This window comes from Musa acuminata, chromosome BXJ2-5, assembly GCF_036884655.1.
Source record: "Musa acuminata AAA Group cultivar baxijiao chromosome BXJ2-5, Cavendish_Baxijiao_AAA, whole genome shotgun sequence".
NCBI lineage: Eukaryota > Viridiplantae > Streptophyta > Magnoliopsida > Zingiberales > Musaceae > Musa > Musa acuminata.
The window spans coordinates 11,030,326-11,102,414 of NC_088342.1; the positions used below are offsets into that span (position 1 = coordinate 11,030,326).

The 72,089-nt window shown below is 39.2% G+C and overlaps 4 protein-coding genes, 1 long non-coding RNA gene and 1 pseudogene across 8 annotated transcripts; 5 read left to right on the plus strand and 1 right to left on the minus strand.

The window, feature by feature from the left end:
- The first annotated feature begins 357 nt into the window (after positions 1-357).
- On the plus strand, positions 358-6,531 carry LOC135612492 (uncharacterized). Its single transcript, XR_010486985.1, has 5 exons — positions 358-832; positions 973-1,075; positions 5,508-5,669; positions 5,762-5,895; positions 6,119-6,531. It is a non-coding gene; the product is annotated as an uncharacterized LOC135612492 (long non-coding RNA).
- Positions 6,532-8,294: 1,763 nt separating this feature from the next.
- Positions 8,295-10,166, plus strand: LOC135612493 (transcription factor GHD7-like). The gene is made up of 2 exons (XM_065108860.1): positions 8,295-8,793; positions 9,712-10,166. Exons 1-2 carry the CDS (start codon positions 8,398-8,400, stop codon positions 10,015-10,017), a joined length of 702 nt encoding a protein of 233 aa, XP_064964932.1. The 5' UTR covers positions 8,295-8,397; the 3' UTR covers positions 10,018-10,166.
- Positions 10,167-10,914: 748 nt separating this feature from the next.
- Positions 10,915-26,366, plus strand: LOC135586640 (uncharacterized). Of its 4 annotated transcripts, none has more exons than XM_065108864.1 (17): positions 10,915-11,399; positions 13,638-15,823; positions 17,592-17,675; positions 18,447-18,721; positions 18,827-19,073; positions 19,170-19,254; positions 19,357-19,409; positions 19,498-19,605; positions 19,689-21,266; positions 21,369-21,466; positions 22,127-22,232; positions 22,489-22,666; positions 23,178-23,245; positions 23,959-24,077; positions 24,186-25,043; positions 25,822-25,924; positions 26,022-26,366. In XM_065108864.1, the coding sequence occupies exons 2-17, from the start codon at positions 13,648-13,650 to the stop codon at positions 26,036-26,038; spliced, it is 6,153 nt and encodes a 2,050-aa protein (XP_064964936.1). In that variant the 5' UTR covers positions 10,915-11,399; positions 13,638-13,647; the 3' UTR covers positions 26,039-26,366. The 4 variants fall into 4 exon arrangements, with proteins under 4 accessions (XP_064964936.1, XP_064964934.1, XP_064964935.1 ...); XM_065108863.1 differs by having other exon boundaries at positions 11,015-11,399; positions 19,495-19,605; XM_065108862.1 differs by having other exon boundaries at positions 18,827-19,254.
- Positions 26,367-45,124: 18,758 nt separating this feature from the next.
- LOC135611525 (expansin-B15-like) lies at positions 45,125-46,583 on the plus strand (annotated as a pseudogene).
- A 1,652-nt stretch (positions 46,584-48,235) lies between these two features.
- LOC135611707 (zinc finger protein ZAT9-like) lies at positions 48,236-49,620 on the plus strand. The gene has a single exon (XM_065107356.1). The coding sequence runs from the start codon at positions 48,378-48,380 to the stop codon at positions 49,359-49,361; it is 984 nt and encodes a 327-aa protein (XP_064963428.1). The 5' UTR covers positions 48,236-48,377; the 3' UTR covers positions 49,362-49,620.
- A 3,188-nt stretch (positions 49,621-52,808) lies between these two features.
- Positions 52,809-55,796, minus strand: LOC103985022 (putative glucuronosyltransferase PGSIP8). The gene is made up of 5 exons (XM_009402634.3): positions 55,204-55,796; positions 54,486-54,744; positions 54,145-54,346; positions 53,889-54,036; positions 52,809-53,755 (listed from the first exon to the last, which is right to left on the minus strand). Exons 1-5 carry the CDS (start codon positions 55,443-55,445, stop codon positions 53,212-53,214), a joined length of 1,395 nt encoding a protein of 464 aa, XP_009400909.2. The 5' UTR covers positions 55,446-55,796; the 3' UTR covers positions 52,809-53,211.
- Positions 55,797-72,089: the final 16,293 nt, after the last annotated feature.

The following is a 72,089-nucleotide window of genomic DNA, read 5'->3' on the forward strand; positions in this document are numbered from 1 at the left end:
TATCATATTTTAGATCTTTATGTCATATTAGCTTAAATGTTATAAAATACGCGAGAGGTGACGGCAATTGATTACAATAAAGGTGCGTAGGTGAGGCAATTGAGAAATAAAAAAGGAATTAGAGGGATTATGAATAGTAAAATATTATTTTATTAATTTTAAAAAATATAAATAATAAAGAGATTATGAATAATATGAAGATACTTTTTTACTCTAAATAGTAAACTCCTATATATATATATATATATTTATATATATAAAAGAGGGCGAAACTAACACAGGAAGAGGCGGTTCAAAGAATTAAATGGAGAAAACTATTGGTTTGCTAGCAACCCAATTTGAGTATTTTGAGGATGATAATATATCTGAGATTTGGGGAAGAAGAAATTAATAGTATAAATTGGTATTCTAAATATGCTAAAACTGATAAACTAGTATAATTTAAAGACGCGATTGATCTCATGATTTATTATATGTTATTTAAATTATCATATAATTAATTAGGAATTACAAAAAGACTTCTGATCAATTAGATTAGTGTTTGCATAACTTTGATCCAAATCTTTGGTTCGTTTTTCACCTAATTTTGGAGGCGATTATTGAGTTTGCATCGGTGATTAATCTACTTGCCATGGATTTAGGGTTTCGTGCGAGTGGCGGATCCCGGCAGTTTCGATATCCTTAATACGACGAGGGGAAGCGATGCCGGATCTGCACTTTGGGGGAAGGGACTGGGCGGAGTTCGGGTCTCCTTCTCTCTGTTTCCTGAGGGCCGGATTGCGTCGAGGTACGCCTACGACGGAGGACGTCCGCCGGGGAGAGGAGCACCCAGGTTTGATGAACATTGGTCAACTGTAGGGTTTTAATTAGTATTAAGCGTTGATCTATATAAAGATGATAAGGTCTTCAACCTTGCGTCTCTTCATGAGAATCTTTGTTGAAATCCTGCTGATCTTTGTGATGTGGTTTCAGCCCTTCTTCTATGTTATCAAGGTAGATCCATCATTTATGAATCACCTGCAGATGAACCTCGTGCTGCTGGAGTTTGTGGCTGTGCTGGGGATCCCCAAAAGCTGTAAGACCTGTCTCTTCGTTTATGCTCTGTGTATTAATACCCGAGGCTGCAAATCTTCGGTTACCATTGTGAAATACCTCATGCTTCAGTAGATTCTAACACTGGTCTGTTTGTGGCTTGAAGTGGTTGACGATCTAATATGCATGCTAACAATTTCCTAAGCACTCTACATATGCTCTGTGTATTAATATCCGAGGCTGCAATTCTTCGGTTACCATTGTGAAAGACCTCATGCTTCAGTATATTCTAACACTGGTCTGTTTGTGGCTTGAAGTGGTTGACGATCTAATATGCATGCTAACAATTTCCTAAGCACTCTACATATGCTCTGTGTATTAATATCCGAGGCTGCAATTCTTCGGTTACCATTGTGAAAGACCTCATGCTTCAGTATATTCTAACACTGGTCTGTTTGTGGCTTGAAGTGGTTGACGATCTAATATGCATGCTAACAATTTCCTAAGTACTCTACATATGCTCTGTGTATTAATATCCGAGGCTGCAATTCTTCGGTTACCATTGTGAAATACCTCATGCTTCAGTAGATTCTAACACTGGTCTGTTTGTTGTTTGAAGTGGCTGATGATCTAGTATGCATGCTAACAATTTCCTAAGCACTCTACATGCTGTTGAAATATCAGTACTTCAGATAATTTACATGTTCTAAATGACTATATCATCCTTAGAAGGATAATTACTAGAATGGTAATCATATTCCTAAAACTTAAAAGAGTGTATTTTTCTATAAATTACTAATGTATCATTAGACTAATTTAAAACATGTGGTATAGCCTCATGCATGCCTAACCAGCAAACCCATCAATGTGGACAAATGGCATGGGGTCGATATAGGAGAAAAGTAGGTAAGGACGGTTGTAGCATGCATGCCAGCATGGATCAATATGGTTGTTCATGATCTTGCAAGGAAGAAGTTATGCATTAGGTTCAGACCATAACCAGATCATCATGCAATTATTTTGCTTTGTGTTTTTGTTGTTTGGTTATGGTCTTCAATCTTCATATTGCTATGACTTACTGGTGCTATCTTATATAGTTATATAGAGTAATGATTTTGCAAGTACCTGACACATGGTAGAAAGCTAGAAATGAAACTGGGAAGTCAAATGCTTTCCCAACTTAGATCTTCTCAAATTAACTGAATATATTATATGAAGTTTCCATCATTGGATAGTGAAGACCCTTTTCAAGTTGGAGGACATGTTGATAACTATCTGGTACCACAAATTCAATGTTGTGCCTGACTGCAAACTCCCTATGCTGGCTCATAACACATGCTACCTGCCCACATGACAGCGTGGTTGTTACAATTTAGCATGACATAACACAGAATTGTATCCTTGAGTGAAGATCTAGATGAAGGAAATATGAACTCTAACTTAAGTTCTTCCATAGCTTTAATCCATGATCTTGTTTATTTGTTCAAGAGGTGTTAAAAAGACTTATTAGACTGATATTAGGTTTTGGCCTTTGGGGCAATACATTGGCTTGATTTTCTTTGTCATTTGGTGACCTGGATGATCAGGGTTTGAGTTACGAAAATAATTTACTTGTAGAGGTAAGAATGTGTTACATTGAATCTATCTATATCCTGCACCGGTGGGAACCTTGTGCATGCAAAAATAGCTTGCCAATTTTATTGGACTTATCAACTTAAGAAATTTATAGGATTGGTTTGTCATCTTTTCTTGGTTTCCCAAAAGAGGGCATGTGGGCTCCTTGTCTGTTTTATTAATTCGAGGAGTTAAACAAGGGACCATTAATATTCTCTCTTGGAACAACTTTAGTAGAACAAGGAACATATATCTGACCAACCCTTAGGTTTTATCCAAAATCCTATTTTCCTTGAAGGTAAATCCTGTCAGTTTATTCCTTTTCATGTTCCTTATTGGGACATAAGAAAAGGATATCATGTGATCTAGGGACCACCTAATGTGGTGAATTGGTTCAGATGTGTTTGTTTGTGCAGTTGCGAATGACCTGAGTTGTTTATGCAGTCGTGACTTCATAATATTCTTGCATCACACTTCTTCCCTTCGCATCCTCTTTACTTAGAGCTTGGCAGAACAGGATAAAACATAATGAGACTCGTTGTGATGAGTTGGTGGAGAAGAGTTTGCTTAACCAGTGGGAAAGAGATGAGAAAATGCGACTTGGCCCAAATATGCAAACAAGTAGTTTATGCTTTCTTGCTTCTTGTTTGTCAAGATTCTTTAGGATTTCTTCCATTGGCCATTTGGCTTCAAAAGAGAGATGTCTAATAACTAATTTTGTTAATGCATGCATCAAGCATGTCCTTATTGGAAGTAAAATGCAATTTTCTTCTATTCATCTGAAAATTTAATTCTGTGGTGGCCAGGGAGGAGGTGTGGAGGTGGGTTTTCTGAGATGGATTTCTTTACAAGACTTCATTTGAGAACTTTAAACTTTTCACAAAAATGATACTGTTATTCTCTGCTAAAAAAACATTGAGGACAAGTCTTGAATGCAAAGTAAGATACATGGATATCCTGGTGGGCTCTCTGTGATGTCTCATAGACAATCTGATTTGTAATGTAGTAGTCACAGATTTTGGTCGAGTGACAAGAAAGCTGTGCAGGAAGGCTAACATGAAAGGGAAATTGGTGGAGGATTAAAGCAAATTTGAAAAGAAAAATTAATTTCTGTTCCAGTTATATCATATTTTTACCTCCAATATTGAGATGTGACCCTTTTATTTGAAATGGTACTTACTCTGTGGCTGACATGGCATTTACACCCTTACTTTTGGGTGACTGGTTTTTCTTTTGGTCATGATGCTTTTATAGAGCCATCAAATTCCACAAGTATAGATCTAGAATACAGATCAATCTACTATTCAGAATGTGGACTCAATCTAGATCTCCTTGAGAGAAATGCCACCAGAGCCTTGTAATAATACCTAGAAATTCAATTTGTTGAATTGCAATTTATTATTTTAATTTATATTTTTTTATTTGTTCAGCATATTGTTTAGATTTTTGCCTACTTATATTTTGTTCTGTTAACTGACCTACCCCACTGATTTCTATCAGCTTCTTCCATAGGAAAGAGTTCAGGTTGTCTAAGATCTTTCATATAATTAGGACCGACTATGGATCTCTAGACCATGTAGTTTAAGAGTTAAAATTTTAACCAACTTCTTGGATATTGTGTGCTTAGCTTCTTTGTACTATGTTGGATTGTATTGCACTCTATGCCAAAACAACTCGTCCAAGTTCCTTATAAATTCTATTGATATAAAGGTTCTGTAAGTCAATTAAATCTTTATATACTTCTGATGAAAATTAAATCGAGGTATTACAAATGATGAAGCCTTAGAGTGAACTGTTTATGCTTTTCCACTACTATATATATTGTGAACATTTCAGTCATTTCAAGTATGGTACATGTCATTTGGAGTTATAAATACCATTGTGAGTAACCATTTTCATGACATAGCACCAAATGTCAGCCACCTCCGCACCTCGGAACCCTCATGTGGCACGAGGCCAAATGGGGCACTAGGTAGCAGGATGGTGGCATGCTGCATTCAGCTTGTCATCATCTGCTTGCATGTCACATTGTCGTGCAGCCAAAACTAGCCTATTTTAGATCATTTTGGCATGTTGTGGTGCTCGCGGCATGTGATATGAAATATCAGTCATCCCAACATCTTGAAAACCGAGTGGCTTATCGTTAGATGGGGCTCCTAGGTAGCATGGCCGTAGTGTGCCACAGTTGGCACATGGTTGGATGGGGCTTCCGGGTAGCACGATTGTAGTGTCTTGCACTCGGGGAGTGGACTTGAAACCCTTAGGTTGCATAAGGTTGGATGGGGCGCCTTAGTGGCAGGATATGAGTGCATCATGCATGAGTTGCCACCGCTCACCCATGGCATTGTCATGCGGCCAAAACCAGCTTGTTTTGGACTACTTTTGCACGCTGCTGCAGTTGCAGCATGCGACACGAAACCACAATTATGTCAGCGCCCTGGATCCCTCGAGTGGCATAGGGCCTGATGGAGCTCTTCAGTAGCAGCATGGTCGTGCTGCACTTCCCTTGTCGTTCATCCACCCGTTGCCCCATTGTGCAGCCAAAACTATGTCGTTTTCATGCCGCAGTTGCTGCACCATGGGGCATGAAACATAGCCATCTAAGTGAAGATTTGCCAAATGTAGAAAAATGTAAGTTGTCTATTTTCCTAGAATAAGGACCCTAAAATTATTTCAGTCAAGAATCATAGATGATAAGAACAATTGCTTGAGCAATATCTACAATATTTCCTTTCCTTGGTTCTGCATATTTCTATTGTCATGAACAGGATATCTCTGGCATTCTGATTACTAACTTGTATTTTTTTGTCGCTGCTGATTTCTTCGTGTGTGATTGCATGGTTGCTGTCTGTGTGCATTAGTTTGCCATTCATGACAACCACCGAGAAATGAAGGCCACCATTCATTTGTAAAATGAATGGTAAAATGAGCACATTAAAGAAAATTGTGGTTCAAGGTTCTCTGAGACAGCTGCCCAACATGGCCAAGCATATCGCTCTTCAGATATTGTGGTCTTGTTATGGGTATAGTTCCCAATCAGATGTACAGTTAGGATTTTTGTTTTTGAAGAAAGGATGCCAGGGGATTGCTAACTTTGTTATTTCTCTCGTCTTAGCAAAAGAGATGATATCTGGACCAATGTCTTGTCCAAGAAAGAATAACCAAGTCTCCATAAATAGCGAATTGGAGAGGTATTCACACAAATCAAACGAGATGGATTGGAGTAACTCATTACTAGCGTAGAGCATGGTATGTATCATCTACTACTCATCTAGATGTACGAATTGTATGGTAAAAAACAAAGTGTGATTATGCTCCCAGTCTTTTTTCTTGTCTTTTTTTGCTTCTTGATGTTGTTATTTCTCTCTTTAAAAAGAACATTGTCTTCCTCTCTTGACATGATCATTGATATAATGGATAGATTACACTTTCCAGAGTACTGACAAATTTGATTCCTTCATTTACTTTCCAGGTTCATCTAATTTACTGATGACATCTCCTGGTGAAACATACATATAAGGTCACAGTTGCTCGAGCGACCATATCATCAGATGCTCAAAAGTATCATATAAAGTCACATCAACAAAGCCATGGTTGAGGTGGCTCCTCGGGTGTAACTGTTTACCTCGTCTTCAGAATTACATGGCAGATGATTGATTCATCTTTCCAGGCTCCAAAGCCATGATGATTGATTCATCTCGTAGATACCATGATGTTAGATATGGGCAGTGCTAGCCACTTTGAATTACATGTTCTTGGTGTTTTCTGCATCATTATGAGTTCTTAAAGGATTTTAAATGTCAATTACAGTTTCAATTATCACAATGTATAATGGATACAGAATGGTAACTTAACTTTAGAGGAATAAGGAGGAGACATTTATAATATTTTCCTGTAAAGTCGTGTGGAAAAGGAATGGAGCAGAAGTTAGGAGACTGGGAATATCTTAAAAGAAAAGATTCATCACAATCCAAGTTGAGATACTTTTGTTTTGTAGTGTGTATATATCAAAGGATTCTTCTGAAAAAGAAGGAATTTATTTACTTAGAGAGAGAGAGAGAGAGAGAGAGAGAGAGAGAGAGAGAGGATTAACAGCCGCTCCACTAAAACAGAGGCTTATTATGACTCGTAAATGACAAGACCTAATTAGGTGAGATAGTTATCTTTTCCGTAACATTCACAAAGCTTGAAAAGGAAAATGAAAACTAAAATTTCTTTGGAGCTTTAAGAAAATTTAGTGCCAATTTGATCCAATCATATGCTTTTTACACTTCATCTAACAAATAAGCTTTGCAAACATACAACAAAAGTGGATAATAGCATGCATGCATGGTATTTGCAGCGGATCTCTTGATGCCACTCTGTAGGAGGTGCATACTTCATACACGATAGTAACTATGTGCAAAACACATTTATTCTTTCTAAGTGCTTTATTCACATTTATCTTTTCATGGATCACCTGAGGAGAGAGAAAGAGAGAGAGAGAGACGAGCTTAAAATCCGGTTGAAATACATATTGTATATATATGGAATTTTACACCATATCCACATTAAGGACAAAAAAAAAAATCATCTATGAGATGCTCCGAAAGAGGAAATTATAGAAAGAAAGATTTTGTTTTCCATATAAGTTGGAAGAATGAAGCGCGCATGCATTACAAGTCTTGTGTTTCTCAAACTACCATGAACCACTCATCATCATCTATTATACCAAAACACAGTCTCAATTTCAAGTCTCTGCTCGATTGCTCACCACAAGAAACTTCCACTAGGACAAGACTTGTCTTTCTTGCTGTCTGGCTGACAGAGAAGGGATCAAAAATAAATCATGCAGAAAAACAAAATTGTGCTGTTTAAATGATTAAAATCTTCAAGAGTCAGATTCAGGTAAACTCATCAGCACGCAACAATGACACACACGTGATCAGAGCAGACGGTTTTAATCTTTTCACCAGTTAACATCCGGAGAGTGTTCGTCATGTTTCATATGGACTTGTATTTTGCTGCAAGTTATTTTCTCAGCCCACCACCACATGATCTTCTTCCACCTTGCACCCATCAGAAGCAGCATCATATAACACAAATCTTGATCCGACCAGTACTGTTCTCTGAGCTGTGCAGACAAGTATGGATGTCGTTTGAACAGCTGCAAGTGGGTTTATGTCGAGAGTAGAAAGGAGTCGGGCTTTGGGTTTAGCATTAACATGATGCTGTGCGAGGGACAAGATAGATACTAGTGTTGTTTTGGCCTTCTTCAACCTCTGGATCCGCAAGCACCACGTGTGGACACTGGCACGCCATCTCCTCCCCTACCTCCAACACCAAACTCCATGGCGGGCGCGTTGTCGTCGGGCAAGTCATGCGTCCGGACCATGCGATGGACACTTGTGTGGCGTGAGACTTCACGTCGACTTCTCGGATGTCAAGGGATCATCACCCGGCACAGCCGAGTCGGTCGCAGCTAGTGGGGATGCCACCAGTCCCTGTCTCACCGGGGAACCAGAATTCCCAAGCGTTCATCACCAAGCGTTCGACGTTGTGCACCCATTGACGTGAATACCAGAGCTTTTGCAGCGCCCAAATAAAAGGTGGCAAGGAATCCTCCACGTAAGAAAAGTAGTGATCGCTATATCTCTTCCTTGCTCCTCATTGGCGACAGTATCTAACCACACACCACCCATTTAACTCCCACCACATCCACAACCCTTCCCCTTGTCCTCCTTCCCCTCTTCTGCGGCCGTTTCCGGCCACATGATCGCTGCCATGTCGTCGTCCAGCCTATGCGACGTGTGCCGCGGCGCGGGCGGCGCGTGCCCCCGCTGCACCGACCTCAACCGCGCGATCCCGACGATGTTCAGCGAGCCGATGCGCGGCCCCGAAGCGCTGCATGAGTTCCAGTTCTTCGGCCACGACGACTCGGTGGCCTGGATGTTCAACGATCCAAAGGATCATGTGCCGCCGGCGGAGGAGAGCCACGCGGTGGCGGCCGCCGGAGGCTTCAAGTATCTTGATGGCCTGGGTGATGCTTGTGACCCCGGCCATGGGCTGACCTTTGACGTCTGCTTGAACACCACCAGGCCGCCGGAGCCCATCCCGGTCTCCATGGCGGCTTTGGCCATGGGGCAGGCAGCGTCGGGTGCCACCATCGTGAGTGGTTCAATCCTCTTCATCTCATAGCAGTTGTGTGGTTATGGAGCCGTAGGCAGCAGCATAATTAGTACCCCCCACTCCTCTTTCCTGTTTTCGTGCTGTATAAGATTTCGTATTTTATGCGAATCTAAGATTTGCTTGTAGGAAGAGTAATATGATCGACCTCTGCCAGTATATCAACCAGTATCAACAACAAAAGTATGAAAAATCAATCAAAATTCTTGTTCCCCAAGAAAACCTCTTTTAGAGGATTTGTCTGTAGAGCCTTTAGGTTTGTTGATCTACCGATTAGTTGAGCCAGAAATAGAGGGAGGCAAGATGATCTAGAACGAAAAAGGAGATCACATTGCACCACCGTTGTTCTTATCTGATAGCCAATTGTGGTTCGTGTAAGATTTCTTTTGACAGATTGGTAGAGGGACCAATCATCTTGACATTTCTTCGTCAAGTCCTTGTCAGCTTACTTGTTGGGCAGTACATGCTTAATCTGCATATCCATACCAAGTCAAATGGTCGGGCATCTCCTGGTGTTACTTCATCCACCATTTGCTGTCAGGCCAACAAGATATCTTTGCTAAGAACCGATCGATTACTGTCTCCTTTTTATTCTGTAATACCTGCAAAAGTTTCTGATACGATCCACACGTTTGATGAAAAGGTTCATGTTGGTGATTTACTGGATTTCCGAGGTAAGTAGGACACAATTTTGGACGGCATACATTTAGTTAGTCACCGAAGCTATCATCATTCGAATTGCATTTTATTGCTGGAGTATAATGGCCATGTGTATATGGCAAGAGAGATCAAGATCATGCATCCCAATTATCATTTCATGTAGCTGTTCTAGCTAGCCATTTCGATCAAGGTTATACTACTGCTACTTAATTCTCGTATGGCTTGAAACCTTCTCTGTAGATGTCCTTCTCGGGCAGCACATTCACGGACGCTTCAAGTGGGAGCAACAAGGAGGCTCGAGAAGCTATGGCTGCTGCAGGTCAAGGCGACCCGAGCATGGAGAGGGAGGCCAAGATCATGAGGTACAAGGAGAAGCGGAAGAAACGGAGGTACGAGAAGCAGGTACGGTACGCGTCAAGGAAGGCGTACGCTGAGATGAGGCCGAGGATAAAGGGGCGGTTCGCCAAGACGCCGGAGACGAGCCAGCCGCCGGCGGAGCCACCTTACGATCCTGATAGACTTGACTTTAGATGGTTCCACTCCTAGCTAGAGGAGGAGGAGGAGGAAGAAGAAGAAGAAGAAGAAGAAGAGCCACTGAATCATGCAATAAATAAACTTGGATGTTGAAGCTTAAGCTCTGGGTATTATGATCTGGTGTAGCATAATTTGATCTTTAACTGCTGCTATTTATCGAGCGTGCTGTGTGTTATGGCTTGCCTGACTGCTTAGATTTGAGCGAGTGAGCCTGAAGGAGGGAGGGAGGGAGGGAGAGGGAAAGCTCAGCTCCCCAAGTTCATCTCTACCTTCTCATCATCAAGAGAAGGAGGCTTTTTATTCTTATTCTCATTATTTATTTATTTTTGCTTCTTATTTTCTCAATTTCTGATGCAATTAATTCCATTTAGAGCAGCCATCTTATGATTTTTCCTGTTGACAGTATAATTACAACCTCTACTACTTAAAATTCCTAAAATACCCAATTGGAGCCATTCACAACATTGCCCGGTCCATGACAACATTTCTTCACCCAAACCCACCAATTTTGGGCCAAGCTATAGGCCTTGCTTGAGTCCAATTAATCCGACGGCTGAAATTACCGCATCAGTTGATAGTATCGCATCAGCACAAGTCTCTTCGTGACGGTAAACATCTCAGGCTAACGGTATATATATATATATATATATATATATATATATATATATATGTGTGTGTGTGTGTGTGCGCGCGCGCGCGTGACCGGCACGTGTCCGAGACACATCCACCACAATAATAACCACGCCGGGGGACCCATCGACCAACTCCCGCGAGGCACGTGCCACTCGATGCTCCCGGAGGAGGGCAATACCGTGATTATCCACCCAAATCATGACGGGATCCGAAGCTTCGCCTCAGCTGTGGCGCTCCTTTTTCTAGGATCGTCTCCAAGGCGTAGGTGCCAAAATTTGTGTTCCGACCGCCACAGTTTCGAATCGAGGCGGGGGCTCATGTCAATGAACGGCTGTGATTGAACCTAGGAGGGCTGTGGTCATCGTCAAATACTCCTCCAACCCAGGAATGGGTCGAGTGGGAGTGAGTGGCCGCAGGATTAGAGCGAGCGCCGAAAAGAACAAGAACGAGAGTGGAGAGAAGACGGGAAAAAGGGAGGCTTTTTTGGTTGTTCCGCTTCGGCCCGTCACTTCGACTTCGTTCTCCAATCCGCCGGGGAATTCGTCGCCCGCCTTCGAGGGTTTTGTCGCCGCCGCGAGGGCTCATGCCAAAAGACATCGGATCTAGGGTTTTTTTGTGCGGAACGGAGAGTTCCGACGACCGCTGATGCGCTTGGCGAATGAGAGCCCGCGGATCTGCGTGGGATTTGGGGTTGGCGCGCTGAAGAGGCAAGATTTCGTCTCCGGATGGAGGGTGGTGGAAGCTTAGCCGCTCCTTCTTTGGTGCGTGTTTCTTCTCGTTTTGCCAGTTTTGTTGCTTTTAAACTGCTTTTTGATTTGTTGGATTTGGCGTGAAAGGAAGTGAAGGATTCTGCTTTTGATTCGCTATGATTGGCACGGTGGTGAGTTAAGGTTATTGATGCGCTTGATTTGATCTAAGCGGGCTTTTGTACCTTGTCGCCCATCTTTCTTTCTCCTTCTCGAAAACTGGAGGTTTTTCTGCGAATCGTGGACGTGGGCCTTGGTTCTTGGATTTTCTATGGTACAGACATGTGCATGGCCTATGATTATTCTATTTATTGGCAAAAGAGTTGATTGCTACAACATTCATCAGAATTGTTTTTTTTTGCTGCGTTACATTACCCTTTACAGCTCAGTAGACATGGTTGGAATGGAACTGTTCCTCGAAATTTAGGATATATTTTGAACTATTAAAGTTGCCCTGGTACTGTTATATAATTGATGTAGGATTATGCTGAACTGAGAGGAAAAAACCTTATCCTTTCCAAAGAAATTGATGTTTGAGTGTTCCCGTTCACTATCTATGCTTGTTGTCATGTTGGGATTTGTCGTTTAGAAGCTATTAGGCCATGGTGAATTTGGTGGTTGGTATATTTTAATGCTTACGCCTGATTTATTTAGAACTGAAGTTACTGCTCATGAGTATTCTTGTCGTGATGAATATTCATGTCATGACAATTCATCCTCTTTTATGATTTCAACCTCTTTGTATGTACACGTCCATACAATCTTCTTCTGTAAAGCTAAAATATTTACCTAACTTCAATAAATTGTTTATTACAATTTATGCTTTTCACTTGAATCCCCTTTGTCACCATGTATTTGATACATAAATCTATGCAACTTCCCTAAATTTTGGGAACGTGCCTTGAATTTTATTATAGAAAAGAATACATGTTTCATGGACGCAGACATTCATACTGCATATGTATTATGCAGGAATTCTGCTTGCATTATGCACATTCTTTTAGATTGTTGGGTTAGCCTGTTACAGATGTACAAGTATACCTTTGAATGTTGTAATGACAAGTATGGAAAATGTTGTCATGAAGATCTGGTCGGAAATGCAGAGTCTGGAATTTTGTAGCTAGCATGAGTCAGTTAAATTTTACTGGATTTATGGAAGTAGTATGCCCTTGATGGTTCAGGGCTTTAGTGTTTACTGCTGTGTGAACATCGTACTCCCCAATGAACTTGACGAGATGTAAGTTAAGCATTAAAAAACAAAACGAGCGAACCTAGTGCATGAGGCACATGCCAATGTGGTATGAGGAAGGTCAATGTAGGCATGCAATCATACATTACCAAAACTCGAACCGTGGTCTCCTATGTCACAAAGAAACAATCTTACCAATGGATCAAGGCCCACCATCTACTGAAAAATAAAAATAGATAAATCAAATTAATAGATAAACGTGAATTAAAATGGAATAATTTAAGATGTTATATTTGCAATTTATAGCACATTCTAATATTTATTTTATGTAGTGCATCTTTGTTGCATTTACGGCATAAACAGACTGGACAAGGTTCTGATCTCTACATAATCATATGGATACAGACACAGTTATCAGTTGAAAGTTAGAATTTTCTTTCTGAAAGAGACTCTCAAGTAGTAGAATATGGATTTAGGTTGCAGAGAAAAGAATCTGGATTTAGGTTACTTGGTAAAGTGAAGGTCAGGAGGAATGGTAACCTCAATGTTTTTTTTACTTTCTTTTTATGTGTTATGACATGAATGATCTGTTGAATCCAATTGGAAGGATTTTTGGCTGTTTTAATTTGGTTCTAGACTTTTCTTTATATTCTGTTAAGAGATATTAACTGTGTTTGACTTTACATTTATGTCTCGTATTTGGTTCGGGATCTGCATACTGATGGCACATGTGTATTTATGTTAGCAGTCAATTTGGTTTTTTGTGTTTTGTTACTTGGCATCTTTTACATTCTGAAATATCTCCTTGTTTCTTTCCTTTTTAAAATAATTGTGTTAATTTTCGATTAAATTTCTTTCCTGGAATGATGTGTGAATGAAGAACCTTGTTGTATCTCAAGTTCCCTGTTATTACCATGGGGTTTTTTGTGTCAATTGGCAATTGTACTACTACAATCTGAGCTTTCTCATCTATGGCATATATTATGCTTGTTAATTTGGAATTTCTCCTAACATTGTAATGTGGCATTGGTTTTTCTTGATTTGAATATTTTGGTTCATTGCAGGGATATATCCATGGATTATGATGATAATGACTTTCAAAACCAGCATTTTCAACTGATCGAAGAGGACAATGATGGCTTTCCTCAAAACTTACAGTCATATGCTCCACCAAAATTTGATATAGATGATCACTTTCAGGCTCATCTAAGGTTTGACAGTTTATCTGAAACAGGGCTTTTACTTGGCATTCAAGGTGAAGAAAACAATTGGATTGAGGAGTTCTCACCTAGAAACACTGCAGCAGAATTTGGTTCAAATTCTGCTCAAACATCCATTTCTGGGCATGACAACATCTGGTTCAATGTTCCAACATCTGAATCTGAACAGATTTTAGTGAATTCTGTTGAAGATAATGAGATGGTAAGGTCACAAGTTATGAATACAGCGTCAGAAACACATGCAGTAGAAGATTCTACCAACTGTGAAACTAAGAGTATTGTGGATACTAATTCAACCCTTCTGGCTGATGAATTTCATAATAGCATTTTGGAGTCAAATGAAGAGGTACTTAAGGACGAACAAGTTGGAGTTAATTCTCAAACTTCCAGTAAGGAGCATTCAGAAATGGGCATGGATGCAAGTTCATTGGATCAAAAGTTACACTCTACTGGGAAGGTCGAAGCTTCACAATGTACCATTAATGAAGAGTTAGCTTCATCCGGTGATGATTCTAAAGTATGTTTGGTTGTTGGGGAGTCTTTTGAGGCAGTTCAGAACAATGAACCATTGGATAATGCATCCGTGAACAATAGTTTACTTGATGATCACGGTTGTGATGTAAACAGGGATATTGAAGCAAGTCCAAATTTTATTTCTAGCATTCAAGATGGTGCTTCAAGTGTACCAACTGAAAGTGCAGGTATTGGCACTTGTAAGATGGACAGTGCATTATTCTCTGAGCAAAAAGCTGAAGAATGCTATGAGGTTGACGTGAGTGGGAGACTAGAAGCTCAGCAATCTGAGAAAAATCAGAATGAAACATGTTTTTCTTTATATGGTGTTTGCAAAGTGGATGATCAGCCTTTTCGACACCATACTGTTGATAATAATGTTTCAAATGTTAAGGCTTCTTCTGATTTGGTTACACCCACAGATTCTCTGGTGTTGCTGAATGAAGGATCCAGTAGCTCCTTGTTCTTTAAGAACTCTGATGATGCTATTGATCACCCATTAGCAGTTCTGAACAAGGACACAAGGAAAAAGGATGAAAGTTCTGCTTTGACAAAGGTGTTACCTTCTGTAGCGGTGGGAAGAGATGAGAAGGTTGAAAAGAACTCTGCTGAAGTTGTCACTGAAGATATTCCTGAGCTATGTGAGGCAGCAGGACCTGTAGATTTTAGCCATGATGTGCATGAATTTTCATCTAAACATGATTATATCCAGCTACAAGCTACATCAAGCAATGCAAGTAAAATCACTAGTTCTGAAGAAGAAAGGAACCTTGCTACATCCAAGCCATATATTGATGACAACAATTGTAGTGAGTCACGAAGTTCTTCAGACATTGCAGTTAGGATAGAGTTGTCAAGTTCCCTCGAAGCTGAAATAAGGATGGCTGGAGTTGATGGTGATAATGACTGCAGGATTGACCCTGTTCAGCTGGAGAGGAGTGGTAAGGGTGAATGCTCAAAACCAATCATCGAAAAAGCCAGTGGGCAGTTGGATGATTCAGAGCATATTATTCTGAAAAAACCTTGTGCTGTTTTACTGGATGATGCAGAAAATAAGATCTCACCCTCTGTTCATGACAAGATGGCTCCAATGTCTGATACAAGTTCGTTGGCTGAACAAAAAGAGAATAACATAATTCATTTGGAAGAAAAAGAATATGCTGCACCATTGATTGATTCAAGTGACACAAACTCCAAGGACTGTGATTCTGTCATTGAGAATACAGAATTTTCCTCATCCAAAGCCCAAAATACTGATGTAGTGATGAAATCAGACAAGGAATCAGTAATGAACCAAGCAGATAATCCAACAATTCTCCAGCACTTACATTCTGAAGTTGAAATTGTAGAACCAAAAGAAGCTGCATCTATGCCTGTATCATGCTGCAATGAGAAAGATGTAAACATCACTGCCTTATCAGTTATGGACAGTAACACAGATGTTGAGGTATCAAGACAGCCCCTTGTCGAGCCTTCATCAGGTGGTGATGGCCCCCCAAACAAGTCAGATGGCTCTGGTAAATTTAGCTGCTGATATACTATGATGTTTTCTATCTTATGGAAAATGGAGGTTCATACTTCAGTCTAAATAGATTCTAGCTTTTAATTTGGCATTTACCATAATATTGAGACCAAGGTTTGAAATATCGTACTGTACCGATGTTTTGACATTCGCTCGGTACGGTACGATACAATATACCGAGCGGTATATCGCTCGGTATATATATATATATATATATATATATATATATATATATATATATATATATATATATATATATATAATTTGACGACATCATCTCATTTATATATATAAAATATTTTAAAATATTTTTTATATATATAAATTTTTTTATATATAAAAATATTTTTATAAAAGGCGTCGTCACGTCGCCTTTAATATATATATATAAGCTTATATATTTATATATAAATATTTATATATAAATATTCGTCGAAAAAGGCAATGCGATGTCGCCTTATATATATATATATATATATATATATATATATATATATATATATATATATATATATATATATATATATATATTTCATATCGTTCCGTTCGGTAACGGGCAGTCCGTGTACCGGTCAGTTGACGGACCGAGACGTACCGCCTGTACCGGACGGTATTATTCGAAATTGCATACCTTTTATATATATATATATATATATATATATCCTTCTCCGGGCGACGCCGCCGAGGCGACGTGATGTCACACACACACACACACACACACACACACATATATATATATATATATATATATATATATATATATATATATATATATATATACTGTCCGGTACGGGCGGTATTATTCGAAACTGCATATCTTGATTGAGACCATCTTGAGTTTTTTCCCTAGTCACTTGGTATCTGCATAAAACAATTAGCTTGTTTTAGCAGAACTCTGATTAAAACTCTTGGTCTGGGGACAACTACTTGATTGTGGTTAATATAGATACCTGAAGGTCTTTCACTTTTTTAAAATGTAAATTATCAAGCTTCTGGTTCTTACCTCTTATGACTTGTCTCAACAAATCAATAAATTCTGAAGAATCTAAACATGTTGTGTTGGAAATTCTGGAAAAATTAGTATCTGTTACCTTAAATTTTTCTTTACCAGATTCATTAGTATGATGAAAAATCATGAATTACCATTGCCAGAGATGATAAACAACATTACATTGATTGAAGTGTCAAATTTTGGTTTACCGGTCTCACCAAGGACCGATACTCGACCATATAGCTCGGTACCCATCAGTGTCAAATTATTTTATTATTTTCAGTGACATCAGATGATATAGGTCAGTTTGTCTCGTATATCGGTTCCATATCAGATTATCAGTCCAACAAAATTTAGAAACTGGTATGAGATCGAGATTTTAAATCTTAAACTACAAGGACTGTATTCTGGTCTCAATAGTCCACAATTTTTACATGTCAATAAAGTGTACTTGCTATATTCAGCCTCTACTTTATGTAAAATGACAAGTGGCAACTGCTTAAGAGATCACCCTTTGATAATTGATTTGCTAAGCTTGTTTTTAAGGAAGCCTTGATTACCAAGGTTTGTAGATCAGGAATTCAGAATATTCATTTCTATTAAATGGGAGATGACCTGATCTTTGACAATATCATGTGATGAAGCTAATATTCTTCATTATCCAGGTTTTAGGTTTTCTGGTGATCATTTGAAGTTCTGTTTATGAAGTCTGCTGCATTTCCAAGTATTATATGAATATATATTACAAACTACATTTTTTTCTTTCAAACAGAAACTGCTAACGGCGATGGGGTTCGGGTAGCTTCATCAGCTGGGGTAACCTCTTTTGCTACTTGCCAAAGCACAGAAGGCAAAGGTGCTAATTTATGTCCAACAAACAACTGTAACAAAATGAGTTTTCCTGAAACAGAAAGAAAGTCATCTTCCTCTGATGTTTTTTGTATGTGAATATTCTTTTGGATTGTTAGTTTACAGGACCCTTCTAATGCCTTTATTGTTTTTATATGTTTTTGTGGAAACTATGATAAAAGGATGGTGTCTGAATATAAAGGAATCTAAGAATCTAAAATCTTATGCAAGTTGAAACAGAAGAGTTAAAATTTCTGGTAAGCTGTTACCATATTCCATATGCACAAATGCATGAATATATCTGTTGACATGGCACATGTGTGCAAACATGGAAGCATTAGTAAAATTTTTATGTGCCAAAAACCATACAAAGCATCTGTTGCTTGCAATTGAGTTGCACAATAAGTTGATAACATCATTTACATTAGGTCATTGGTGCATTGTCCATTGAAGGAAAATTCCTCCTCAGTCAATCTGTTAAATCTTGACATCTATCACAGAAGATAATGTCTGGTTTGTGTTAGGTTAGCCTAGGCACATTTAACATAATAATTTGACTATCAGATGTCTTGATGCTGTAGCCTTTTAGATGGTTGATATTTTTGTTCTATACGTACTGATATTCTGTCCATTTCTGTAATTCGGGTAAAATTCACAATCTACAAAGTTTTACCAGCTTATGTTATTGCATTTGATGCATTTAATAGTGATAGAAACATCCTTTCTCCATCCACTTCTTTTGGGAGTAATCCTGAGCCCTTTCTATTGGATCCTCTAGGTGGTAAACAGAGTTCATCCGAACCAAGTTGTGGTTCACCAACTGTAATTGGTTGCAGCAATAGTTCACTGCTAGATCCTGCTGGTCCTGCATCTGTGACAGCAAAAAATTCTGATAGCCTTAAATGCAATGTTCAAGATTCTAAGGTTAGTACGCCATCAGAAGATGAGGGAAATTTCACATTTGTAGTCCAACCAGATGCAGATCTTTCTCAAAAAGACACTAAGAAGGATTGGGAACCCATCCACCATTTGCACTCCTTCGATCAGCCTCAGGTAACCACAATTATCATTTTGTCAATATCTTATGTTAAGCTTCATTTTCATTATACTCCTGAATATGGGTAAGACCTTCAATTTAATTGAGCATTTTGAGTGTAGATTTCTCAGGAGAATTCTCAGCAGCACTTGAATGAAACTAAAAAAGCGAGTACTAGCATCATTAGCAAGACAACTGGGGAAGACAAAAGAAAGCAAGTCTCTGCCCGTGCAACTAGAAAGGTAGGCAACTCGAAAGGAGACACTAAAGAGAAGTTACAAGAGAAACATGGTAGAGGAAGGAAAAAGAACCCAGTTAGTACATCACCTTTCCCTGACAGTGCCACAAGAAACAAAACCCATACAGAGGGTATACAACAATCTCTCTATATTGAGACCAATAATACAAAATCATCCTGTTCTCCATGTATTCAAACATCTAATCTGCCAGATTTGAACACTTCAGTTCCTTCAGCATTGTTGCATCAGCCTTTCACAGACATGCAACAAATACAATTGCGTGCCCAGATTTTTGTATATGGGTCACTTATGTGAGTTGCAATTGCTGTTTCTTTATTTGTTTCATAATGGTTTCTCAAAAAAGAAGCTATTTAATTTTTTTTGTATTATATGTATTAATCTGCTTGGTGCAGCCAAGGTGTCATGCCAGATGAGGCTTGTATGATTCCAGCCTTTGGAGGTTCTGGTCAGTATTTTCACGTAATTTTTTAATCTTTGTTATGCATTATTGCCTGAACTAAACTAATAAAAACTCTTTGGACACTTTCAAGAAGATGGAGGAAGGAGCTTATGGGAGCGAGCATGGCGAGCTGCTTCAGAAAGGTTTTATAACCTAAAGTCGTCTCCCAGTACGTCTGACACACATTTGCATTATCATACAGGTGAATATATTTTTATTGTACACTTTAATGATTAAATTTATTTGAGGTAACTGATACTTGTTGGGTTTTAACTACTGAACAAGGGATCAGCGGCAGCCCTCTTCAAAGCAAGGCCCTCAACTCTCCTGCTGGCTGGAGTGATGTCAAATTTCCGAATTCAGCAATTCAAGGTTCCACTGTGTCATTGCAGTCGCCTTTCCAGAGTTCATCTAAGGAAGTTTTATCCTCTAGTATCTTAAGAGGCATCCACTTGGAGTCCAATCAATCTCTGTCCCCATTGCATTCATATCAAACTTCCCATATCAGACAATATCTGAACAATACTACACCTTTGCTATCTCAGAGCCCTTGTCCGGGTGCATCATCTCTTTCATCTCAGAGTTTATCTTTTGATTCTAGTGCACAAAATTCTGCAAAGCCTGTTTCTGAAACAACTCAAGTAGCAACTCTTAGGGAGTCTTCTAAACCTTGTGCCTCAAACATGCAACTTGCTTCCCCTGGGGTCTCGCTGCCTAATCAGGTTGCTATCAGTGTTTCTGCTGCATTAGTTGTGCCTGTGGAGACACAAAATAGGGCTGCAACTCTGAGTTCTAAGAATGCATCTGTTACTGAGAAGTCCAGAAAGAAGAAGAAGGTTTCTGCACCAGAGGAGCTTGAGTCAAAATTTTCAATTGCTCAACCTCAAGCAGAATCTGCTTCTGCTGCTGTTATTACTAATTATATAGCCACATCTGGTTGTCTTTCTTTATCTTCTAATTTTCCAAGTAATGCTACATCTGGTGGTCTTGCTTTAAATGCATCTCACCCCGTAACTCTGCCTTACTCCCACATATTGGGCAGTGGTGACACTCAGCAGAGGGTTGTCTTGAATGAAACATGCACACAAATCGAGCACTCAAAACAGCAAGCCGAGAATGCTTCAGCTTATGCTGCTGCTGCTGTCAGGCACAGCCAAATACTTTGGGAGCAGATGGTGGTCCAAAGAAATTCAGGCTTGGTGTCAGAGGTTGAAAAGAAACTTGCCTCTGCAGCTGTTGCAGCTGCAGCAGCTGCTTCTGTTGCAAAGGCAGCTGCAGAAGTTGCTAAGGTTGCATCTGAGGCTGCATTACAGGCTAAATTCATGGGAGATGAGGCACTAAACTTTGCTAGCACAGGGAGGACCACTCAGAATTCTGAGGTCAGCCTTGAAACTGGAAAAGATTTGTTGTCATCAACTCCTGGTTCAATTTCCATGGGCAAGGACAAGATCCGTGGTCCTTTCTCAATCATTTCAACTGCCCAAAAGACCATTAGGAAAAGGGTTGAAGCATCTTCTGCTGCCATAAAGCGTGCAGAAAACTTGGATGCTATACTGAAAGCTGCAGAAATGGTCGCAGAAGCTGTATCACAAGCTGGAACGATTGTTGCCATGGGGGAGCCCTTACCATTCTCAATAAGTGAATTAGTTGAAGCAGGCCCTGAAGGTCATTGGAGACGCAATTGTGCTACTATGGGAAACATGTCAGAAGCAATTGATGTACAGGTTAGGGAGAATTGTGAATTAGATGTGGCTAGTGATCATGAGATTGTTGCACAACAATCAAATGACCAGTCATCAAACCATGATGAAAGGAAAAAAGTTTCTAATACAGATGAAATGTCGCCTGGTAACAAAAATTATGGTATGTCTGTCTTGCAATTCTTTACCAGGTTATCATTGATTTGGATAGAGTTTATGGATTTATCTGATTTTACCAATATCTTGTGTTATCTTAATTTGTCAGGAAGCAAATTAGGAAGTGGATCAAAAACTATTCTAACTGAGCGACCTACAAGGGATTCATTGCAGGGAAGTAGCATTCAGAAAGGGTCACTTGTTGAGGTACAAGTCTGAGCAAGTAATTAGTCTTCTTTCAAATATTCAAGTTTTTTTTCATGTCAAACAAGTACTTCATAATCTTTGTAGTTATTTTTTAAAGAAATTTGGAAGCCAGAAATCATATGATCTCACAAGGAAAGAAAAAAAGATGTAATTACTTGTATATAATTAAATGCAACTTGACAAATTGATTTATTAAATTTCAAATCTATCTTTTGTTGCTGATAGTGATGCATCATCAAACAGCTTATTATGAATTAGAAGCTTTGTTTACAATGAAAAATATTGAATAACTCTTAAGATTAACATGATAGGGCACTGTGGAAGACACAGATGGATACACTTAACTTTCTGTAGTCAGAGTTAGCCATATAAGGCGAGAATTCTTGGTAGACTGCTCTTTTTCCTGCTAAGTGGTTGTCTATTAGGTCTAACATTCCCAGTGTATCACAACCACTTGAACAAGATTGACCGAGTGTTTCTCTTGCAAAACTTGCCAGGGAAGATTACTCAATATATCTTTTGTGTGGATTTTACTTTGATGAACCTGCTTTAAGATGAAGTGCACATTATTTAGAAAAATCACTTTACCCCAGGTTACTGGTCGTTGTTCTGGCTCCTGAATAGTCAGTTTTAAATTTTAACACTAACAAGATCTCTCAGGTTGTCGTTGATGATGGTGGTCTTAGAAGAGCTTGGTTTTCAGCATGGGTTGTTGATGTTGAAGATGGCAAAGCACAAGTGTGCTACAAGGACCTTTCCAAAAAAGGTAAAGTATGTTATTTCTATAATAAAAGCAAACTACCTACTGATACAATATTAACTTCCATAGTAACACATGTTTTATTAAGAAGCTAATCATTTATTGGATTTTAACTGTTACAATTAGGTTAACTCTGCTGCAAATAAGTTAGTGTGATAAAGATTCTTGAATTTCCAATGCTCGTCCTTTAAATGTGGTCTGATAGAAGAAATTGTTTAAGTTTGCATTAATTTGTTGTGAAAACACTTTCCACATTATTCAGGCCATGACAAGCTTGAGTGGATACCACTTGCATCGGAAGGTGACAAACCTCCTAGAATACGTATGGCTCATCCTATGATTGTAGCCAAATCTGAAGGAACAAGGAAGCGAGGGAGAGAGGTTTTAGGCAATTTCACTTGGGCAGTTGGAGACAGAGTTGATGCATGGATTCATGATGGGTAAGCCTGCTTTAATGTATGCTTTTGTACTATTTTTCAACAGTGATTTGTTTGTTAACGAGAGTTGTCATACCTCAAATTAAGTATTTTTTTTTTCTACTTTCTCAGTTGGATGTGTAAGCCTGCTTTAATGGATATGCTTATCTTATTTCTCCCCCTGCTGCTGCAGTGGCCAAACCTGAAGAACTAGGGTTCTCTAATGAAGAGATTGTTATTTTTTTATTCTTCTATTGTAAATAATCCTTACTAGATGTGCTTCATGATTTTTTTGGGTATTTCATAGGTTTACCTTTTGTCACGTAATCTTTTCCCACTATTCATACTCATATTTTTGTTTGGTCTTCTGTAGGTTTACCTTGTCTCTATGCTCATCAATCTTACTAACAAATTGGAAATTATTATGACTACTTATAAATATCTGCAATTGTGACATGAGTTCTTCTATTTATCCTTCTGTCTTATATAGCAGATTATGACAAATATAAACTAATTGTACTACTTAATTCCTCAGTTGGTGGGAAGGAATTGTCACCGAGAAGAGCCAAGATGATGAAACAAAATTAACCGTCCAATTTCCAGGTATGCTTTGGAAGATCATTGAATTGTTGGTTTGTTTTCATCTTTTTTCAGTTTGTGGATCCTTTTGCAAAGGTGTTAAAACCCAATTCTGTTATCATATCAGTATTAATTATGCCCAGTCATAATCTTTATTAAAATCCCAACTCAACTAGGTACCTGTCTTAAACTTTAGCTGTCAAGGAGAAATAACTTCAGATTATCAAATGGTTAAAACACCTGCTGAACTGTCCATGTCACATTGTGTTGTGTGTTCACTGGAACATTTTTTTTGAAAGTTTTGTTGATTGTCCATGGGCAATCTAGTATGCATGGACCTTTGCATTTGTCCAATCTGCCATCATACTCGGAATTAAATCTGTGTGACAAAGTGTTGCCCTTGTTTGCTGTGGAGGTCCATCCATGTGGGTTGTGTATTGGCACTTCAAAACTTTTCATTGTTGTATTAGGTATATGGCGGGGCATAAACACAACAGACTAGTAGGCACAAATACATATGTTATTTTCTCTCAATCCATAGGTTTCTGAACATTTAAATAGCTTCTTGCCCAAGGTTTATTGTCAATAATGTAATTGACTTTTGTTAAGAAGTTTTTGTTTTTAATCATCTTTTCTTATTATATAAAATGTAATTATTTGTTGTCCTTAGGTTACTGTTTGTACCATTCTTATTGTCTGCAATTAGCCATTCAAATATCGATCTTTGCTGTTTACAGCTGGTGGTGATTCCTCAGCTGTTAGGGCTTGGAATTTACGACATTCACTCAACTGGAAGGATGGCCAATGGATAGAATGGTCTCGCGATAAGGACAGAGTTACTCTTGAACCCTACGAGGTATTGTCTATTGACCTTTTATTAGCAAAGGTTTTCTTTCTATTCTGTCTTTTCCACTGTTAAGCATTCTCACTCCGTTTGGTTGATCTTTTCTGCTATGGCAATTAGGGCGATACACCGAATGAGAAACGACAAAAGCTAGGCCAAGTTGATGCCAACAATAAGTCAGAAATAGCTGAGGGAGAAATGGGGACTATGTCAAGAAATGTTCATACAGATGGTTCAGGGAAGCTTGAAGAATCAAGGCAACTTGGTACATTAGGGAAGGATGTAATAATTTCTTTTGGAAATGATGTGGGTGGAGCAAATAACACCGATACACTAAAGGTACGACGAGCAGGCCTTCAGAAAATAGGATCTAAGATGGTATTTGGTGTTCCTAAACCTGGAAAGAAAAGAAAATTTATGGAAGTAAGCAAACACTATACCAAAGATAAAACCGAAAAGGCAACTGAAAAGACTGATTCTGTGAAATCTGTTAACAGTTTGTTACCACAAGCATCCCAGTCATGGAGGAATATTTCAAAAGTTGATGTTAAAGGAAAACGAGCCACCAACTTGAGTACCAGGGGCCAAAAGCCCTTGAAGTCTCAGAATGTTCAGATTAGAAATAGTGTGGATAAGGAGAAGCTGCCTGTCACCACTGCATCTGTCTTAAATGGGGAAAAAAGCAGTCTCAGAACTACTTTTAGCAATGAAGAGAAAAAGATGCCAATGGAAATTGGTTCTTTTTCACAACTTGGAAGAGTAGATATGCCAGTGGTAGGGTCTTCTGTACCTTGTATTCCGTCATTTAAGATGAATTCTTCTTCTGTTGAGGCTGAGGCGGGGGAGAAAGGAAATGTTTTATCTGCTGTGGACAAGTCCAACAGTTCTGAATCTGAAGCTTATGAAAATCCTGGGAAAGGATCTGCTGATGTTATTGAGCCCCGGAGATCCAATCGCAGAATTCAGCCAACTTCAAGAGTAAGCTTTGCTGAAACTTCTCTATGCATGAAGTGCTATTTTTAGCAAACCTTATTACATTTATAAACATGGATTTTAATCAGAGTGCCACAGATCTTTAACCTTTTTTTGAGGTGTCAGCCGCATGTCAGCATATATGAATGGGCATTCAGCCATGCACTCACATATCCTGCTAATATGTTTCTGCTTGGGTTTTACGCTAGCTGAGACACTAGTATGACACTTAATGGCCTTTGTTATATTCTTATGGGATTAGTATACATTATGATGATTATTCCATCGCCTATTAGGAATAGTTCTCATAATATTGTAAATGGACAAAGGTAGATAGATAGGTTATCAGATAAGTTAAGCTATACTCCAAAATTGCCTTTCTGTTTTGTAAATCTATACGAGACATTTTAAATTAAATGTATGTCAACATGTCATAATTTATCACATTTCTTCTTTTTTGTAATGCGCCAGCTAGCTGAATCCTAGGGCTTTTTGCACCGAGAACTCTTGCAATCTTGAGCCAACCAGAAACGTTGTTTTTCTTATTAGAATGATGTAAAAATATTGTTTTTATATGTAACATGCTTGATTCGAGCACTGCTGTTTATTCATTAGAGCATGAGGTCAATAAGATAATAGATGAACACTGTCATTTGTTGTTGTCACCTGGAATAGTGAAAAGCACATTTCTACCCCATTGTAAAAAAGTTGCTATTTCTCTGTGAACAGTCTAGTCAATCTTGTTCATGAACCACAGTCAATTGGATGTTTTTTGTTTCTACAGTTGCTAGAGGGATTGCAAAGTTCTCTCATTATACCCAAGAGTCCCGCTGTTACATATGATAGAGGTGCCAAGACCATGCATAGAGGAGTCACAACTTCTAGAGGTAGTAGTAGTCTTTTGTTCTTCAAATATATTTCCTTCATTTTCTTGGATTATAAACTATATGTTTTTTGTTAATCTCGATTTGCATGGTGTTTCAGGGACGAGTCATGGATGATGGGAGGGGCTCCGTTTTAATGTAATTGAATTAGCATAACCCATTTCGGCATGTTGGCGTTAGAATTATCTATTAGGGGTAATGTATGTATGTACACATACAACCATGGATTGGAATATAAAAAAATTGTCCGCGGACGTGTAGGAAAACATTATCCTATGGTTAGGTATAAAACGTTACCTGTTGAAAGTTAGTTTTTGTTGTTATCTTTGATCCCAAGCCACTGACTTGATTGTACTGCTCGAGATATTGCCAAACCTCTCATTGCTCTTGTAGTGACGATGATTGATGTATACAATTCACTTTAAATAGGATTCAAAATATCAAAGGTCTTTTGTTTTTTTTGCTTTTTTTTTTAATTACAAAAGATAAGTGACTAAGGTGAAATTTCATTCCTTTTTAACCTCCTTTATTGTTGTGGCTTAATGTTTTCTCGGCTTTATTTGTATATTCAATATCAGGTGAAGCTAATATGAGTTGTTTAATGGCAAAGGCATCAGAGCATCAGTGATCAATCAAAACTCATGGCGGGCCGCGGCAGCTTCGGAATGCATGGCGTCGTACGGACTCGAGGTTGTCGGCCTTGTGAGAATATATATATATATTTTTTGTATTAAATCAAATTCAGGTCAGATTGTCATGCACAGTAAAAAAAGATTAAACCCTAACCTTACTTAACATGGAGTTAGATGAGAAAACGAAAAATCAGGACCGTCATGCACAGCAAAAAAGATTTTGATAATTAATTAATCAATATCAGGTCTGATTGTCATGATTTTATAATATATCGATCTAGAAACCATAATTCTGAATTGATGTATATTATCTCATTTGAGAATTTTTTATTCTACTTCATTTTTTTTTATTTTCTTAAAACTCATGTGATTGTATGTTTTCGTATAGTATTTGATGTCCTTCGATCTTCTTAGAGACAACTTTATAATCTCATTGTTATGTAGTAAAAGAATTGATTTAGTTTATCCATTATTTATTTTCTTCACGATGAAAGGTTTTTTTTAATGTAAAACTTGTTTTATGATTTATTTATTACTTTATCACTTATTTGATTGATCTATACACGATTAATTTATCTATAATATCATATTTGATGTTAAAATTATATAATATTTGATTCACATAAAGAGAAAAAAAAACTCTAAAATTTTAATGTAAGAAACAATTAGAACTTTATTTATTTATTTTGGACAAACTCTAAACTTTTTCTTGAATTATTAAATCTTATAAAACTAACTTTTGATGACTATATTTTTGGAGTGTTTAAATCCAGAATCAAACTTAAATCGAACCTAAACCAAATTGGTTCTTAATTAGTTTATCAATAATTTAGTTTTGAAGACTATAAATAATTCTAGTTTAGGAGGGTACTCTTACTTCAATTTAGTTAATCGGTTCGAAATTAAGGTAAATTAAACTCTTAAAGAGGAAGAGGAAGAGGACGAGGACAAAGAGGAAGAGGAGGCAAAAATTAGACCAATCAAGAATCTCCAAATAATAAAGGTGGTAGAGAAAATTCTAACAAAAGAGGTCGAGGTTATGGCCAAGGACGTGACCGAGGCCGTGGACGTGACAGAAATTATAAAAGGTCTAAAATACAACGTTATGTTTAAAAAAATATGGACATTACTCTTATGAATGTTATTATGATCCTAACAATCAAAATGATAAGATAAATTTTATTGAGGAAGAAAAGAATACAAATTATGTTTTGCTAATGAGTTATGATAATTTGAAAGATGATCAGTCTATGACATGGTATCTAGATACAGGAGCCTCAAACCACATGTGTGGCATCAAAGAGTTATTTTCAAAAATGAATATAAGTTATTCCGGGAATATACATTTGATGATTTATCTCATAGACTAATAAGAGGCAAAGGTAAAATTCTCCTTGAACTTAATAATGGCAAAGAATTATATATTTCAGATGTTTATTATGTTTGTGATATGAAAAATAATATTCTAAGCTTGGGACAATTGCTTGAAAAATATTATGATATTGAGACGAAAGATATGACTCTCTCGATTCGTGACAAGAATAAAACATTAATATCACATGTGAAAATGACAAAGAATAGAATGTTTCCTCTGCATTTAAGTATTTTTGATCAATCAAATTATTTTAAAGCTGATATTGAGAATATTTCCACACTTTGACATCTTATATTTGCTCATTTAAATTTTGAGGCTTTAAAACTTCTAGAGAAGTATAATATGGTGACAGGAATGCCAAAAATTGATCGCCCATCATACTTATGTGAAGTATGTGTCGTAGGTAAGCAAGAAAGAAAGCCTTTCAAAGTAAGAAGAACAAAAAGAGCATGACATCGACTTGATCTGGTGCACTTAGATGTTTGTGACCCTATCAATCCAGTATCACTTGGAGGAAACAGGTATTTTCTTACCTTCACTGATGATCATAGTGGCAAAACTTGGGTTTACGTGTTAAAAGAAAAGAAAGAAGTTTTAAGCAAATTCAAAGTTGTTGTAAAATTAAATATTTAAGAACAAATAAGAGTGGTGAATATATATCAAATGAATTTGAAAGTTTTTGTTAGAATTCTACATCAATTCACCATACCATACACACCTTAACAAAATGGTGTCTCAGAAAGAAAAAATAGGACTATCCTTAATATGGTCTGATGCATGTTAAAGGAAAAAAAATTCCTAAAGAATTTTGGGGAGATGTTGTTGCTTGTGCAGTTTATTTGCTTAACAGGTTTCCAACAAAGCGAATTGGTAATATTACGCTAGAAGAAGCATAGAGCTTATAAAAACTAAGAGTTGATCATTTGAAGATTTTTGGAAGTGTTACATTTGCCAAGATACTAAAAGAAAAGTGAATAAAATTAGAGGATAAAAGTTAGAAATATATTTTGCTAGGTTATCCAGAGAATTCCAATGGTTACAAACTCTACAATCCTATCACAAATAAAATTGTGATGTCAAGAGATGTTGAGTTTGATGAACAATATATTTGGAATTGGAAAAGTGATGAGCAGCATAAGAAAGCTTTAGCTTCAGAAGAAGATATAATATAAGCAAATACCGAAGTGGATTTGCCGGAATCATCACCTAGATCAGTGCAGCGAAGAGAGGGGGGGGGGGGGGGGGGGCGGCGGTGAATCAGTGCAGCGAAAAACTTTCGACGATTAAAAAGGTGTTCGTACAATAAAAGCGATTTCGGTAGAAAAGCCGATTCGTAAATCTCTTTAACTTGTAATCAAGCGAGATTTAGTTAAAGGAAATCTATGAAGGCAGTTTGCAATTATGATGAAAGTTAAAATGTAAGCGCAAACTGAAATATGATGTTCGTACGATAAAACTGATTTACGTCTAAACGCCGATTCAGAAAATACTGAACTTTAAAACACGATCGTAAATGTGCAGAAGGCAGTAAGCTATTGAGAAGGTATGCAGTAAGGATAAGATGCTCAAAGTAAATGCAAACTGAGATTTACAGTGGTTCGATCAATCTTGACCTACATCTACTTTTGGCTTCCTCCACCGACGTCTACTAGAGGCCTTCCTTCAATAGGCGAAGGCCAACCACCCTTTTACAGTTTCACTCCTTTTGACGGGCTTAGGAGACAACCCTTACAGAATTTTCTCTCCTCTCTTTAAAGATCAAAACTTGGAAGAGAAGAGGGAGAAGAACTTTTGACCTTTACAACAATTTTGAGCTCTAAAAATCACAGAATAAGATCAGGATTTCGGGATCTGGCGGTTGCACCTCCTGACTGAGACGGTTGCACCGCCTGGCAGAGCTTGAAGATTGAGCCTCTAGGCGATGCCACCTCCTGTCAGGGGCGGTTGCACCTCCTGCCAGAGCTCGAAGACCGAGCTCAGGTGGTGCCACCACCTGACTGAGGCGGTTGCACCTCCTGCCAGAGCTCGAAGACCGAGTTCAGGCGGTGCCACCTCCTGGCTGGGGTGGTTCAACCGCCTGACAGAAATCAGGGTCCGAATGGGTTGATACATTCGGCCCAATTTGGGTTTTTCAGGGGCCCAATTACCCCAAGATTAAGTTAATGGGATCACCTCCCATTTCCAACTTAATCATTATGCTAACTACGATATTTCCTAAGACATTTACTGCAACTTGCTCCGGTGCGTCAATCGCTTCTTCCGGCGAGCTTCCGGCGAACTTCCGTCGATCATCCGATGAACCCTCGGTGATGCTCCTACGGACTTCCGGCAAACTCCTGGACTTGCGACGATCCACTTGGCGAGTTCCGACGAGCTTCTTTGGCAAGCTCATGGACTTCTTGGATTTGTTCCCATAGAACCTCCGATGACTGTCCGAACTTCCGTCGAACTCTCGAACTCCCAATGTGATCATTGTCTTGATTCCGGCGTAACTCCTGCTGCATATCTTACTTTCATCGTAATTAATCCTGCATACTTATCTCAACATATAGATTAGATAACAAATGACAATTGACTTCATCATCAAAATCCGAGATTCAACAATAAGAAGGACAAGACCGATTCATGAGCTATATGACGTGACTCGAATGATTGATACTAATAATGATGAACTTTCTTTATTTTGTCTTTTTGCAAGATATGATCCATTAACCTTCGAAGAAACTTATAGAGATGAAAAATAACGACAAGCTATGAATGAAGATATTCATGCCATTAACAAAACTAATACATTGGAGCTTACTACACTTCTAGAAGATTACCAAGTTATCGGTGTTAAGTGGGTCTTCAAAACAAAAAAAAATACAAAAGGAGAGGTGGAGAAATACAAGGTCAAATTGGTTGCAAAGGGATACATACAATAATATGTGATTGACTATGAAGAAGTATTTACACTAGTTGCTCGATTATAGACAGTAAGATTACTTATTTCTCTAGCAGCTCAAATGAAATGGAAAATTTTATAAATGAATAGTCATTCAATATTTCTTAATGGAGTTCTTGAAGAAGAAAGTATGTATTCAACAACTTCAAAAGAAACTTGGCATGCTAGATGGAACAAGTTTAAGGGGGGATAATGTTAGAATTAAACTTGTTCAAGTGTCATAAAGAGATTCATTTCATCAAAAGAAAGGTTCATTACATCAAGAGGGAGATTCATTACATCAAGAAGAAAAAATAGATTAAAAGTCTATGGAAGGATAAGTCAAATTGATTATTGGTTCTTGAAATTTTTTCTTGAAAGAGAATGATTCATCTTAAATATAATTAATGTAATGTATCTTTGGGGACTATATAAACCCCATATATTGGGTCATGAAATAGATAGAGTTTCTGAAATTGTAAAGAGTTTTTTTAAGAGAAATATAGAAAATTGAAGCTTGTCTACTCTTCTTATGTTTGATAACTCTATCCCTTCTTCCTATTAAGATCAACATTTCTTTGAGGGACTAAGAGAAGATGAGCTCGTATTTCTTCGAACGAACAACTGAAGGAGCAAGAGAAGATGAGTGGGCAACGCTAGCTTTAGACACAAAGTGAAGAGAGCTGCCTGCTAGTCATAGGTGCCCAACAAGCCAATCACGTGAGTGATGGCACGTGTGACTTGATACAGAATCTTTTTGCTTATTATATTTTGGCATATATCACTTTATAACTATTGCATAAATACATATATATATTGTGATGTCCTTGGATTTATGCAATGCGAATCGGATCGTGATGAGATCACGATAATGAGATCGATTCACCTTTAAACACATATCCTAAATAATCCCGGTCATAGGTTACTCGAGAGGGACATCGTGATAACCGGATAGACTGGTGTGCTGTATACCCGTCCATATGATGGATGCAGCTGGTCTCATAGCTGCTCGTGTAGGGACACTAGGGATACAGTACAGGTGCTCATTGGATAATGAGTTCACTGATTGATCCGCTTACGGAATGCTGGATGGTTGATGATGCCTTATTGTCAGACAGCGATTCCGTAGTCCTAGTGGTGTATCTGGTCCTTAGAATTGAGACACCAAGGATGTCCTGTATGAGTGCTCCACTCTTTGATACCAGACTTATAGGTTTGGCTGTCCCCAAATCTAGTACAATTGGTCATTGGGAGTGGTAGTCGACCTTACGAGGGCTATTGAGTGTCAATAGAGGATCATCCACTCTCGGCGTCATGAGAGGAATATCCTATGTGTTCTTGCTCAGATAAATCCCTGGCCAGGGTCATTCGGGTTGAGAGAGAAAGAGTTCTCCGGGAGAATACGATTAGAGCGAGACTCGAGTAGAAACCGTATGAGTTTGACAACACCATGCTCGATATACGGTCTCTGGGATATTAGATGGATGAGGGACTATAGGTACATGGTAACTAAGGACAGACAGGTCCAATGGATTGGATTCTCCTGTATCGTCTGGGCACTACGGCGTAGTGGCCTAGTACGTCCGTAGTCGATGAGTTAGAAGGAGTTCTGACAGGTATGACTCACGGCCAGCTCGATATTGGGCCTAGAGGGTCACACACATATGGTAGGCATTGCGATGAGTAGAGGTTCGGATATGAGATATCCGACGGAGCCCTTGTCTTATTGGATGCAGATCCAATACCCACTAGGGAAGGACCCATTAGGGTTTGACACGGGATCTCTATAAATAGGAGGGATTCACAGCCTCATAGGCTAGAGTCTTTGCTTGCCTTTCCTATTCTCCTCTCCCTCTCCACCTCAGAGCAGGCCTGGAGTTTTGAGGAGCGTCGTCGCAACCCTACTGTGTGGATCACCGCTAGAGAGGAGGACGCTTGACCTCCTTCACCCTCTCCTAAGGATCTGCAAGGAAACAGGGATATACGATCTCCCTAGGTAACACAATCTCTATACGCAGTTTTGTGTTTTGCGGATTTTTTCGCACCAATCTTCGCACGACGACGAACATCTTTTTGGGAATCGGGGATTTTTGTTTTCTTGTTCTTCCGCTGCGCATATGATGTCGCCCCCCAATGATTTCCCAACACTGCCTTCAACAGAAACAATTTCCCCAAACATCTACAATGCCTCACGCTGCGTGACGCCGTTAATTTGAAGTAGTTGGGCCCAGCGGCTAAAGGTGGAAGGCCATCAGGCAACACCTCTCTCATAGGGTTATTGTTAGAAGAGGATCGAAGACAAGAATTACTGAAGAAGCTTTCTTCTCATTGAGATGTTCTTCCTATTTATACAAGTTATGAGGGAGGATTTCCCCCAACAGAGTAGAGAGATTTCCTCATACAGTTAGAGAAATCTTATTTGCTATTATGCCCCCACAAGATGGTCCTCCTATCAAAGATACCAATCTTGGACCGATGCAATACAAAAAGTTTACGAGCGAGAGGCTTTGTGAGTGAGTCAACTAATTGATCAGTTGTATGTACATGAGAAACACATAGTTGACGGCGGACAACTTGATCTCGCACAAAGTGAAAGTCGATAGCAATATGTTTCATGCTGGAGTGGAACATCGGATTAGCACATAGATAGGTAGCTCCGACATTATCATAATATATTGTAGGAGTGGAATTGATGTTAAGTTCTTTGAGTAGATTTGTAGTGGTAGTGGCGATGACATGGTATTCAGTTTCAGTAGTAGACCATGCGACTATCTTTTGCTTCTTAGAACTCCAACTGATTGGATTAGCCCCGGGGAAGATAATATACCATGATGTAGATGTTCTATCATCAAAGTTGCCTACCCAATCAGCATTAGAAAAGACATGAAGATAAAGTGGAGAGTATTTACGAAGAAAGAGATCATGATTGAGGGTCCCCTTAAGATATTATAGGATTCATTTGACCATAGACTAGTGCATAGTAGATGACCTATGCATAAACTGTGATAATTTGTTGACTGGAAAGGAGATGTCTAGACGGGTGAGAGCTAAGTACTGTAAAGAGCCAACTACTTGTCGGTATTGAGTGGGTTCCATAGCAAGACTTCCATCAGATAATTTAAGAGATCCACTAGTAGAAGGGGAGTTGTAACCACATTTGCGTCCTGCATGTTTGTCTTTGATAATAAATCTTGAATGAACTTTTGTTGTGATAGAAAGAGACCTGAAGATGTGTAGCTTCGATGCCCAGAAAGTAGTTCAAGATTCTGAGATCTTTAAGCGAGAATTGATCTGCCAATTGTTTGACGAATGCTTGGATTTATATGAGATTATTGCTTGTGACAATAATATCATTCATATATACCAGAATATATATTATATCTCCATGGTGTTGGCATAGAAATAACGAGGTATCAGACTTGGAGTTGATAGAGCCAACTGAAGTCAGAAAAGAGTCAAGTTCAGTGTACCAAACCGTGGAGCCTAACGAAGTCCATAAATATCTTTTTGAAGTTTGCAAACATGCTTTGGATACTGAGGATGAGTGAAACTAGGAGGTTGTTGCATAAAAACATCTTCAGTTAGAGTCCCATGTAAAATGACATTATTAACATCCAACTATCTTAATTGTCAGCCCTTAGTGATGGTCAGACTCATGATAAGTCAGATTGTTGTGGGCTTAACAAGGGACTAAACGTCTTATTGAAATCAACTTCAGGTCTTTGATAAAACCATTTGGCGACGAGGCGTGCCTTATATCTAGCAACAGATCCATCTGGGTTCCGCTTAATTCGAAAGACCCACTTACACCCAATGATGTTTTGTATATGATGAAAGAGTACTAGATCTCATGTTGAGTTATGAAGGAGGGCATTATATTCCTCACACATGGCGTTACGCCAATGCGGGGATTTTTGGGCTTGAGTGAATGTGATAGGTTTAATGGTATTGGATGAGGAATCCATGATAGCATGTAGGTCAAGGACTTGACGTGGTTTGAAAAAACCACTCTTAGATCATGTTGTCATAGGATGGTTGGAGACTGAGATTATATTGTTGGAATCAACGGTTGAGAGTCATTGACACAGGCTGGGTCAGGTTGAGGTACCTCAATGTCACTTGGTCAAGAAGGAGGTAAAGATAATGGTTGTGTCTGAACGTAGTACCTCATCAATTTGAGAAGAAAAGAGTGGAGTAGTAATGGAGGGAATAGGCAATTGCTGAATTGGAGGAGTAGTAGAGTGAGGATCTTGAGGGGAGGAATTGGACGGTGTCATGGGAGGCTTGTCCGATTGGATTAGAGGTATACTCCGAATGTTTATTAAAGTGGTCCGCATGGTAGGATAGTTATGGTTTTGAAAAGGAAAGATAGACTTAACAAAAATAACATGACGTGATATAAAGACTTTATGGGTGTGGAGATTATAGCATCGGAAAGCATTATGTTCAAGAGAGTAACCTATAAAGACGCACGATTTAGATCTTGGTGTTATCTTATGAGAGGCATAGAGACGTAACTATGGATAACATAGACAATCGAATACTTTAAGTTTATAAAGGTTTGAAGGTTTGTGAAATAGTGTTTTAAAGGGGGACTGGTATTGTAAGACTAGCGTAGGCATTCTATTAATAAGGTAGACTACAGTTTCAAAGGCTGCTGTTCAAAAGGTTGAAGGCATGGAGGTCTAATGTAGAAGTGTGAGCCCAATTTCAACTATATGCTGATATTTGCGTTTGGTGGAGCCAATTAATTGAGGAGTATGCAAGGGAGACTTGAGGTATTGTATACCACAAGTTGAGAGATAGGATGTCAGGGCTTGATATTCACCTCCACCATCAAAGTAAACTATTTTAATTGTAGACCGAAAGTAGTTCTCGACCAACTTTCGAAATGTGATAAAGATTATGGAAACTTCATATTTATGGTGAAGAGGATATAACCATGTGAATTTAGTGAAGTAATTTACAAAAATGACATAAAATTTGAATTTATCAAAAGACACGATTGGAGTACGGCCCCAAACATCGGTATAAATAATTTCAAACGGTTTAGAGGATTTGGAAGGTGTGCCAAATGGCTATCGATGACTTTTATTGCTAAGGCATGTATCACAATGCGATATAGAACTATTTGATTTAAAAATAGAAGAGAGTAATGAGAAAATAATTTTTGCTGAATAAAGGACGAGGGATGACCAAGATGATGATGCCACATATCAATTGGAGCCATAACGGAAGAGTAAATAGTGGGCTAGGTTATTTGTGGAGTCATTCGTAAATGTTGTCTCTATTCAAGCCCTAGACTAAGGATGCCCTTGTCACGACCCGGGTAGCTAACTGGCCAATAACTCCATTTTGGTCCTGCAACCACGTACCAAAATACTTAAGCGGGAGTTAACGTAGTACACCCATCAGGCCCTTATAAGCTAATCATACATATTGCCCACTTCCGATGTGGGACTAGTCCTCGTCAAGGTCCAACATATCCCAGATCAAACCCTAGCATAGTGCATGTGAGTGCATGTGAGGATTAACGGAGGCACCGTGATGAGTTCTCTGACTCCATCCACAGGTAGCCCTTTCCTACTCGAGCCCTCTCACCCTGCCCAAATGCTAGGTCGGTTCTGATACCAAATGTCACGACTCGAGTCTAATGAGCCAACTAGCCAATAACTCCATTTTGGTCCTGCAACCATGGACCATGTTGTCTCTATTCAAGCCCTAGACTAAGGATGCCCTTGTCACGACCCGGGTAGCTAACTGGCCAATAACTCCATTTTGGTCCTGCAACCACGTACCAAAATACTTAAGCGGGAGTTAACGTAGTACACCCATCAGGCCCTTATAAGCTAATCATACATATTGCCCACTTCCGATGTGGGACTAGTCCTCGTCAAGGTCCAACATATCCCAGATCAAACCCTAGCATAGTGCATGTGAGTGCATGTGAGGATTAACGGAGGCACCGTGATGAGTTCTCTGACTCCATCCACAGGTAGCCCTTTCCTACTCGAGCCCTCTCACCCTGCCCAAATGCTAGGTCGGTTCTGATACCAAATGTCACGACTCGAGTCTAATGAGCCAACTAGCCAATAACTCCATTTTGGTCCTGCAACCATGGACCAAAATGCTTAAGCGGGAGTTCTCTGACTCCATCCACAGGTAGCCCTTTCCTACTCGAGCCCTCTCACCCTGCCCAAATGCTAGGTCGGTTCTGATACCAAATGTCACGACTCGAGTCTAATGAGCCAACTAGCCAATAACTCCATTTTGGTCCTGCAACCATGGACCATGTTGTCTCTATTCAAGCCCTAGACTAAGGATGCCCTTGTCACGACCCGGGTAGCTAACTGGCCAATAACTCCATTTTGGTCCTGCAACCACGTACCAAAATACTTAAGCGGGAGTTAACGTAGTACACCCATCAGGCCCTTATAAGCTAATCATACATATTGCCCACTTCCGATGTGGGACTAGTCCTCGTCAAGGTCCAACATATCCCAGATCAAACCCTAGCATAGTGCATGTGAGTGCATGTGAGGATTAACGGAGGCACCGTGATGAGTTCTCTGACTCCATCCACAGGTAGCCCTTTCCTACTCGAGCCCTCTCACCCTGCCCAAATGCTAGGTCGGTTCTGATACCAAATGTCACGACTCGAGTCTAATGAGCCAACTAGCCAATAACTCCATTTTGGTCCTGCAACCATGGACCAAAATGCTTAAGCGGGAGTTAACGTAGTACACTCATCAGGCCCTTATAAGCTAATCATACATATTGCCCACTTCCGATGTGGGACTAATGGGATGTTACAGCCCTCGTGCTCATGTCTTTGATAAAAAAGGAATCAGGAAAGAATTCAATTGAAGTATTATTATGTTTATAAAATTGAGAAACAGATATGAGATTTCGTTTAATATAAGAGGCACATAAAACATCATCGAGTGTAAAGGTTGTAGTATCAGAATTAAGCATTGTAGAACTAGTATGAGTTATAGGAAGTCCTTTACCATCACCGATGATGATATCTTCATTCTCGTCATAGATGTTGTGGATAAACATAGTCGGAGTAGTTATAAGATTCGCTTGAGACCAGTGTGATAGAGCAGGAAGGCGGGGTCAAGACCGATAAACTTTAGCTGTGTTCAATTTTATCACACAACTAGCAAACGATTCTTTATTTGCTTGTAAGAGAAGGATGCCAAGGCTGACGGTTATTGAAGTTACCATGTTGCGAGAAATTATGATTATGAGGATGAGGGGGATTTGCATGGGACCCATAGGATCAAGAGATGTATTGGCCAAATCTTTGGTGCTATTCGTAGTGTATTGAGTGCTCTTCCGTTTGGACTTGTGATTGACTTGAGCTGTGATAGTTGTTCCGGACAGTTTGTCCTCATGCCTCAAATACATCTCATAGTCAATTAACTTATCATAGAGTTCTTCAAATGACACTGGTGAGTTGCGTGCCCGAATTGCAGCTGCTAATTTGTTGTATTCATCTCCGAGACCATTAAGGGTATGATTGATGACCTCTTCGTCACATAGGAAATGACCTATCAAAATCAAGTCATCGATGATAACTTTGATATTTTGTAGATAATCAGTGATAGTATTTCCGTTTTATTTTGTCGCTATTTGTTTGGATAGAAGACTGAGCTTGCGAGTACTCGAACGATTCGCCAAGATTGTTTGTAGTTTAGACCACGCTTCTATAGTAGCAGTCACACATGAAGAGATCAATGAAGCGACGGATCCAACAATTGAGGCTTGAATAATTTGGAGGATGATACAATCTTGATGCAGCCATAGTTTGTGAACTAAATTTGGTACTGGACTAGGTTCTCCGGGGATATTGATCATAATTGGTTGACAACTGAGAGAGTCATCAATATAGCCTAACAAGTCGTATCCAAATAAGAGATTAAAAAACTGAACCTATCAGGATATTTAGTTAACTTGAAAAGAATTAGTATGATAACATCAATGAAAATACGTACTATACGAGAAGTTGCATGATTCTCAGAAGAAATAATAACCGGAAGATAACAAAGACAATTTTTTTTTTTTTTAAGTCGAGCAGTGATCTCACGGGTTTGGGAGAGAGAGGTGAGGGAGGAGGCTTGTGAGAAGAGCGGTGGAGAAAAGGAATTTGAGGAAAAGATGGGAGGAGGGAAGAGGAAGGCGCAGCTGCTTGCAGTCTGCAGCCCGTCCGTGTCATGTTTGACCAGGTTCCGCACTTACTCTCCACGGAAGAGGACGCAGCTTCCTTGGGATTTTAGAGGCAGATCTCTACTGCTGCATCTGCGGGTGCAATGGTGCGACTGAGAGGCTGGAGGGTGCGACGCTCACGATCTCCCAGGTGGCGGCTGTCGCTACGGCGGCAGCGGTTCGGGTGGAGCTATCGGAGTTGGCGAGTGACGAGGTGTGCACCAGCAGCTTCTGCGGTGAACTCTGGCCGGGAAGTGGTCGCGAGGCTGCGTCGAGGCAAAGAGGGTTCTTGGCGTCGGCTCTGCTTCTGCAGGAAAGGGTAGAGGAAAGGCGGCAATAAAGAATGCCGCCGGCTCAGGTAGGAGAAGAGGGGGAAGCGGCCGCGAGGCTGCGTCGAGGCAGAGAGGATTCTTGGCGTCGGCTCTACTTCTGCAGGTAGGGGCAGAGGAAAGGCGGCAGTAAAGAATGCCGCCGGCTCACGTAGGAGAAGAGGCCGAGATTTGGGAGGGGAAGGAGAGGGGTCCACCGCCGAGGGCGAGCAACCCGGCAGCACCGACAAACAGGCCCTCGTTGTCGTGGCCACACCCATGGCGACGCCGGGTGCGGTCACGACTGGAGCAGCGACGGAGGGGGAAGCGGCGGAGGCGGCGTTGAAATCTAGGATGGAGGAGGCAGGGGAGTCGTGGTCCACGAGGCAGTAGGAGAAGCAGCTGCGGTGGAGTCCGGCGGGGAAGTTAGTCCGGCGGGGAAGCTGGTCCACTTCGAGATGAAGCTGGTCCGACGGGGAAGCTGGTCCCCTTCGAGATGTTAGAAGTGGACCTTCACGGCGATCAGCTCGGGGACTTTCACGGCGTTCTGCTCTGATACCATGTTACTGAGGACCGGCGTTTGGGTCCCGTGGGGTCCAACCAGAGGGCGGCGCGAGGGCGTTATCGGCGAGGTTGACTTGGAGGAGGGCGGGGACGAACCAGAAGCCGTTGGGAATGGAGGCTCGAAGAGCGTCGCCGGAGAGGTCGAGGACGCGGAGGGCGGAAACGTTGCGCAAGTGCATCCACAAGACGACGCAGCTGAGGTTGCGCGAGGGGAGCCTGATGGAACAGTCGAGGCCGTGGGCTGCGGGATCGCGGAGTTGGAACCCCGAGACAGAGCGGAGGGCGAGGGACACGAGCTTTCGGTCCAATGAGCCACAGGTGGCAGCGGTTGCCAGCGGAAGCAGGAGCAAGACAAAAAGGCTAGAGAAGGCGATGAAGAAGAAGAGAGCTCCATCGTTCCTCCACGATGAATAGCTCCATCGTTCCTCATCTGCCGACTAAAGTCACGATTCAAGTTACATGCTTATTTCTAATACCCTACATTATTGTTATATTCCATAGTCAACTCCGCTGTCTGAATGGAGGAATCTCACCTGATCTAAATAGCCGCGTCACGAAAGTAGTAACGGTTAGGTCGTAGCCTCATCTTTTAAAAACACGACTCTTCACTATTATTAGAGTGCACCACCAACCCAGCAACATGACTGAATCACCCGAAAAACGTTTCAGTGGGGGTGGTACCCGTGTCCAGGCGTATGTGAGCCCCAACGAATCAAGCTTTAGGAGAGCTCCCATCACCCCTGAAAACTTGAGCTTTTTAGCAGTGATTCGATTGGGTCAATTGATTTTTCCCTGAGTTTCAACGAACTTCATTTATGACCAATTTCCAATCACGTGATCATTGACAATGACCAATAGAAAAAAGCATCGCCACAGTTAATTAATATAGTCACCGATTACGGACACAAAAAACAAAAACAAAAAAACCAAGTGCGGTTGACCAGGGGCACACGTGGCCTTTTAGTGTGGGGCGAGCACGTGTCGGTTTTCACCGTGTCATTCACGGATGTAAAGTTAGCGGGAGGCCGGGGAAACGGGCCAATGGGCAGACCTTGCTATGGGTGGACCCAGGCCTGGCCTACGTGATGCGTACAATTCAGGCTCTAACGACGAGCCCGAGCTAAATCTTTTTACCTACGTGGAACTTTTACGAACCCATCAACCTGATAAGGTAAAATGGGTGGGATAGGCAAACTTTACCATAGTAGAGCTGACATGACTCGAGATATCTAGTTGTCTAGGTATCAAAACTCGAGTCCTAACATGACTCGAGTGAAATCGATCCATTATCATCTCTATCATGGGAGAAAGGAAGTGCCATCTTCCTAAATGAACTAGTGATTTCTGGCGAAACCCCAATCTTAGTTTATTCATTATGGGTTCTCTCCACGATTTTGAGGTTCGTCTTTCTGAAAGTTTGATCACAACGATGACCTGTGCTTTACTTGGTTTTTCTTTTTCTGTTTTTTTGACGTGTAGAATAAGGCTTCAATATTACCTGGTCCAGCCGGCTCTATTGAGCTGCTTTTGCATCATGCACATTAATTAAAGGTCACCACCCGACATCACAACTCCGGAGAGAAGAAATGCTTTATTCCACTGTCTCCAGTTGCTGCAATAATAGGAGCATCATTGCAGCAACTTTGACAAAGCTTTGGTGGAGAAGTAGATAAAGCATCAGGAAATCGAGGGGCTGGCTTTTGTAGCAGAGCCACTTTATAAAGATGGAGATGCAGAAGGTGTACTAGATATGGTTCCACCTGCCCATCCACTGGGGTTTCTGCAGCAAGCATGCAAGCACGTAATGTCCTACAAGACAGGACGAAGTGAATGAGCACCCAGTCCAAGTATTCCCCACTCACATCCCCCCATCCCCCTCCCCTCCCCTCCCCTCCCCGCCCCCCCCTCTCCCCACTTCCCTTCCCTTCCCTTCCCTTCATTGCAATCATCTCTGCATGCATGCATGCATGCTCCCATGTTCTCACGGATTGACACGAAACGTAGATGGAAATGGAATATCTCTTTGTTTATATAGTCTATTGGCTTGAAGCGAAGAAGCATATAGCAGGAAGGAGAGTTTGGATGCAACACTAGTAAAAATATTGGCATAATGCATAGGCTCGAGGAAGTGGAAAGTGAGTCAGTGGATACGTACCACGAAGCGATAGCCATAATTGAGTTGCGTGGCCATGAGATCCATGTATTTAACATGCTTCGAAAGAATTGCAGCAGTGGAGCAACCCTTATCCACTAACATCGAATGACACCGTCAGGTATCACGAGTTGTTAGAACCCCATGTAGGATCCAAGGCTTTCTGCTACATGACACATAGAAGACCACACCTGCCTTCCATCGTAGGGTCAACACTTAGGGACACTGCCAGTACTGCATTACTTGTTCCCATGTGGTATAACCTTTTGCCCGTCATTTAAACTGCAACATGTATGTCCACCGAGAACAGCAGTGCCATGCTCCTCTTTTCCTCATCATCTTGCCACTGCGCAAGCTTTATATGCCCTCAATGGAGCCACCCATGTCTGTCTTCCAAAGATTGCAGATGGTTTGCCAGGCAACAACACAAGAACTGACTGCCTGGCCATGCTCATTGCTTCTGTAGTTTAATTGTTTTGCAGATCAATGATGAACAGGATTAACCATGATCAGGAAGAGCTAGAACAAGTAGAAATTAGAGAAACTATAGGGTTAAACAAGTTGCAGAACATTACTTTATGTTTCTGATTACAGCCTTGGATAACGTTTACAGGAAACCTTCATATTAGCACCAGCATATATATATATATATATATATATATATATATATATATATATATATATATATATATATATATATATATATGCACAAGAAGTTACAGCAGACCGGGTGATATCATACACAAACCTTCACGGTAGATCTAACGACACATATGCACATAATCTAACAGCTACCAGGATGAAGCTCAACACAAGACATCCTTGAGTAGCTTGTACCTGCGGCCCGTTGGCTTGGAAGAAGCACCACCAGCGCTGTCGCTCTTGCCACGGCTCTGACTTTCCTCCCGGTCGCTGTTGTGCTCAGCCTTGTAACCACTACCGGTTTCGGCAGAATCCTTCCTCGCCAGCCTCTTCGAGTGGATCCCTCGTTTAGCTCCACTTCGCTCTTCACTCAAGCACCAATCACAGACCCCAACGGTCTCGGATGTGGCCTCGTCGTAGTAGTTGGTACAGTAGCTGCGAATCAGACACTGAGTTGCAAATCTAGAGAGAGAGCCAGAGAGATACAGAGAGAGGCGTAATACATACGAGTGCTGGAGGCGAGAGTGGCAACGGATGCATTGGAAGAGCTTGTCGGCGAAGCCGATGTCACCACACATAGAGCAGACTGTGTTAGTGTTAGCCATGGCTAAAGAGAGAGAGAGAGAGAGAGAGAGAGAGAGGAGAGAAGATAGAAGAAGAAGGTTAGTGTTGTTGGAGCTGGGAAGAAACTAGAGGAAAAGGAAGAAAAAGGCAAAGAGAAGGTGGTGGTACCAAGTCGATGAAATCTATAAAAATGCATGTCTACGAGGGGCTCGGATTGCAACTACTAGTCGTCTTCGGCTATGAAAAGACACACATGGACGGACCTTAAAAGCCTAAGATTGCGTTGGAAACACAAATACGACCCACGACACATCACACGCACACGTACGAGCCAACACGTACGGCGGAGTTCCACGATGTGAATGGTTGAACCGTAATAAAGTCACAAGCATTATGCTGGCCAAAGTCCAAGCGATGAGCCAAATGCAGCTGATATGGTTGTGTGGACATCTCGGATTGGAATTGTAGGGAGAGAGGAGATCTTATATCCATATGACACGCAAAGAATCATCCATCTTGCTCACGCTTGGTTGAGGCCGAGCTCTCAAGCCTGATAGTTCATATTGACCTCCATTCATGCCTTGCAATATGTGAATAAGCTTTTCCATGATGTTGATATTATTATAGTGGCAACACACTTCGGGATAACTGAGATACCAGTGATATTGATGCAGAGCCATCAAACGGTGGAAGAAGAAAGATAAACAAGGGGAGAAGGAGAGGAGACATGGAGAATGCAGGCACGCATGCATGCATGCATGTGGTAGTGGTCCCACCCTCCACCAAAGCGTTCTCTCACTCGGCTCACCAGTTCCCGCGGCTACAGGGACACGCACTTCCTGGTGTTCGTGGCCTTCCTTGCTTTCGGGTACTCTCTCTGGTCTTTCTCAGCGGAGAGGGCTGCTTCTCCGAAGCAAGGCTCTTCTTCTTGTCCCTTTCCCTTGAGGTTTCACCTCATTATTCCAATTATTTCTCCATTCGAGGAATAGTGGTGGTCCTTCTCTCTCTCTCTCTCTCTCTCTCTCTCTCTCTCTCTCTGTACTACCTGCAACAGCATTGATCATTCGTTGGACCAGGATGGGCTTAGGCTGCCGAGAATGGGTATTCGAGTCCTCTGAAGTGGAGCCAGAAATGCCATGATCCACAGGTATGCCTTCACCACAGCGAAACTACACTATCATTGAAGTGCTTACAACATAATCCCTGAGAGGAACCGCAGAGACAAATGTAAGCCCGAGTGAAATTGACATTGTACCGAACACTACGCCAGTACATGGCAGATATGTTGGAGATATTTACCTACAGAAAAGAGAGATCGATGTGCCGGCCTGGTTCGATGTAATTGGGACAAACGATTCGAACCCGGACTCGATCTATTCGATGTGGTTCGTTGGTCGAATCCGATCAAGATTTCTTGACCTGAGGATGGGTCGGATTCGGGTCAAGTAATTGATCTGTTTTCACAGGTCAGGCGCGACATGAACCGACGTCCACCGAGCCTATATGTCAATCAGCTGTTTGCGTCAGGCCGGCTCACGACTCTTGATGCGCAAGCGGGATCGGACCGATTTGGACTAGCCAAATATAATAAGCCTATGCCACAGGGTCGGCGCAGGCGACGGAGACGGGAACCGCCCTGAGCAGGGCGCGGAACGCAGCGGTGGCTGTGGTGGTTGCGATGGTGCTGCATTTAGGATTCCGGTGAGAGGATCCGCGGCGGAGCTGGTGTCGGGTGCTGCGCTTCGCAGCTGCGCGTCACTAATGCATTCTTTCTTGTTAGCAGCAGCGCTCTGAGACGAAGTATCAAATTGACCCACTCTCGCCTCTCTCTGATGCCATTCCGACACACTAAAACCAAGCAGAAGTCCGGCATCGTCGTCCCCAGCAACAACAACAACCCAACGCCTGAGGTATCCTTGACACTAAACCTTACCCGCACGAATGCTACTCTACAAGCCATCTGCTACATAAACCTTTCAGTTTCAGCTTGCACTCCCTCTGAGCTGACACGCTGAAGCCATGCAAGCCAACTGCAACTCTACAAATATTCTCCACGCTTCCTGCTTCAAACACAACCAAGTATCCTCTTACAGATAGCTTCGGCTGCTAAGAAGCAGTGACGATGGCCCTCACTTCACTTCATCAGTCTTTCCCCTCTCCTCGCTTTTTATTCATGGCTTCGATATCTTTCCTCTCTCTCGTTGGCCATTGCACCCCAAACTCTCGAACTTCTCCACCACATCCACAGGCTGGTCTTCTGCTGGAGCCACTTGGCACGGCGGTGCTAATGGTACCGAAAGTGATGGTATTGTTCTTTGCTTCATGTGGTTATGTGGACAGAGAATATGCAACACAAGTTGATGGTGTCTTAAATTGCACAGGTGGTGCATGTGGGTATGGAGCTGCGGTGCACCTGCCTCCTTTCTCACCCGTGATAGCAGCGGGGAACCGTTCCACATTCACGTCAGGCAAGGGTTGCGTTGCTTGTCATCAGGTAAATCTACAGATTAATCTGCCAGGACTTGTATGGTGCATTTGCTCCATGGAATTCTCTCAAGTTTCAACATCTCTTTCACTATGTGAAATGTACCGGGAACCCTGCTCGCTCGGGGAACCCTGTGACCGTCGTGATGAAAGACGAGTGTCCCGGCAGTGCATACCTTAATGAGCCCCGTCCATTTCGACATGAGCGAGACTGCATTTGGAGCGACGTCACTGCCCGGGCAAACATCTCAGCTACGCGGCGCCGGACTTCTACAAGTACTGTACACACGGTGAGAGCGTAGCTTCCTTCAGCAAGCAATGCAACATCGATTTAATTGGACGTTACAAGCACTCTATATTGTCTGCTTGTTCTAATGACGCCACAACTCGAGCTCCTCAGTTGGGGAAGGCGTGTCTCCGTGACCTCTAACGAGCTCCTACGTCTGGCTTTGTAGAGTGGAGTGCGATCACCCTGGGATCAACGTGGCCTTCCTTGTGGATCCGGGCTCAAACCCTAACTACTTCGCCGTGCTCGTCGAGTACGAAGATGCCGACGGAGATCTGGCAGCCGTCCAATTCAAACAGGTGGCGCCGTCGCCGGGCTCTCGGTGAGTCGACGCATGGATCGCCATGCAGCAGTCGCGGGGAGCGGTCTGGAGGCGGAAATCGGGCTCGGCGTTGCAGGCGCCTTTCTCGATTCGCCTGACGTGAGGAGATTCCGGCAAGGTCCTCACTGCCGATAGCGTCGTTCCGGTCGGGTGGAAGCCGGGGATGACCTATAGATCCCTGGTTAACTGCAAAGCCTAGCTAGTAGTATGAGGTACTCCGGTGTCTTGGAAATGCATGGTGTCTTTAAGGTTAATAGATATATGCACCAAAGATTGAGAGCGGAGGAGAAGGCTGATTTGTTGTTGCCTCCTTTTGAATGATGATTGAGTTGATTATTTGTCTATTTGATTAAATAAGAGAAAAAGGAAGTAATGGGAAAGGATTTTCCACATGTCAGGGACAAATACAGTTTAAACAAGGAGGAGACAAGAAGAAAAGTTTGTGATAATATCGATAATAAAAATCCTAAGAACAGATATCCAATATCCACGAAATTAAAGACTTGATTCAGAATTGTATAGTAAAGCAAACTCAAGAATAAATCATGAAATATAACTAAGCTAATTTTGCTTGTTCCAACGCAATTTCTAATCGTTTGATTCTCGGGTCTTATTCATAAAATAGAGAATTTTAGAAACGTGTGTATGTTGAATGTCTTCCATAAACTATAATTTTGCCTTGAAATGTTTGAATGAGAGAAATGATATGAAGGTGTCAGATTTCTTAGTTGACTTTGTTAAATCAACCCAATGGTCTGAGTTTATTTAAATCTATAAATAATAATATGATTTTGATGTGAGAATGTAATTTTATTTTCTTATTCCTTCTTATCCTTTCATTGCTTATCTTTCTTTTATTTCTCCTTCTCTCCCCCTTCCTTCCTTCCTTTCTTCCGTAGTCTCATCTCCTCCCTCTCTTCTTTCCTTCCCTTTCTTCCTTTCCTCTCCTCACCCATGAGATATTAGTGTGATTCAACTTCATTTGAAGAAAAAGGAGATTACTGACCTTTGAACATACCAACAAAAACATGTTTGGCAGGTCATTAAACATCACAGTCAAATTCAATTTTTTGATATCATAACAAAGATCCTAATAGTCTCAAAGCTAATTCACGATTGATAATGATGCTTGTAACTTCAATTTGCCTTCGTCGTTCGGAATATTACATGGTAAGTCCGTTCCAATCTTTCTTTGTCTTGCTCCTGCCGCCTTTATTCCCTTTCATTTTAGCAAGTTACCAACAGACCCACTTGGAAAAGAGTTCCACATCTTGATTCCATTCTCTCAAGGATAGGTTCCAATTTAGATATGCTATCATAAAAAATAAATAAAATAATATAAAATTGCAGTCCTTTTTTTAAAAGTAAGTGTCACTTCACGCTCAAAGGTTTTAATAATAATAATAATAATAGAAAACTTAGTGGATGAAATGACATAATATACGACGTCAATACACAAGATGTAGATGAGTTTAAATACACTGGTACGATCTGAACGCAACTGAAAAGATTGACGAATCCGGAACCAAAAGTTGCAATTAATTTGTGTGCCCACCATGGGTTGGGTGGTCATGTCAATAGATTGATTAGCTATGCAATTGCGAGCCATTTATTCTACATATATATATATATATATATATATATATATATATATATATATATATATATATATATATATATATATAATATGGTATTTTGCTCTCCCCCTTCTCCCAAATTTTAATCTCACTGTTTGATGATATACATAACATAGGAATTAGATATTTATTTATCAGTTTATTTCTTTTTTGTTTATATATATATATATATATATATATATATATATATATATAAATAATATTTTGTGTCTCTTCTTCTTGCAGTGGGTTGTGCCTGCTTTTGGGTGAGGAATGCTTGTCACCTACACTTTTGTAGCTCCTACTCACCTCAACACAGTTTCCTTCCTCTGCTTTCTGTGGGAGAAGGATAGAGTGGAGCTAAAGGGATAGTTCGTATGGACAAGCACGCCTGCAAGCTCTGCGTTCGCCGCTTCTCCAATGGCCGCGCACTCGCTGGCCACATGCGCTCTCACGTCATCTTCGCTGCAGGCCCTCCGGCTCCGCCCCAGCTCCACCGGGACTCCTCCGCATCCGTCTCCTCAGACCGGCCTGCAGAGACGCAAGAGGTAGTGGACGAGGTGGAGGAGGAGGAGAAGCAGGTGGGAGTCTCGTACGGCCTGCGCATGAACCCCCGGAAGAGCTTTCGACTGGTAGATCCCGAGTTCTCCTCCTCTTCCTCCTTCGCCGCCGTTGAGCCCGCCGGATCCGGCGTCGTCGTCCAGGACCTGGAGAGCGAGACGGAGTCACCCCGTGGCCACCGCCGGCGAGCGAAGCGTCTCCGCCGGGACGCCGCCTCTCCGCTGGATCCGGAGCCGGCGAGCTCTGTCTCGGATGCGACCCCCGAGGAGGACGTCGCCCTTTGCCTCATGATGCTGTCCCGCGACTCCTGGGCCGATGGCGTCGAGGAGGAGGTGGACCCCCGACCGCGGCCGCCGCCGCGAAGAGGGCGGAGCCGCTACCAGTGCGGGGCGTGCAAGAAGGTGTTCCGGTCGTACCAAGCTCTCGGTGGCCACCGGGCGAACCACAAGAAGACCAATGGCTGCGTCCCGGCCGTCGAGCTCCGGACCTGCGAAGCCGACTCGGCCGACACCAATCTCGATGTCAAAGTCCACGAGTGTCCCTTCTGCTTCAGAGTCTTCAGCTCCGGCCAAGCTCTTGGCGGCCACAAGAGGTCGCATTTCATCACGTCCCCGCCCACAGTCACCGACAACTCGCCGACGTCAGTCCCTCCGCCGAGCATGTCCCCTGTAACTGCTGCCACCAAGAGTGCCGGTAGCATCGGCCTGATCGATCTTAACATGCCGGCGCCGACGGACGACGACGTCGAACTGTCGGCGATTTCCGGCATGGATTTCGTTGCCAATCCCACAACGAACTGAATTCACGCATTCCACACGTCGAAACCATGCGATCTGAGCACTCCTACTAACTCCAGAGCAAGCAGGAGTCAGTGTCCAAGCTCGAGGTAGGAATTGCAGAGACGGAGAAGCAAATCAAAGGAATTTGAGGAAACTATGAAGCTTCAAATCTTTATTCAGCACTGATATTTTGGATAAAGTTGGTGATTTGGTGATTCCTTTTCTTGTAAGCTTCTGTTCCTTTTTGCTTCAGATGCATTAATTTACCTGATTTTTTTCGTGTTTAAGTTGCAGTTGGTGCCTATAGTACTAACAGCTGATGAGCAGTAGATTGAATCAATGTCACCAAGAAATCGCTTGCTTTAAGTTTATTTATCCCTTCTCTAGTTGCTGCTTTTTGTCTGCCAATTGCTGCTGTTTCCAGCTGTTCTTGCTTACTGTTCGCTGCCTCCACCTTCTCCATCCTAATATCTCTGTTCTTTATTGTATATCCCATCTTGTAGAAATCCTTAGGTGGATTAGCTAGTGGGTAACATCACTCTTCAATCCCAGTTTGGTAGGGAAGGATAGAGAGAGAGAGAGAGAGAGTAAAGTTTGGAGAAGCAGAGAAGAGCTGCCACTGCTTTTGTAATGTCTCTGCTGCCTCCCACCTGGTAATAAACCTTCCTGTTTCCATTGGCACTTGGTCCTTTTCTTCACCCCTCTGACTTAACCTCTCCTTCTTTAGCTTCTTCTTCACCGAGCTCACTCGCTCCGTCCCCTTGCCTCAGCATCTCCATGCGCCAGTTCCACGTTTTCCATCTCCATCAGTCTCTCTCTCTCTCTCTCTCTCTCTCTCTCAGCCATTACTGTTCCATTGGGTCATTTGAGTCCATCGGCATGTCCGTCTTACTCGTGGCCCTCGCTTTGGAACCATCGATCCTTTTCCAGAGCTGGAGTTGCATGACGCCAAGACTCTGGCGTGGAGATGGATGTGGAGAGGTGGGCCCGCCACATGGTCTTCGCGGAGGTGCGTCCGATGTACGTTGGACCGCCGTGATGGACGGTTCTGAGGCCGTTCTTATCGTGACTTCCTGCGTGTCGAATGCGCTACGCCTGTGGCGACGACGGACGCAGTGATCACTGGTAGCTGCTGCCACTGAGCTTACTGCCGCGGTCAAGGTTGGGTCAAAATAGACCGATTCGATTCAATAATGCGCTTTTGAACGTAGAAAAACTGGACCGTTATAACATCTACGTCGAACTGTTCCCAACCGATCGGTTCAATTCGATTTAGGTCGTTGCTGTGTGCCCAATTTTCTAAACCGAGCGGTCCAACGCGCGGTTCGATTCACCTTCCATCTTGTCTGTTCATTAGCTGGTATGCGTTTAATTGATGACGTGATTAGGCATATGGATCTAATATATATATATATATATATATATATATATATATATATATATATATATATATATATAAGCTTAATTAAAATACTAATATCATTCTCGGCATCAGTATGTTAATTCCAGTGGTAATATGCAGAAAACAAGTCTTTGACAGCATTGCAAGCAACTCACTCATTAATTGCGCATTAAGTTGACGAGATTGTTACGGAAGAAATTAACACTTTCTACATGTATGCATATATATATTGAAGGCAGTCATCACATGGTAGGTAGGCCTTTCATTGTTGTCAGTGAGTCATGGCATGTCTTCGTTTCTTACAATATAAGCATCAGAACTAACTAGTCCTACCTCATCTCAGCTATCACCGCACCACAAGGATCTAAAACTTGGTGTTGTGCAGATGCTTCAGTGGCAATCAATGGGGCGATTAAAGAAGGCCATATGAGGAGTTGTGGGAAGCAGACGTTAAGGTGATGAGGGTGGGGAAGGAATAAAGTAGCGAGCCACGCATAATAACATACATCACGAGATCGGCAGTTCTTGTGCTCATGAGTTGGTTGTTGTCGGCGTGATCAAAAGGGGACAAAGAGAGAGCGTAGGGTGGTGTGTGGGGTTGTGAGCTTTCCGCTCTTTCACAACCTTTCACTGCACCAACAGCTGCTCACTGTTACTGTTACTGTCATTCATCTCACAATCCCAAACCATTCTGGGTCCTTTGTTATGCTTATGGAGGTCAAAAAGATGAGAAGATTCATTGGATTCAGTGAGGAACTGCGTTGGAACACAGCAATTTGTCTTTAGATTTTGACCAAGGGCTTCTTGAGGTTCCTTGGCTTTTTTATCTGACTCCCAACCGTGATCGAGGTCCGCTGGAACAACGAACATTTGATCAATTGTGCTAAATTAAACTCGGGAAGTTCTAAGAGATACTCTATGGACGAGCAATCCAAACGTTCTTTCAGCCATTCCTGTTCCTGCAGCTTAAACCTTTGTAGATGAAGTCACAGGTGAAATGGACAGCTCTAAGCTTCGGACATTGGAAACTGGGGTGATGCACGAAAAGTTGGGCAATAAGCTGATCAAATAGCAGCTAATTCCATATTAGTTCAGAGTAGCATCGATGCAGGTTCCACATTTGAGATCCGAGTAAACTGTGAAAAGTGAGTCAACCTTTCATTCTATATTGTAGGAAGACATGCCAATTAGTACATCCAGTTGTGGACTGGATCGAATAGACATGGGAGTGATGTCGATGGCTCAACAGTATATCCAGCTCTCGCTCATTAGATAAGGACTATGAGGTAGAGTTTAATTATCATTGAACAATATCATTGTTGCAATGTCTTTCTATGGTTTATATTTCAGGACATGCTCCTCACTCTGCCACAACAATGGGCACTGATCTGTTCATGGTAGGAGGAGGAAGAAGCAGTAGGAAAAGACCAAATGATATCAGCCTCAAGTTGTTGCAAGTCTATTCCATCTCAATTACATGCCCGGATAACTGGAAGTGAAAAGGACTAGAAGGCTGCATATAATGAAAAATGTTCTTAATTTTGAAGGACAAAGCAGGTTTTGAACCATAGAACAATTAGTCTTTGAAATGGGAGTATAAAGATTAGGACTCTACGTACTTGGACAGATCCAATTTATTTCAAGAGGAATATAGCACAAGTAGCAATGCTTTAAGTAACTGCATTCATGATGTTTTTGTGAGTCAAAGACCTAAAGGCACCAAATGCACACACAGGTAAAGGTTTCCCAAGGGTTGGAACTCGAAAGAGATGGCAATTCTTTACAGTTCTGCTACTGTGATACTGTTCTACATTACAAGGGGAGAACTCTTTAACTGAGTGTTGGAGAACATATAAGAAGAGGCACATGAAATGTTTAATGTTGTGATTACCTTTAAGAAGATTGGTAGTCAGTGATCCTGATGTGAAATGTCTTCAAAGTTTGAGGTTTTCACATCTCACATACTGCCTTCTTATGAGTGTAGCTATCTGTAAAGGAATCAACATAACAAATGGACATCACAATCATCCAAAAGACTTGAGTCGTTAGGTTAAATATACATCATATTCTCATCTTGTGGACTACATTCTCAAGTGAAATCATAAAGTATCTTGTAAGCAGGAGGATAGTATGAACGTCAGAGTGCTGAAGCAGACAACAAAGACCAGAAGTTGGGACAATCCACATTCTCTCCAGAAGAAAAGTGAGAAAGATCTCACCATACCTCTAGAATTATAACTAGTCCCAAAGACTTGCATCATAAAACATCAAATTCCAAAACAGAATCAGAATCCGTCTCTCGCTGCTCCATGCACTGAGACAGGCAGGTAGATGAACAGGAAGAACATATTTGGATACCCCATGAATTTTGTCTCAGTGAATAGACATGAAAGAGTGATTTCTGGCCATCAAATTGTGTAAATAATAACACCAACCAAATGAATGAGATTGTGCAGATATGTCTGCAGATTAATACAGCTTGCTGGAGTCCGACAGTGGTGTGGATTCTCCCAGTCTAGTGAAGAAGGTTTCCCGTTCTTGTGGACTCTGCAAGGAGCACAGAACTTTGGCCAGTGAAGCCCACACAACTGGAGCACAGCAGAAGGCGTATCCAAACATCGCAAGAGCCCTAACGATGCCATCGGAATACCAAGGGAATGCCATCACAAACAGGGAACCCAGAATCCCCAGCAGCAGTGTGAGGACCGGAAGAGGTGGAAGTAGGAAGATAGACATCACAACCGTACTAAGTGCAGCTGCTCCGAGCAGGTAGAGGGACCAGCCGAGAAGTGGATGCACCGTTCGCGGGATGAGAAAGAACGGGATGGTGTGTGCTGCAAACATGGACCAGAGTGCAGCCATCTTCAGCATGGCGCGCACGAAGGGGATGCTCTTCTCTGGACGCCGGTTGTAGCACAGCTTCACTCTCCTAGGCCGTGCCAACCGGGTGATCGCCGCGATCCCCAGATACATCACGGCCTGAATCAGAATCGCCGGCGCCTCTGCACTGTATCTGCTCGTCGAGCAAAACAAGGTGTCGCATTCCAGTACCTATCTATCTATCAATTAATATATCTATCTATCTATAGATCTGTCTTGCTATATATCTATCTATCCATCTAGAGAGAGATCTGAGGTTTGCTTACCCAAGATTTGTGCGTCGTTGCTCATGCCACTGAAGGCCAAGTGGTAGCACTGGCCAAGACCACCAGTACCAAGGTTTTAACCATGGACAACTAGGGAAGGTGATGACGCTATTTGGTCCACATGGTACGTTCCAACGAAACTTTAAGTCTGGAACAGAAACCACGGAAGAGATCCCATCATCTAAGCCGATAAGCATCTGCATGCTTCAGGTACAAAGACTTGGTACACAAGGGAAGTGTTACTGATCAAACTCACAGTAGTAAGAAGCATCCATCTGGTATCCCAAAGGGAGGCGATAGGTTCCTTCAAGCTTGGTGCCATTGGCGGGTGGATGGAACATTGGCCGATCGAGCAAGTCGGGGAAGTAGCTCACCAGGAACCCCTGGTCTGCACCATCCGGGTTCTCACGTCCGATTTCTAGCTCATGAAGCATGTCCTTGAAGACAGCAATTGAAGGCTGCAAACCATGTAAAGAAACGAGGGATCACAAATGATTCTTACTCCTTTCTCGTGTGTCTAATGCTCACAAGCATTGCTGCAAAACCTGGTAGTAAGACTTCTCAGGCAAAGCTTTCGTGGTGTCACAGATATAGTACCCGAAGGACAAAGAGACCAGTATGGAAGACGCAAGGGTTAATGAAGGCAGCACAGAAGTCGCCGCACTGGAAGAGCTCGTCGGTGCGATGGAGGAAGAGGTTGTCGGAGTCGAGCATCACAATTCGGTCATAGGACGCCAAGGTCCACGCGTACAGCTTGTTCATCGTCAGCTTGAATCTGGGGTTGAAGTTGCCCTGCCCTTCGTATGGGTTCTGCAAGTTCTCAACAGTGACCACCTTCACCCCGTCCTCCTCTTTCCTGTTAATGATGACCATCGACATGTTTAGAGCAGTGCAAGAAATCACAGGGCACATATTTCTCGTGTTCGGCCTGCCAATTTGGTTAATTTTGAGAACGAGTAGCGGTAGAAGCATCACAAACAAGAAGTCAACGCGTCTATTTATGAGGGTCAAAGGATGGCAAGTCAAGTCAAGAACCTTCCTGTTCCGGCTTACGCTACGACTCTAGTCCCAAACGGATGATGTCGCGTGTCGGAAGTTTAAGTCGTGACTTCGGTCGGGGTTGCCAGCAAACGAAGGAAGCATGAGGAATATCCAGTTCGTGCAAAAGAAAATGAGTTCGCCCGGACATCTATTCTGATCCGTTGGATCGGTATCTTGCGGTCGTGATTCATTCTTTCATTAAAATAGCAAAAACAGAAAAGAAATATAGATAGAGAGGAAGTAGAGATGGGGAGAGAAGAGGAGAGAAGCATACAGGGTTTGGACCCATTGGAAGGGGACGTCGGCGGAGGCAATGACGACGAGGTCGGCGTCGACGCCGAGCCGCGCCAGCGACCGCATCATCACCCTAGTCGCCACGTAGAACTCATAGTCCCTCGGCGTCCCCATGTACATCATCGCCGCGTACGCGTGCCGCCGTCCCCCCTCCGCCGCGGCAAACGAGAGCACCAGCACAGCAGCCGCGGCACGCCAGAACCGCTCCCTTCTCTCTCCCATCGCCAAACAAGATCACGACTGCGAAGCCACAGCAGAGCTCTGATCCCCCCCCGCCTGCGCCCGCTCGACGCAACGATCCTTCCCAGGATCTCGGCCGCTAGTCACCGGCAAAGCTGCTTTCCGTAGGTCCGCCGGAGACAGGCGCATTGGGAGGAGGCTACGGGAGTCCCCATGTCTGACAGGACATACACAGAAGGAAGGGGAGTGTGGCGTGGGAACGGAGGAGATATACGTTTAGCATTAACGAGGTGTTAACTCATTCTTTTATCTCTATAATGTTTAGCAAAGCAGTCTTTGTGTCGCCAAAAGTTTACCGGTTCGGATGTTGTAATTATTGGTGATGGAGGATTAGGTCATCCACATCGCCAAGAAAGCATTATTAGCTCCTTAATTAATGGTTTGGTCTGCAACAAGACTGATTCAGACCATATGCTTCTAGGAAGGGTCGATCTAGTGGAGGTCAAGCATTTAAGGGTCGTTAACTACGTACAAATAGACCTGTATAATAATTTACAGATAGAAGGCTTCGATGGATAAGATTTATTAGTGCTGGTGGGCACCAAGTTTCGAGTGGGGGAAGGCAACGGGGTGATGTGGACCCCCAAGCATACGACTAGGGCGTGGGTTGGTTCATTGTGAGTTGCATCGCCTCCATCTTCACGCAGGAAATGGAAAAATGATTGCATGGGCACTTCCTTCTTTCACCGGAAGATTTTAAGTGAGCAGCAGTTGAAGAAGACATACCTCATTCAAATAGTTCGCAGTCTGTTCGAGCTGCTCACCGTGATGTGTGTTGCCTTCTCACCCATAACAAAACATAACAAACATAAAATACGTTAAAGAAGAGGATGAAAAATATTATGAAAACAAATAACAAACATAAGATCAAGAATAATATAGGAAATATTTAGTGTATAAATACTTTATTAAAAATGATATTTACACCATCTTCTCAATAAGATTGCTATAAGTTTGATGTAAATGGTTTTAGTGAATATGACAAGCCTTTAGAAGATCTATATTGAGCAAATAATAAAGAATCTTCCAAGAGGAATCAGAGAATGTCTAATTCAATTACTTGAAAAAGTAAAGAAGAAGAGTACGAAAAAGATGTTTTCATAATTTACTATCAAATATATATTTATAGATATTTTCACAAAAGATAAAAATAACTACCAAATTAACTACAAAAGAAACCATCTTTTCAAATAAATCTTTTGAAATTTTTTTTCTTTTTAATTTGAACAATTTATAACAATCCCCCACTTATTCAAATTTAAAATTTTCTCCAAGTGATTAAATAGTATTTATGAATAAAATAATATATCTTTCGATTTGAATATTATCTTAGTATAAGCATCACAAAGTAAAGTCAAAATCCCAAATAGCATAAAAGCTTTGAATTTGTTATTCCTAATGACAACACCAGTGATACCACACACATAAATACAACATCCTTATATTCCTCATAAATTCTCGCTTAGTCCTAATATGACATTGGGCTCATCCAAGTTCATGAACTTTTATGAGAGAAACTCTAACTCTCAATCGAAGCGACACCACTTCTAAGTTCATATAGGTGAAGTTCTTATAGTATCTTTGTCACTCTTTGATATACTTGTCCTAACTTGACTGAACTTCATTAAGAGTATAATTAACTCAACCCTCATTCGGTGACAACCAGCACTTTAACATCTTTAGATGAGACTCGTAAAATATTTTAAAATGCTGAACCACTCCATATGTCAATGACTTGTTCTTATCCTTTGAACTCTTTATTACTCATTTCATAATATTGAGTAGGGTTGCTATCATTGGTGGATCTTTTATTCAAGGAGTTTTAGCCCAATCCATTTTGATATTGATCTTACAACTTCTCTTGTAAGAAGTTTGGTGAATGGATCAGCCAAATTCTCACTTGTTTTCACAAATGTAAGTGAAATAGTCCCACTCTTGATTAATTTCCTCACATAAGCATGCCTAAGACTTATGTGGCTTGACTTTCTATTATTTATTTTACTATACGCACGAGCTAAAGTGGCTTGACTATCACAAAGTATAGAAATTGAATTCACACTCTTAGAAGTCAGTGGAATTTCTAATAGAAAGTCCCTCAACCATTCAGCCTCCTTTCCTGCTTCTGCTAGAATAATAAATCTTGATTCCATAGTTGAGTGAGTTATACATGTTTGTTTCTTGCTATTCCAAGAAACAACGCTACCTCCCAAGGTGAACACCCAACCAGTAGTGGATTTGTTATCTCCGAAACTCGATATCCAACTTGCATCGGTATATCCTTCTAAAATAGTAGGAAATTTTGAGTATTGAATGCCATAATCTTTGGTCCATATAAGGTACCCAAGAACTCTTTCGATATCCTTCTAATGCTCTACACTTGAATTGCTAGTAAATCTACTCAATTTACTAACTGCAAATGCTATATCAGGTCTTTGCACTGTGTTGTATACATAAGACTTCCTAAAGCACTTGAATATTCTAATTGAGCCACTATTCTTCCAACATTCTTGACTAATTTGATACTTGGGTCAAACGGGGAATTTGCTTCTTTGATTTTTTAAGTGACTAAATTTCTTCAGTACTTTCTATATGTAATGAGTTTGACTCAAAACATATCCTTCACTATTTCTTTTTACCTTGATACCTAGTATGGTATCAATTTGCCCAAGATCTTTTATCTTAAATGTTGAAGATAGAAACCTATTTATTTCTATAATACTTTTCATGTTGTTGCTCACTATTAGCATATTATCAACATAAAGATAAACTATCACCATATAGTCATCATAAGTTTTGAGATAAACATATTTATCTGCAACATTATGAACAAATCCATTAGAAAGAATTGTTGCATCAAATTTCTCGTGCCATTGTTTTGGAGCCTGCTTTAAACCATACAACGACTTAATAAGTTTACATACTTTATATTCATTTCCTAGTAGAACAAAACCTTCGGGTTATTTCATATATACCTCCTCATTGAGGTCTCCATTTAGAAATATCATTTTGATATCCATTTGATGAACATAAAGATCAAAAATTGATGCTAAAGCAAAAATAATTCTAATAGATGTGATCCTAGTCATGCGAGCATATGTGTCAAAATAATCTATTCCTTCCTTTTATTGAAATCCTTTAGCAACTAACCTTGCTTTGAATGTTTGGAGAGTACCATTTGTATGATACTTCCTACAAAATACCCATTTACAACTAATTGGTTTAGAGGCAAAAGGTAAATCGACAAGTTTCCAAGTGTGGTTTGACATAATAGAATCCATCTCATCATTAATAACATCTTTCCAAAAAGCAGCATCATGAGAGGCCATAGCTTCTTTAAACGTTTTAGAATCATCTTCCACCTGTAAAACAAGAGGAATTATTTTTAAGGCTCTCTCATTAGTTCATTCTACAACGTAAAAGGAAATACTATAAGAATTAATCTCATCCAATCTTAACGTTTTTGCTTTCCGTATACAAGTGCTTCTCTTTAATTCATGAGATTGTTCTTCAACCTCTTGTGAACTTGATTGATGTCCAATCAAAAGAATATTAGGTTGCTCACCAACCTTTTGAGATGTCTCCACTGGTGACTCTTCACTAGTTGGAGGATGAACATTATTATTTGAAGTCATTAAGTGTTCAAAGAACTCTACATCTCAAGATTCTATTATGATATTGGACTCCAAAGTAAGATATCTATAAGCTTTACTATTTGAGGCATAACCTATAAATGCACATTTGATTCCTCTAGATCCCAACTTTGTCCTTTGAGGATCATTATTCTTACTATATGCAAGACAACCCCACACTTTAAAAGAACCAATATTAGGTTGTCTTCCTTTCCATAACTCACATGGAGAGATCTTATTCGTTTTAGAGGGAATTCTGTTTAAGATATGACATGCAATCGATAAAACTTTTCCCCACAAATTATAAGATTATATTATATTATATTATATTATATTATATTATATTATATTATATTATATTATATTATATTATATTCATTGAACTTTGTCTTCCTCCACCTCCTCCCTTCTCCCTTCTCTTCCTCCTCCCCCACTGCTTGCCTTTGTACGTCGCCTTTGTGCAGTGCCGCTCGCAAGCGACAGCCTTCACCCCCTCTTCTACCGCTTGTGATAAAAATCAATTACGGGACGTCATCATATATAATAAGAACGTTAAAATACCTAATATCAATTGATCTTACTACTTCAAACTCTTGAAGCTTGTTTTAGGCATACATGACTTTGAAGAATTTATAGACCTTTGACATCATTCATAGTCGAGGTTGCTCTACATATATCTATATTTGATTGTCATCGAGAAAAATTAATTTTACATCTAATTAGGATACTTTTAACTCCAACTGAGCTGTTAATGCAAGAATGTTCTTATGGATTCTATCTTTATAATTATAGCAAAAGTTTTGGATATGAATAACTTTTTATAACTATTCTTGTCTTATGTTTTTATTTTAAAAAATATTATATTCATTCAACTTTGTCTTATAAAAAAAACCCACTTGAATCCAATGACATCCTTTCCTTTTAGGAAATTGACAAGATCTCAAGTTTTGTTCTTTTCTATTGATGTTATTTCAACACCCATTGCCTTCTGCCACTCTTTCTCTTTGATAGCTTCTATAAAATTATGGGGTTCTCAAACTAAGAATGTAAGTTCACATGATTCATTAAGATCTACTAAAGAACAAATGTTTCTTGAAGGAAAAATCTGAATCATAATATGAATTTTCTTGGCTTAAAGAACCTAATTCTAAAGAGCTTGAAGGATTAGTGTTGTTGGGAGTTGTGGATGTTCCTTTTGGCTTGAATAAGGCTCTAATAACTCTTGAATAATTGGTATATCTGCTGACTTTTCTTTCTAATTCCAGGCTACAATCTCATAAAAAAATGACATCTCTTGTTAGTCTTTTGGATTGAACAACCTGTAGCCTTTAAATTGATCACTATATCCAACAAAGAATAGTTTTTCATTAAGATCTACTAAAGAACAAATGTTTCTTGGAGGAAAAATCTGAATCATAATATGAATTTTCTTGGCTTAAAGAACCTAATTCTAAAGAGCTTGAAGGATTAGTGTTGTTGGGAGTTGTGGATGTTCCTTTTGGCTTGAATAAGGCTCTAATAACTCTTGAATAATTGGTATATCTGCTGACTTTTCTTTCTAATTCCAGGCTACAATCTCATAAAAAAATGACATCTCTTATTAGTCTTTTGGATTGAACAACCTGTAGCCTTTAAATTGATCACTATATCCAACAAAGAATAGTTTTTCATTAAGATCTACTAAAGAACAAATGTTTCTTGGAGGAAAAATCTGAATCATAATATGAATTTTCTTGGCTTAAAGAACCTAATTCTAAAGAGCTTGAAGGATTAGTGTTGTTGGGAGTTGTGGATGTTCCTTTTGGCTTGAATAAGGCTCTAATAACTCTTGAATAATTGGTATATCTGCTGACTTTTCTTTCTAATTCCAGGCTACAATCTCATAAAAAAATGACATCTCTTGTTAGTCTTTTGGATTGAACAACCTGTAGCCTTTAAATTGATCACTATATCCAACAAAGAATAGTTTTTCATTAAGATCTACTAAAGAACAAATGTTTCTTGGAGGAAAAATCTGAATCATAATATGAATTTTCTTGGCTTAAAGAACCTAATTCTAAAGAGCTTGAAGGATTAGTGTTGTTGGGAGTTGTGGATGTTCCTTTTGGCTTGAATAAGGCTCTAATAACTCTTGAATAATTGGTATATCTGCTGACTTTTCTTTCTAATTCCAGGCTACAATCTCATAAAAAAATGACATCTCTTGTTAGTCTTTTGGATTGAACAACATGTAGCCTTTAAATTGATCACTATATCCAACAAAGAATAGTTTTTCATTGAGATCTACTAAAGAACAAATGTTTCTTGGAGGAAAAATCTGAATCATAATATGAATTTTCTTGGCTTAAAGAACATAATTCTAAAGAGCTTGAAGGATTAGTGTTGTTGGGAGTTGTGGATGTTCCTTTTGGCTTGAATAAGGCTCTAATAACTCTTGAATAATTGGTATATCTGCTGACTTTTCTTTCTAATTCCAGGCTACAATCTCATAAAAAAATGACATCTCTTGTTAGTCTTTTGGATTGAACAACATGTAGCCTTTAAATTGATCACTATATCCAACAAAGAATAGTTTTTCATTAAGATCTACTAAAGAACAAATGTTTCTTGGAGGAAAAATCTGAATCATAATATGAATTTTCTTGGCTTAAAGAACCTAATTCTAAAGAGCTTGAAGGATTAGTGTTGTTGGGAGTTGTGGATGTTCCTTTTGGCTTGAATAAGGCTCTAATAACTCTTGAATAATTGGTATATCTGCTGACTTTTCTTTCTAATTCCAGGCTACAATCTCATAAAAAAATGACATCTCTTGTTAGTCTTTTGGATTGAACAACCTGTAGCCTTTAAATTGATCACTATATCCAACAAAGAATAGTTTTTCATTAAGATCTACTAAAGAACAAATGTTTATTGGAGGAAAAATCTGAATCATAATATGAATTTTCTTGGCTTAAAGAACCTAATTCTAAAGAGCTTGAAGGATTAGTGTTGTTGGGAGTTGTGGATGTTCCTTTTGGCTTGAATAAGGCTCTAATAACTCTTGAATAATTGGTATATCTGCGGACTTTTCTTTCTAATTCCAGGCTACAATCTCATAAAAAAATGACATCTCTTGTTAGTCTTTTGGATTGAACAACCTGTAGCCTTTACATTGATCACTATATCCAACAAAGAATAGTTTTTCATTAAGATCTACTAAAGAACAAATGTTTCTTGGAGGAAAAATCTGAATCATAATATGAATTTTCTTGGCTTAAAGAACCTAATTCTAAAGAGCTTGAAGGATTAGTGTTGTTGGGAGTTGTGGATGTTCCTTTTGGCTTGAATAAGGCTCTAATAACTCTTGAATAATTGGTATATCTGCTGACTTTTCTTTCTAATTCCAGGCTACAATCTCATAAAAAAATGACATCTCTTGTTAGTCTTTTGGATTGAACAACCTGTAGCCTTTAAATTGATCACTATATCCAACAAAGAATAGTTTTTCATTAAGATCTACTAAAGAACAAATGTTTCTTGGAGGAAAAATCTGAATCATAATATGAATTTTCTTGGCTTAAAGAACCTAATTCTAAAGAGCTTGAAGGATTAGTGTTGTTGGGAGTTGTGGATGTTCCTTTTGGCTTGAATAAGGCTCTAATAACTCTTGAATAATTGGTATATCTGCTGACTTTTCTTTCTAATTCCAGGCTACAATCTCATAAAAAAATGACATCTCTTGTTAGTCTTTTGGATTGAACAACCTGTAGCCTTTAAATTGATCACTATATCCAACAAAGAATAGTTTTTCATTGAGATCTACTAAAGAACAAATGTTTCTTGGAGGAAAAATCTGAATCATAATATGAATTTTCTTGGCTTAAAGAACCTAATTCTAAAGAGCTTGAAGGATTAGTGTTGTTGGGAGTTGTGGATGTTCCTTTTGGCTTGAATAAGGCTCTAATAACTCTTGAATAATTGGTATATCTGCTGACTTTTCTTTCTAATTCCAGGCTACAATCTCATAAAAAAATGACATCTCTTGTTAGTCTTTTGGATTGAACAACATGTAGCCTTTAAATTGATCACTATATCCAACAAAGAATAGTTTTTCATTGAGATCTACTAAAGAACAAATGTTTCTTGGAGGAAAAATCTGAATCATAATATGAATTTTCTTGGCTTAAAGAACCTAATTCTAAAGAGCTTGAAGGATTAGTGTTGTTGGGAGTTGTGGATGTTCCTTTTGGCTTGAATAAGGCTCTAATAACTCTTGAATAATTGGTATATCTGCTGACTTTTCTTTCTAATTCCAGGCTACAATCTCATAAAAAAATGACATCTCTTATTAGTCTTTTGGATTGAACAACCTGTAGCCTTTAAATTGATCACTATATCCAACAAAGAATAGTTTTTCATTAAGATCTACTAAAGAACAAATGTTTCTTGGAGGAAAAATCTGAATCATAATATGAATTTTCTTGGCTTAAAGAACCTAATTCTAAAGAGCTTGAAGGATTAGTGTTGTTGGGAGTTGTGGATGTTCCTTTTGGCTTGAATAAGGCTCTAATAACTCTTGAATAATTGGTATATCTGCTGACTTTTCTTTCTAATTCCAGGCTACAATCTCATAAAAAAATGACATCTCTTGTTAGTCTTTTGGATTGAACAACCTGTAGCCTTTAAATTGATCACTATATCCAACAAAGAATAGTTTTTCATTAAGATCTACTAAAGAACAAATGTTTCTTGGAGGAAAAATCTGAATCATAATATGAATTTTCTTGGCTTAAAGAACCTAATTCTAAAGAGCTTGAAGGATTAGTGTTGTTGGGAGTTGTGGATGTTCCTTTTGGCTTGAATAAGGCTCTAATAACTCTTGAATAATTGGTATATCTGCTGACTTTTCTTTCTAATTCCAGGCTACAATCTCATAAAAAAATGACATCTCTTGTTAGTCTTTTGGATTGAACAACATGTAGCCTTTAAATTGATCACTATATCCAACAAAGAATAGTTTTTCATTGAGATCTACTAAAGAACAAATGTTTCTTGGAGGAAAAATCTGAATCATAATATGAATTTTCTTGGCTTAAAGAACATAATTCTAAAGAGCTTGAAGGATTAGTGTTGTTGGGAGTTGTGGATGTTCCTTTTGGCTTGAATAAGGCTCTAATAACTCTTGAATAATTGGTATATCTGCTGACTTTTCTTTCTAATTCCAGGCTACAATCTCATAAAAAAATGACATCTCTTGTTAGTCTTTTGGATTGAACAACATGTAGCCTTTAAATTGATCACTATATCCAACAAAGAATAGTTTTTCATTAAGATCTACTAAAGAACAAATGTTTCTTGGAGGAAAAATCTGAATCATAATATGAATTTTCTTGGCTTAAAGAACCTAATTCTAAAGAGCTTGAAGGATTAGTGTTGTTGGGAGTTGTGGATGTTCCTTTTGGCTTGAATAAGGCTCTAATAACTCTTGAATAATTGGTATATCTGCTGACTTTTCTTTCTAATTCCAGGCTACAATCTCATAAAAAAATGACATCTCTTGTTAGTCTTTTGGATTGAACAACCTGTAGCCTTTAAATTGATCACTATATCCAACAAAGAATAGTTTTTCATTAAGATCTACTAAAGAACAAATGTTTATTGGAGGAAAAATCTGAATCATAATATGAATTTTCTTGGCTTAAAGAACCTAATTCTAAAGAGCTTGAAGGATTAGTGTTGTTGGGAGTTGTGGATGTTCCTTTTGGCTTGAATAAGGCTCTAATAACTCTTGAATAATTGGTATATCTGCGGACTTTTCTTTCTAATTCCAGGCTACAATCTCATAAAAAAATGACATCTCTTGTTAGTCTTTTGGATTGAACAACCTGTAGCCTTTACATTGATCACTATATCCAACAAAGAATAGTTTTTCATTAAGATCTACTAAAGAACAAATGTTTCTTGGAGGAAAAATCTGAATCATAATATGAATTTTCTTGGCTTAAAGAACCTAATTCTAAAGAGCTTGAAGGATTAGTGTTGTTGGGAGTTGTGGATGTTCCTTTTGGCTTGAATAAGGCTCTAATAACTCTTGAATAATTGGTATATCTGCTGACTTTTCTTTCTAATTCCAGGCTACAATCTCATAAAAAAATGACATCTCTTGTTAGTCTTTTGGATTGAACAACCTGTAGCCTTTAAATTGATCACTATATCCAACAAAGAATAGTTTTTCATTAAGATCTACTAAAGAACAAATGTTTCTTGGAGGAAAAATCTGAATCATAATATGAATTTTCTTGGCTTAAAGAACCTAATTCTAAAGAGCTTGAAGGATTAGTGTTGTTGGGAGTTGTGGATGTTCCTTTTGGCTTGAATAAGGCTCTAATAACTCTTGAATAATTGGTATATCTGCTGACTTTTCTTTCTAATTCCAGGCTACAATCTCATAAAAAAATGACATCTCTTGTTAGTCTTTTGGATTGAACAACCTGTAGCCTTTAAATTGATCACTATATCCAACAAAGAATAGTTTTTCATTGAGATCTACTAAAGAACAAATGTTTCTTGGAGGAAAAATCTGAATCATAATATGAATTTTCTTGGCTTAAAGAACCTAATTCTAAAGAGCTTGAAGGATTAGTGTTGTTGGGAGTTGTGGATGTTCCTTTTGGCTTGAATAAGGCTCTAATAACTCTTGAATAATTGGTATATCTGCTGACTTTTCTTTCTAATTCCAGGCTACAATCTCATAAAAAAATGACATCTCTTGTTAGTCTTTTGGATTGAACAACATGTAGCCTTTAAATTGATCACTATATCCAACAAAGAATAGTTTTTCATTGAGATCTACTAAAGAACAAATGTTTCTTGGAGGAAAAATCTGAATCATAATATGAATTTTCTTGGCTTAAAGAACCTAATTCTAAAGAGCTTGAAGGATTAGTGTTGTTGGGAGTTGTGGATGTTCCTTTTGGCTTGAATAAGGCTCTAATAACTCTTGAATAATTGGTATATCTGCTGACTTTTCTTTCTAATTCCAGGCTACAATCTCATAAAAAAATGACATCTCTTGTTAGTCTTTTGGATTGAACAACATGTAGCCTTTAAATTGATCACTATATCCAACAAAGAATAGTTTTTCATTAAGATCTACTAAAGAACAAATGTTTCTTGGAGGAAAAATCTGAATCATAATATGAATTTTCTTGGCTTAAAGAACCTAATTCTAAAGAGCTTGAAGGATTAGTGTTGTTGGGAGTTGTGGATGTTCCTTTTGGCTTGAATAAGGCTCTAATAACTCTTGAATAATTGGTATATCTGCTGACTTTTCTTTCTAATTCCAGGCTACAATCTCATAAAAAAATGACATCTCTTATTAGTCTTTTGGATTGAACAACCTGTAGCCTTTACATTGATCACTATATCCAACAAAGAATAGTTTTTCATTAAGATCTACTAAAGAACAAATGTTTCTTGGAGGAAAAATCTGAATCATAATATGAATTTTCTTGGCTTAAAGAACCTAATTCTAAAAGGCTTGAAGGATTAGTGTTGTTGGGAGTTGTGGATGTTCCTTTTGGCTTGAATAAGGCTCTAATAACTCTTGAATAATTGGTATATCTGCTGACTTTTCTTTCTAATTCCAGGCTACAATCTCATAAAAAAATGACATCTCGTGTTAGTCTTTTGGATTGAATAACCTGTAGCCTTTAAATTGATCACTATATCCAACAAAGAATAGTTTTTCATTAAGATCTACTAAAGAACAAATGTTTCTTGGAGGAAAAATCTGAATCATAATATGAATTTTCTTGGCTTAAAGAACCTAATTCTAAAGAGCTTGAAGGATTAGTATTGTTGGGAGTTGTGGATGTTCCTTTTGGCTTGAATAAGGCTCTAATAACTCTTGAATAATTGGTATATCTGCTGACTTTTCTTTCTAATTCCAGGCTACAATCTCATAAAAAAATGACATCTCTTGTTAGTCTTTTGGATTGAACAACCTGTAGCCTTTAAATTGATCACTATATCCAACAAAGAATAGTTTTTCATTGAGATCTACTAAAGAACAAATGTTTCTTGGACGAAAAATCTGAATCATAATATGAATTTTCTTGGCTTAAAGAACCTAATTCTAAAGAGCTTGAAGGATTAGTGTTGTTGGGAGTTGTGGATGTTCCTTTTGGCTTGAATAAGGCTCTAATAACTCTTGAATAATTGGTATATCTGCTGACTTTTCTTTCTAATTCCAGGCTACAATCTCATAAAAAAATGACATCTCTTGTTAGTCTTTTGGATTGAACAACCTGTAGCCTTTACATTGATCACTATACCCAACAAAGAATAGTTTTTCATTAAGATCTACTAAAGAACAAATGTTTCTTGGAGGAAAAATCTGAATCATAATATGAATTTTCTTGGCTTAAAGAACCTAATTCTAAAGAGCTTGAAGGATTAGTGTTGTTGGGAGTTGTGGATGTTCCTTTTGGCTTGAATAAGGCTCTAATAACTCTTGAATAATTGGTATATCTGCTGACTTTTCTTTCTAATTCCAGGCTACAATCTCATAAAAAAATGACATCTCTTGTTAGTCTTTTGGATTGAACAACCTGTAGCCTTTAAATTGATCACTATATCCAACGAAGAATAGTTTTTCACCTTTGTCATCAAATTTAATCTTATTTTGAGATGAAATATGTGCTTATGCAATGCTACCAAATACTTTAAGATGACCAATCACTTGTTTCCTTTTATAACAACCTTAATATTGGATTTCTATTATTACCAGACTTAAGATTTTTTCAGCATATAAAATGTTGTATGAATAATTTCTGCCTAAAAAGTATTAAGTAAACTTTTTATCTTTTAGCATGCTTTGTGCCATCTCCATAATGATATGATTTTTCTTTTTTTGCCACTCCATTTTGTTGAAGACTCCTACTAATAGTAAGTTACCTTTGAATCTCATTCTTCTTGTAATAGTCCATGGATGAATGGAGTGTGTATGAACTGAACTCTCTACCATGATGTGTTCTTAAAGATTTGATTTTAAAATCCATTTTGCTTCTCCATAAGAGTCTTGAATTAAAGAAATATAGAAAATGGTTTTAACTTTTTATGTAAAAAATAAACTCACATTATTTTAATAAAATCATCAACAATACCTTTGGTTATTGATTGAAAGAGTTTTAGAATGGCAATATATATCAGCATAAGTAAGTTCAAGTGGTGATTTAACTCTCCATTAAGTTTTAGGAAATGAAAGTTTATGGATCTTTTCATAAATACAACCTTCACAAACTTGTTTTCTTACTTACTTCAAGATGAGGAAGTCCAACTATCACATCCTTTCTTTTTCTTGAGACCCTTGATATTAAGATATGACCATATCTCGAGTGTCATAAAGTGATCATATCAATATTTTTAATTTTGAAAGTTATTTCCTCCATTGGCATAATAAGAGGGAAAATCTTGTTTGAACTTATAGAAACAGTTGCTAAAGTAGAATTATTTTTCTTATAAAAAATGTTATATTGACCATTATTGAATATAACATAATACTCTTTTTTGTAAGATTTGACCAATTCTTAAAAGATTATGACCAATGCTTAAAAGATTAAGAGTTGACCAATCACTTATAAAAGTTTTATCAAACAAAAAATGGTTTCTTTCCCTTCAAAACTTGCTTTCCATCTTCAAGTTTCACTTGAGAAGTAAAGTTGTGATCAGGGTTAATAAAAATCTCTTGATTCACTATCATACAATTGAAGTAACCACTGCCCAAATATAATATGTTTTGTGATTCTTGTTGAACATATATAGAAGTGAAGAGTTGTTTATTTTCATTTTTGGTGAGGTTGGATTTTTTTTTCCTTTTTATTCTTCTATTAATACTAATAATCTGTTTTAGAATGGTTGAGAATTCTGCTCCTCTTGCATTTGAATTTGTAATCTTTTGATTCATGATTGGTCTTTCTACAAATTCTGCAACCTGAATTTGAAATCTCTTTTGTTTCCCTTCTAATATTCTTTCTTTTGACAACTTTGGTTGTCTTGTCCTCTTCCTTTTTTGAAGTTTTATTTTGGATTCTTCTCTGAAATATTCGATTTGGACTGAAATGCTTGCACAAGATTTGTTCATTCTTTCCTCATGTATTGAAGAAAACTCATCAATTCAAGAAAAGAAAAATAGATGGATTCTTTGATTTCTGTTGCTGTTACAACATCATCATACTTAGTAGGAAGACTTGTAAGAACTTTGCAAATATTTATTTTTATCTTCAATAATATCTCAAGACATCTAACTCGATTGATAATTTCAATGAATTTGGTAAGGAACTCTTGAATACCTTAACATTCCTTTATTGTCATGTTGTCAAGCTCTCTCCAAACTAATTGTAGCTTTATAGAGATCACGTTGTTATTTCCATGAAACCCTTCTTTCAAGATATTTCATATTGAAAATTCATAAATAGATGGATCTACTCACTCATTGTTGAATATATCAAACAGCACCTTCGACCCTCTTAATATTTTCCTCGTGTTACTTTTGTTTTGTTGTTATCCATTCTTCTTTATCCTCTCTCTTGATTTTATGATATTTGTTGTTCTTTATACAAATCTTCAACCACATCCCAAAATCTTGAGAGATGAATATAGTTGGCACACGACTACTCCAATAATCATAATGCTCTCTTTTAAAGACTAAGACCACCCATTGTAACTTCAACATCAAATGTAGGGAGCTCTGTTTCTTTTAAATTCTTTCTTTAATCAAGAAAAAAAATGTGTACAAAGTATGTTAAAACAAGAATAACAATATTTGACCGATGATTAAAATAAAAAATAGATAACATATCATAAAATAAAATAAACCAGAGGTGTATAATTGCTATCCTAAGTGTATAATAGAATCAAATAAAAGAATGAAATGAGTAGCTATAATAGAATTGAGTTGTGTTGAAAAGATGTGAAAAATAGAGTATTTAAAGATTTTCTAGCAAATCAAGAATTGACATATGGCAACCGAGCTAAAATGCCAAACAATCAATGCACATGAGATATTACTCTTAAAGGCAAAATAATAAAAGGTATGAGCATTCTATTATTTTGAAAAGAAAATGGTACAAAATTATAAATTACTTAAAAATAAATATAAATAATAAAATGAAGAACAAAATAAAGATTTCTACTAGTATTTGTTTTTACTGTATGATCAACAAAATAATTTATTAAAGACTAAACTCATTTAGTGAATTATTTGTACAAAGGAAACAAAGTGAATCAGGTTTTGAGCTATGCTTTTTTTTATCTAAACTTCAACTAACTCGTATAAAATATGTTATTATAAGTTTGCACATTCATGAGTACCTTCGATTCTTTTTAGAGTCATGCTTTTCCTATACCTCTATATATGAGCATTAATCATTATAGAGATAAGGTTGGAGATAAATTTCATATGTATCTACATTGAAGTGCTAAACTAATATGGTTTTTTGGCTGACTAATTAGTTTATTATTATCACATTGAACCTATTTTAAGGGATCTCCTATCACAGAGGTTAAGTTCCTATCATTGGAAGGTTATATCTATGCTAAGATTCACCCCCCTCAATAATATTAGGATTTTAGTCGTATTTAGGCCTTTAGTAAGAGAATCAACTATATTATTAGTTTTAATATGAAAAATAAAAATAAAAGAGTGAGAATCTAGGCGTCTAATTGAATTTTCTCTGATTTTTATGTCTACTCATGTCAGTGATTATTAGTTATCTTTTACAAAAATCTATTGTAGTCACAATGAATGAAAATAGGAGGAATAATTTAGGGATTATTAGAAGAGAGGGAATTAGATTTTTAAGTTATTTGGCTTCAACATTGGTGGTCTCTCAAGTGTTATAAGATCAGTTACAGTGCTCATGACAATTATGGTCTATTTGGAAGATTGTCATGATATAACACTATCACTAAGAGTAAAAAAAAGTACATTCAGATATAGGTTTAATATCTAAAGAATCAGAAATTCAATTAGTATCACTATGAAAATGATACCCTATAAAGTTAAGTTCATAATCTAATCTAAAGTAATCTTAACACATCTAAAACTCATTCAAGGGTATGTCATTAGCTAAACTAGTATTATAAGTATATTTACTAAGTCTAGAAATAACATAAGAGATATGAGGTCAAATTTTATTTGACAAGTAAAAAAGTGATCCAATGATATGAGAATACCTTAGATACAAGGTCACTAGTAATTTTAACTATATTAGTATTTGGATCATAACAAGTGAAAATAGATGAATACTCAATCAATCCAAAATTTTTTAAGATCTTCTGAGTGTAATATGATTGAGATAAAGATATAGACTTAAAAAATTTTTAGAAATTTTATTCTTGGAATAATATCTGCCTCTCCTAGATCATTTATATCAAAATGATGAGATAAAAAAATTTTAATATCAATGCTCAGATTTAGATCAAAAGCTAAATTCAGTATATCATAAATATGAAGGTAAAGTAGAATGAATATATTTTTTTATGTTCTTATAGTAAAGATAATTATCAAGTTTTTTTTATTATAAATTAATTATTATTATTATTTCTCTTTTAACAATCTAAATTTATTCTCTCCATCTCGTGTTAGTGTCTAAGAAAGAAAATTACTTAAGATATAATCAGAATATATATAAATTCTCCAGCATAAAGAATGGAAGATATAGCTTAAAAGAGAGGTGAGAAAGAAATAGAATTAAAATTGTATCGAAAAGTTATGAAAAAGAAAAGATATTTATATATTTTATAGTCAAATCAAAGGATGACACGTGGTAGCTTAAGAGTGTGCTACCGACCATCAATCAATCAATCAATCAATGCATCACGCGTGCGTGAGAAAAGAAGCCACGAGTGGAGCGTTAACTCTCAAAGGCAAAGAAATAAAAGGTAACGTCATTTTTCCCTTTAATGCTCTAACATAGTATAATTCAGAGTACTCGCGTGTCTCAATATGTCAAAA

Bases quoted from the DNA above. Each gene is read 5' to 3' on its own strand.
- LOC135612493 (XM_065108860.1), top strand. From the start codon at position 8,398: ATGATCGCTGCCATGTCGTCGTCCAGCCTATGCGACGTGTGCCGCGGC. The intron at 8,794-9,711 runs GTGAGTGGTTCA...CCTTCTCTGTAG, and splicing joins CAGCGTCGGGTGCCACCATC to ATGTCCTTCTCGGGCAGCAC.
- LOC135586640 (XM_065108861.1), top strand. From the start codon at position 13,648: ATGGATTATGATGATAATGACTTTCAAAACCAGCATTTTCAACTGATC. The intron at 22,667-23,177 runs GTAAGCCTGCTT...TTAATTCCTCAG, and splicing joins GATGCATGGATTCATGATGG to TTGGTGGGAAGGAATTGTCA. The intron at 25,044-25,821 runs GTAAGCTTTGCT...TTGTTTCTACAG, and splicing joins GAATTCAGCCAACTTCAAGA to TTGCTAGAGGGATTGCAAAG.
- LOC135611707 (XM_065107356.1), top strand. From the start codon at position 48,378: ATGGACAAGCACGCCTGCAAGCTCTGCGTTCGCCGCTTCTCCAATGGC.
- LOC103985022 (XM_009402634.3), bottom strand. From the start codon at position 55,445: ATGGGAGAGAGAAGGGAGCGGTTCTGGCGTGCCGCGGCTGCTGTGCTG. The intron at 54,745-55,203 runs GTATGCTTCTCT...CATCATTAACAG, and splicing joins TTCCAATGGGTCCAAACCCT to GAAAGAGGAGGACGGGGTGA. The intron at 54,347-54,485 runs GTACTATATCTG...CATGGTTTGCAG, and splicing joins CTGGTCTCTTTGTCCTTCGG to CCTTCAATTGCTGTCTTCAA.